This window comes from Eretmochelys imbricata, chromosome 9, assembly GCF_965152235.1.
Source record: "Eretmochelys imbricata isolate rEreImb1 chromosome 9, rEreImb1.hap1, whole genome shotgun sequence".
NCBI lineage: Eukaryota > Metazoa > Chordata > Testudines > Cheloniidae > Eretmochelys > Eretmochelys imbricata.
Genome location: NC_135580.1, coordinates 50,415,669 through 50,487,757, shown reverse-complemented (window position 1 = coordinate 50,487,757; position 72,089 = coordinate 50,415,669). Strand labels below are relative to the sequence as shown.

Genomic DNA, 72,089 nt, shown 5'->3' with positions numbered 1-72,089 from the left:
AGGCCACGCAGTAAGACTGCAGCAGAGCCAGGAGCTGAACGCAGATCTCCTGAGTCCCAGCTCAATGCTTTACCCACAAGCCCCTCCTTCTTACCCACCCGGTACAATTTCTAGCACTTCCCTGGTGACACTGGAAATGCTTCTTGTGTGATATCTCAGCACCTCTGCACTAGGTCTGGGAGATCAGTATTGCCTCTGAACCCATTCACACATCCTTTAAAATGATACGACCCAACATTCCCGGGGGGATACACAGGGAGCTGTCTCTTCTCGTAGTGCTTTGCAGCAGTATACACATGCACTGCAAACAGAAGCACACACCCTGGAATGATACACATCATTAATAGCAATATTATATGAGCATACCCTCTAATCTTAGCTTCCTTTTCAGTCACATCACATGGGGCGGAATCCACATTAAAAAGTCACATGAGCCGTTTCTGTTGCCTCTTAAATCATCTGCTACTCAAGATGGAGACAACTAACATGGCAGGATCCCAAGTGGGTCTGATGTGTGGAGCAGAGCAACAGTTGCAAGGGCTCTGAATGCCCTCAAGGCCTCTACAATGATTTTAGCAAGGAGGGAAATTTGCCACGAGAGCAAAAAGTGACTCTCTGCTGAAACTCCAGCCTGAAGAAACGGGCTGTTTGCCAACAGAGTCTCATGGGAAGGAGTCAATCTTTGAGCAGGCCTGAGCTAATTAGACCTTTCAAGAACATCAGAAAAATACATCTCACTTTTTTAACCACAATATTTTAAATTCTTTCAGCAGCTCAGGACTCAGTTTTCTCTTCCTAATGCCAGTCTTTTGTGCCTACTTACAAACGTGGCACTGAATCTCTCTCATTTATAGAGATTTGAATGCACCTGCCTCGATTAATGGCACGGAATGCAGCTGATATAACTGCAGCTTATAATGCCATTCTTGATAGAATGAATTTTTTAAAAATTGGAACCTTGAGAAAACTCTGGGAAACACATTGGGACTCCCTTAATAGTGGAAGAACAGGAGAAATTTTGGGCACTGGCACCAAATATTGCAATCTTTACAGTACAGCATTCTTTTTCCTTTCATGAATTATACTGGAGTTTAATTTTACTGGAGCAGATTAGACAAACACCAGTCAGGGATGGTCCAGTTAATATTTAGTCCTGCCATGAGTGCAGAGGATTGGACTAGATGACCTCTCGAGGTCCCTTCTAGTTCTATGATTCTATAAATCAAAGAGATATAAATGAGGGAGACGTAATGCAGAAACCCCTGACTTAAAATATAGTCAGTGGAATAGTGCAAAGACACAGAAATATTGGAAACAACATAGAATCATAGAATATCAGGGTTGAAAGGGACCTCAGGAGATCATCTAGCCCAACCCCCTGCTCAATGCAGGACCAATCCCCAATTTTTTTTGCCCCAGATCCCTAAATGGCCCCCTCAAGGACTGAACTCACAACCCTGGGTTTAGCAGGCCAATGCTCAAACCACTGAGCTATCCCTCCCCTCTATTATTATTCAACAAATAATGAATAAACCATTGACACAGAATGAAAATCCTCAACTGGCCAGATAGCCAGTTCTCTAGATTCTGGAGACAATTCTACTTCTAACAGACAGACATTTCTACATAGTTTTTTGTCCTGTGCAATGTTCTGTAGGCCCAGGCAATTGAGATCAGAAAGGCCCAGCCAAGAGAGGAATGGGTTTCAGAGATCTCACATTTTGTCACTGGTTTGGGAACTGAAGAATAATGACCAGATTTAAAATAAAAGGTGGGTGAGGGGTGTAAAAGATATTCCTTTCCCTGTAAAGGATGAATCCTGCAAGTATGTATATTTACTAGCACTTCCTGTCATCTGTCCGTAGCAGCATACACAAGCACCTGCAGGGCTGGGTTTGGAAGACAGAGCCCTGCCACCCGAATTAAAGGAACCTCTTGCTTTGGTATCTCATACAGAAGGTGCCCTATGTCCATTGTAAGCTGTAGCCAGGCAGTAGAAAGCGACATACACAGACACATTGCCCAGTCCTGCTCCCACTGGAATAAATGGCAAAAACTCCCATGGATGTCAACAGGAGCAGGATGGAGCCTGTGATTCCCATTGATATCAGATTCTGCCCTGGGTGACAGGAGTGTAAATCTGGAGTGACTTCCGGGGCTGCAGTGGGGTTACTCCAGATTTACACTGGTGTCTGAGATCAGAATCTGAGCTGGTCAGAACAGGATTAGCCTCCAACAAAAATCATTCAGTGTTGCTTAATGATGTGGTAGACATGCAATATCTTTTCGGCATTGTATTAACTCTAGGAGGGGTTTATACGTGAGTGTGTTCTCCTCCATGAGGGAGAGTTACCCCCAGCTCCTCCAGGAACTAGAATCAATGAAGAGGACTAAGGTGAGTTGCTGAGCTTAAAGAACCCCAGAGAGGTGCCACCTCCATGGTGGTGTGCATACAATGGGTCATTCTGGGTTTTCCAGAGACCAAGAGCCAAAGGAAGAACTTGGGATATAGAAAGGCTGAATTTAAACATACTGAGGGCATTCCTTTTGATTCAACAAGCTGACAGGGCCATGAGGAGTAGGGGAGACCCCCAACTCTTGCTGAGCCCTGTGCTGGAGCTGAGGGCTCTGAGTAAGCACGAGGGAATGGCTATTGTTTTGCTTATGTTTTCCTCTGTAATACTTTTACCTTAAGACTGAACAGACTCTGTGTGGTCACTTGTCACTGCTGGCACCCATTGGGCTGAGCCCTTGGAGGGAAGGCAATGCACAAGTGCTGGCCCATAGATAGACTGGCTTGCTGGGGACATCACAGTGTGTGGCATGGGGCTGTGTAGCCTTAAAACCCCTGGTCCGAAGGTACAGGTACAGGTACCCTGAAATTGTGACAACTGCAATCTATTTTCTTCATCGCCCACCAGTGCAAGAGTCGGGGAAGTTTGAGGGATGATGAACAAGCCGTTTGCCAGCAAAAAGGACCAAATTAAACGTCAGACAAAAGTCAAAAACCCTGATTCTCCCCCATGTCATGGTTCCCCCATCGCAACCAAACGAGTGCGACTGTGTGAGAGAGAAACTCTGCCATTCTGACCTGCCAATGTTTTCTAGCCAAACATGGTGCATCAGTTAACCTGGGATTTGCTAAGACAACAGCAGGAAGACGATGGTGGGTCCCCTGGAGCGCTTTGGCATTCTATGTTACCAACAGCCAAACCTCAAGCTAAGCACTGTGTTTTCCTGGAGGGAATCGGGTCTAGCCTGGGGCTGCTTTTGACACATGCTGCAGAGAGCAGCTCCCTTTCAGACCACACTGCCAAGCTTAGCTGCCTCACCAACTCCTCGAGTGCTGCAGGGTGTAAGTCAAAGCAGGTCCCTATAAGTCCCCTAATCCTGACCATCCCAGCACTTCTGCCTCTGCAATTTGTTCACTAGCCTTTGCCCCCCTGAGCAGCCAGCTCAGCTGGGCGTACAGCTACCGGTATCGCCAAAGTAGCTCACAGCCGGTAGAGTGTTCCAATCAGTATGGGACTTTCTGACCTTTGTGGATTGGTCTGTTAAGATGATGAGCCTGATTCTCCTCTCCCTTATGCCATTTTCACACCACCGGGACTCCATTAGCCTCCACAGAATTTCTCCTGATTCACTGCCGTGTACACAAGTGGAGAATTGAAACCCCTTAGGACAGGGGTGGGCAAACTATGGCCTATGGGCCGCATCCGGCCCATCAGGGTTTTGGATCTGGCCCGCGGGATTGCCAGCCCCATAGCACCCACCCGTGGGATTGCCAGCCCCATGCCACACCCCACACCCCTCCTGCACCCCAACCCCTGCCCTGAGCCCCCTCCTGCATGCCAACCCCCTGCCCTGAGCCCCCTCCCACACTCCACACCCTCTCCTGCACCCCAACCCTCTGCCCTGAGTCCCCTCCTGCACCCCACACCCCCTCCCACACCCAAGCCCCCTGTCCCAGCCCTACATTCATGGCCCTGTATGAAATTTCCCCACCCAGATGTGGCCCTCAGTCCAAAAAGTTTGCCGACCCGTGCCTTAGGACAATGGCCAGCTTCACAGAAGACTGCTGAGAAAACCAATGCTCAGAGATGGGGGTGGGGTCTGTCCAGAACCAAACCAGCCGGTGTATACAGTCCACTGCTTCCCCTTACACTGATTCTGTAACACAAAAGAGCTTTTATTCTGTTCCTCAATGAACTCCTCTCAACATCTTCCCTCAGAGAGACAAACATTAGGCACCACCTTGTGGCTATGGTCATTAAGCGCACCATTTTTGCATTTTCCTACCTCAAGCCACTCTACTCTCCCTGTGGTATTTGTCTGGACACATCTTACAAGATTAAGAGCAAACTTACTGTAATGGATTTCTAACCCCATTGCAGTGACAGGGTGTCAGCCTCCTTTAATTTGTAGTGGTTTCATTCTAGTTGGAGCACTAAGGGCAGTTTAGAATTAAGGTCACCTAGGCAATTCTGTTGTAACTGCTCAGAACTTCCTGAAGCTTTGCTTTTGTGGGATGAAATTTTCCACACTTGGTCTCTGTCAGAAAGTTTTGGATTATTCTTGTTCTAAACTTTGAGCAGACCTCATTCTACTGGTTTTGAGACTGAAGGGAGAGAACCATTTTTTTTCCTGTGTAAAATTAATCTTATCACCTGTTTTTGAACAGTTTGAACAACAAAGCGATGGAGATACAGTGTTGAAATTTGGCAGTGAAATAGCCTTTGTTGTGAAGTAGTGCTGTGGGTGTTTTGGTGAAAATCAGTTGTGATTTGACTGAGTTATGAAGATTTGAGAATCGCAGTTTGCAGATACCACCAAGCTGGGAAGGGTTGCAAGTGCTTTAGAGGATTGGATTAAAATTCAAAATGATCTGGACCAACTGGAGAAATGGTCTGAAGTAAATAGGATGAAACTCAATAAGGACAAATGCAAAGTAGTCCATTTAGGAAGGAACAATCAGTTGAACACATAAAAAATGGGAAAGAAGGAGTACTGCAGAAAGGGATCTGGGGGTCATAATGGACCACAAGCTAAACGAGTCAACATCGTAATGCTGTTGCAAAAATAGTGAACATCATTCTGGGATGTATTAGCAGGAGTGTTGTAAGCAAGACACAAGAAGTAATTCTTCTGCTCTACTCCGTGCTGATTAGATCTCAGCTGGAGTATTGTGTCCAGTTCTGGGCACCACATTTCAGGAAGGATGTGGACAAATTGGAGAAAGTCCAGAGGACAGCAACAAAAATGATGAAAGGTCTAGAAAACATGTCCTATGAGGGAAGATTGAACAAACTGAGTTTGTTTAATCTAGAGAAGAGAACACTGAGGGGGCATGATAACAGTTTTCAAGTACATAAAAAGTTGTTACAAGAAGGAGGGAGAAAAAATTTTCTTCTTAACCTCTGAGGATGGGAAAAGAAGCAACGGGCTTAAATTGCAGCAAGGCAGTGTAGGTTAGACATTAGAAAAAACTTCCTGTCAGGGTGGTTAAGCACTGGAATACATTGCCTAGGGAGGTTGTGGAATCTCCATCACTGGAGATTTTTAAGAGCAAGTTAGACAAACACCTGTCAGGGTGGTCTAGATCAGTGGTTCTCAACTAGGGGTCTGGGGCCCCCTGGGGAGCTGTGAGCAGGTTTCAGGGGGGCTACCAAGTAAGGTCAGTGTTAGACTTGCTAGGGTCCAGGCAGGGGTGAAAGTAAGTCTAGGGACTTACTGGTATGGGGCTGGGCTGGGGCCGGCTCTGGCCCCCGGAAGGGGCAGGGCCTCAGGCAGAAGGAGCGGTGCGGGGGGGGAGGGTGTGTGTGTCAGAGCCAGCCCCGGCCCACCCTGTACTGGCAAGTGCCTCATTCCCCCTCCCTGGGGTAACAGCGGCAGCCGGGGGCTCTGGCAGTGGTTTAAAGGGCCCTGGGCCCTTTAAATTGCCGCCCCAGCCCTGCCGCTGCTACCCCAAGGCTCCGGCAGTGGGGTTCTGGGAGCAATTTAAAGGGCCAGGGGCTCCAGCTGCTGCTGAGAGCCACAGGCCCTTTAAATTGCACCTTGGGTCGACGATCCACCCTGGTATGGCGCACCGGCTCTTGCTTTCACCTCTGGGTCCAGGGTAGAAAGCGAAAACTCCACTGCATGGGACTGAAGCGCTGGGCCTAAGTCCTGCCACCTGGGGCTGAAGCCGAAGCCTGAGTAATGTAGCTTCATGGGGGCCCCTGTGGCATGGACCCTGCTTGTATCCCCTAACACAGGCCCCAGCTTTTATATGCAGAAAACCAGTTATTGTGGCAGAGGTGGGCCATGGAGTTTTTATAGCATGTTGGGGGGGGGCCTCAGAAAGAAATAGTTGAGAACCCCTGGTCTAGATAATACTTAGTCCTGCCAGGAGTGCAGGGGACTGGACTAGACGCCCTCTTGAGGCCCCTTCCAGCCCTATGGTTCTATGTGCAGTATCTGGTGCGTGATTGTTAAAGCAACTTGTTTCAAGCACAGGGAGGCTGTGCAGCACATGCTTGGCTAACAGCTGCGAAGGCGCCTCCGCCACAGCACGTTGTCAAAGTGTGAATTGAACAAAACCTTCAAAGGTGCATAGTGGAGCATCTGATGCTGACAGTACATTGCGTGTGGGGAGGGTACAGTGACCATGTCTAGCCAAATAGTGACAGATCATGGATTTGTTTTCCCTTTCAAACAAGGCTACAAAAACGACATTAAGAAAACATTCAGGTTGCACAGATAAGTACTCAAAAGTGGTGCATAAGCAACCTTACCTTGCGCCCTGCTATCAGTACACTGCACTATCGACTTTAATGATATAATCACATACAGTATCTCAAATATTCTGCTCCATCACACAGTGGAGATCAAAGGAGCTTTGCCAGTTTACACCAGCTGAGGATCTAGTCCCTAGATCCTAATCAATATTGCCAATTCAGCAAGAGGTCCTGACAAAATTGCACTGGAATGCAGGAATATTTCTATTCTCACACTATACCAAAGACTCTCTAGATAATAGAAGGTTTCAGAGTAGCAGCCGTGTTAATCTGTATCCACAAAAAGAAAAGGAGTATTTGTGGCACCTTAGAGACTAACAAATTTATCTGAGCATAAGCTTTCGTGAGCTACAGCTCACTTCATCGGATGCATGCAGTGGAAAATACAGTGGGGAGCTTTAATATCCACAGAGAACATGAAACAATGGGTGTTACCATACACACACTGTGACGAGAATGATCAGGTAAGATGAGCTATTACCAGCAGGAGAGAATAAAACAAACAAAACAAAAAACCTTTTGTAGTGATAATCAAGGTGGGCCATTTCCAGCAGTTGACGGAACATGTGAGGAACAGTAGGGGGGGAAATAAACATGGGGAAATAGTTTTACTCTGTGTAACGACACATCCACTCCCAGTCTTTATTCAAGCCTAAGTTAATTGTATCCAGTTTGCAAATTAATTCCAATTCAGCAGTCTCTCCTTGGAGTCTGTTTTTGAAGTTTTTTTGTTGAAGTATTGCCACTTTTAGGTCTGTAATTGAGTGACCAAAGAGATTGAAGTGTTCTCCAACTGGTTTTTGAATGTTGTAATTCTTGACGTCTGATTTGTGTCCATTTATTCTTTTACGTAGAGACTGTCCAGTTTGGCCAATGTACATGGCAGAGGGGCATTGCTGGCACATGATGGCATATGTCACATTGGTAGATGTGCAGGTGAAGGAGCCTCTGATGGTGTGGCAGATGTGATTAGGCCCTATGATGGTGTCCCCTGAATAGATATGTGGACACAGTTGGCAACAGGCTTTGTTGCCAGGATAGGTTCCTGGGTTAGTGGTTCTGTTGTGTGGTGTGTGGTTACCAACTACATGGTAAGAGCCAGGCCAAAGCTGTGTCTGGAACCCCACCCAGTGTCAAGCTAGTGGGGCAGAGGGGTTCATCTAGAGGGTGATGGATCATCCTGGCACCAGCAGTGAAGATTAGGGGATAAGGTATCAAGGAGAGGGGAGAGCTGGGTAACCGACTGACTGATCAAGAGAGTGGATGGGCACCCGGTGGCAAATGGGTGCTTTAGGATTTCCCAGGTGGTGCTGGGGGCCACAGGAGGAGGTAGGATACAATGGGGAACCCATTCTAAGCAGGATTCAGATACAGGAAGGAGCTGTGTGGGGTGTTTATTATAACCCAGTGACACTTGTGGATCCATTAAATGGAATATGGAGGGCTCATTAGCTTGTCACATGTCCTGGTGGATCTTCCCCCCACCAAGCTCTGGGAGCCTATTTCCTCAGGGGAAGAGCTAATCCTTCCCATCCCTCCCTCGCACCCTGCCCTCTCATGCCATCCAGAGCCTGGAGCGTGGTGAGCTCAACCCTATGGTCCCTGAGGATCCCGGTGCCAGTACTGGTGCCCTGCTGCTGTGCAAATCCGGTGCCTGCAGCAGTGGCTGGGAGCCCTGCTTGGCTATGGGCTCATGGGAAGCCAGCATGGGAGATGGGCAGAGGAGCAGGGTTCTCTAACCACTCACTGGGGGAAGAGGAGAGGACTAGAAGGGAGGAGAGGAGGAGCCAAAACAGGAGCCAGATGGGCAGCAGCCCCAGAGGTGGGGGTCGGCCAATGGGGATATTGGTGTGCACACCGTCAGCTCTATTATTGAGCTAGGCATTTCTATTAGGTTAACCAGACCTGCTGGCCTCCGGAAAGGTAGCAGGAGACCTGCTGGCCTCCGGAAAGGTAGCAGGAGACCTGCTGGCCTCCGGAAAGGTAGCAGGAGACCTGCTGGCCTCCGGAAAGGTAGCAGGAGACCTGCTGGCCTCCGGAAAGGTAGCAGGAGACCTGCTGGCCTCCGGAAAGGTAGCAGGAGACCTGCTGGCCTCCGGAAAGGTAGCAGGAGACCTGCTGGCCTCCGGAAAGGTAGCAGGAGACCTGCTGGCCTCCGGAAAGGTAGCAGGAGACCTGCTGGCCTCCGGAAAGGTAGCAGGAGACCTGCTGGCCTCCGGAAAGGTAGCAGGAGACCTGCTGGCCTCCGGAAAGGTAGCAGGAGACCTGCTGGCCTCCGGAAAGGTAGCAGGAGACCTGCTGGCCTCCGGAAAGGTAGCAGGAGACCTGCTGGCCTCCGGAAAGGTAGCAGGAGACCTGCTGGCCTCCGGAAAGGTAGCAGGAGACCTGCTGGCCTCCGGAAAGGTAGCAGGAGACCTGCTGGCCTCCGGAAAGGTAGCAGGAGACCTGCTGGCCTCCGGAAAGGTAGCAGGAGACCTGCTGGCCTCCGGAAAGGTAGCAGGAGACCTGCTGGCCTCCGGAAAGGTAGCAGGAGACCTGCTGGCCTCCGGAAAGGTAGCAGGAGACCTGCTGGCCTCCGGAAAGGTAGCAGGAGACCTGCTGGCCTCCGGAAAGGTAGCAGGAGACCTGCTGGCCTCCGGAAAGGTAGCAGGAGACCTGCTGGCCTCCGGAAAGGTAGCAGGAGACCTGCTGGCCTCCGGAAAGGTAGCAGGAGACCTGCTGGCCTCCGGAAAGGTAGCAGGAGACCTGCTGGCCTCCGGAAAGGTAGCAGGGAAAAGTGTATAAATCAAGCTAAGGGTACTTAAAAAAAAAATAAAACAAAAGAGAACAGGTTAACCAGTGGGCCAAAGGGCGGGGGAAAGGGGCAAGGGAAGGTTTTGCCTTCAGTCCTGGTGTCTGCAGCCAGACCAGCACCTCCCATCAGCTGGCTAGATGTTCCTGTGGGATTCCTGAAGGCAATGATAGACTGAAGCAAACCTTATGGCACCTAGTAAGATGGTCTCTCCCTCAAAAAGCTTACAATCTAAACAGTACCATGGACAACACTTGAAAAGACAGTGATTAGGAAATTGCTCACACCACCAAGGTATGGGTCTGCTATGGCAGATACTCAATCCCAAGCTCTTCCACTGACTTGATGAAAAGGCCCATCCCCAGATTCAAAGCTGGAGGCCTAAAGTTTGGAACCTAAACTCTCTATTTATCTGCTCAAATTAATAAGCCAGCAGCTCCCATTGGCCTCAGAGCAAGGTAAGGATGCTCAGGGCCCCAGAAAAATCAGGTCACTTATTTAGATGCTTTTCTTAAGGGCCAAGATGTCCAATCCTGGGTACCTCAATGAACAATGCCTATATTTTCGGATTCCCATGCAGCGTAGTCTCTTCTCACCTCCACACTTACTGAGCTAGGGCTCTTTGGCAAGGGAAGAGGAAAGTATGGTAAGTCACAAGATAAACTCTACAACTGGTGGAGATTTTACCCAGGGAATAAGCTAAAGTGAGCACATTTGCTTCATTTTAAAGGCATATGCCTTCAATTCATGACATTGATTATGAAGTCAGAACTGGTCAAAGAAACTGGTGAGAATCCATTCCCTCTCCTCTCTCCGCCACCCCTTCTCCCCCCGGGTCTGCTCTGCCCTCCAGCTGAGTCTGTTTAATGTGGTTCCAACACCTTTTAGTACAACAGTATTTTCAAAGAACCTCTCATTCCCCATCCGATGAAGTGAGCTGTAGCTCACGAAAGCTTATGCTCAAATAAATTGGTTAGTCTCTAAGGTGCCACAAGTACTCCTTTTCTCATTTCCCACTGTGTGTGTTCTGCCAAAGAGGAGAGGGGACCTTTAAAAAGGATGCTGCTAGTATCCTTTTAAACTAATAAAGCCTAAAGCAAACAATCCACCAAAGAGAGAAGTAAAATTATTAAAAAGTAAGAAGTTACTTGCATGCATAGATCACCATACGATGCAGTTCTGACGCTCCCCAGAGAACAAGTTCCGATTGAATTGTTTCAGACACTGAAAAAGGCAAATTGATCAGGACTGTTACTAGGGGCTAGTATTACAGCACTTGTGAACGTGAATCTCTTTTTAAAAGGGACAGATGATTTCTCCTCTCATTGAAGACCATCCAATATCACAGCAGCAGCTTTACCAAATAGAATTCTATAAACTGTTCCTAAGCTGTAAGAAGTCTACAAGGTGCAGAGTTGCTGGCACAGAATGGCTGTGACATCAGAGGTGAGGCATTTCGGCAATGGGCAAATGACCCTTTGCACGCCTCAAGTTTGTGAAGTACTCTGATCTTTCTGGATGAAGAGTGTCAGCTGTGCAGTAATTTGATTCACCTACAGTATTTGAATCAACAAGTTTTATTTTTCATCATTTGCAACTAGTACAAAACTATTCTAATGCGCTGTGTTATGTTTAAATGAAGTTTAAAAATTTTGAGAAATAAACTGTGTAGTACAGTAAATAACATTCACCTATTTTGGCCATAGCATAAACATGAGAAATCAGAACAAACAGATCCCATTACCCGAACAAGGCAAGTTTCAGTTCTCAAACCAACCACTGAGAAATAACTTTTAAAAATCTAAATAGAAGTTATTAAAATTGGTGGTTTAAATCAAGTGGTTTTACTACTAATTTTAGTCATCATTTAAGCCATTTTGATGTAGCAAATCTGCCCTGCCTTTCAATGCTAACAAGTTTCTTTGAAATCAGTGTGTTCCATGTCACTAAAAATACCATTTTCTTTTTGAGAGGACAAATTCAGGGGGATGTGGCGATTTTTCAAAGTTGGATGCCCAATTCCCACTGAAAGTCAATGTGAAATGAGCATCGAATTGCCCATTTCCATAGTCGTAAGTGCAAACATAAATCCTGGAATGGACACTAAACCTCATGCCTAAGCTGAGCTGTTGCTATTAGAGATCAGAAGGAGACCTTCATGCCCAGTGCAGGACAGGATTCTTGCACCACCTTCTAAAACAGCTTGTGCTGTTCAATGTCAGAGACAAGATACTGGATGGGATGGACCTTGGGTCTGAGCCCACCTGGCAATTCTTATGCCCCTTTGTGTCTTTGAATATCTCTCCTGTGGGCTTAATGATAGTGGACTATATCTTTTCCCACATGGGGCCCAAGTCAAAGCTGTACTCTCCTGGCTATCTATCTTTTCACCTACTGAAAGAAACAATCGAGGAGAAATTCATTCTTATGCTTTTGTGAAAGAAGAAAATATCACTTTATTTTCAATATACAGATTAAGTTCCACCATAAAATAAGGATAATGAATCTTTGAATACACATGAATAAAAATATTTTGTTTTTAAAACAAGACTAATTCTGCCATGTCCCTTTCTTGATTGTGATCAATCTGTCTGGAATCAGGCATACAGCCCCCTCCTTTAGGGAGCTGTTTCCTAATGTGACCATGGTACTCCACAAGCTACACCGCATCTATCCAGTGCATAAAATGCCTTCACTCCACATACAAAAGCTACATCTTCATGTACATTTGCAAATACTAGTTGGGTACAATACTACTCCATCATCTTCCTGCCCCCAAAACTAGTCTTCTTCCAAACCTATAGGAATTACTCCCTATAATGGAGGTAAATCCAGCAAGTTATCCCAGTCCAGAGTCTCTTCAGTGATGGATAAAGACGACGCCCTAGAGTGACATGCAGCACATGTGTGTATGCAATATGAACTGCAAGCCACCAGATACTGAAATGAGAGCAATATACATGTGTCACTTCAGCAAAGCTCTCTCAATAATGTAATTATTCCTATAATTTGATTTCTTGGTTCTTTTCATTCAAAAAAAGATACTCCTATCCTAGCCTGTTTTAGTTAGTCAACAATATTTGATTCCACACACAACAGAGGTTTATGTTATTGCTTGCAGCATAAGCATATTTGCTTGAAATGCCTACAGAAGATTCAGGCCTAGACAAGAGGTTCAGTTGTAAAGCAAGAACACTAGAAGGTGCCCCACACAAGCTTTACAGTCTGGGCACTACAATGAGTAGAGTTTGAAAGTTCTTCATTGTCCTGCTGCATACCATACAGAGGTCAGTAGAACAATGTTGCAAGTGTGCATCCTTCCATCCTCCAGAGGATGGCATCAGTGATAAGGATCTCCCCCAGCACTGACTTAGGTATGCAAGAGCAGTTAGCATCTAGAAATTGCAACTCCTGTTAAAGTAAGGGTTAAATTGGATCACCGTCAAAATCCACGTTCCCTACCTGAAGTGTGGGTGACCTGGTCTGTCATGACAAGTGTTCAAGTCAGTACTCTACTCTATCAAGTATTGGCAGAACAGGGTTTCAGATCATCTCACAATATCTTGGAAAGATTTTAGTTTCCTAGCAGGACTAGCTGAGCCCCTTTCTCCCCCGCTCCACGATTTTCAGAGCACAGATGACCTACCTTGCGTTTCGGGATGCAGGTACCTAACAAAACAGCTGACCAAAATGTTTAGGAAAAGACTGGGTTTCCTGACCTACCTCTCTGATTTAAACTGGAAGTTACAATAAATATTTTTAGGGAGTAATTACAGCAGTCATTGAGATCTCTTCTTTGCAAAAGCAGATTCAAAGGCTAGATTTAGACTGACAGCATGATACAAAAATATTGGGCTATTCTAGACAGCTGGGTCCACGAGCATCAGCCACTGATGAAACTGGCCATCTAGAATTTGAGACGCCTTAGCTAAAAAACTTAAAATCGCTACCTACATTAAAACAACCTGAAGGTATTCTTGTTTTAGAACCTCTTTCACTGAGCTACCTTTTTGTAAACTCTGGTGTTGAATATCATTGCTGTTTCCAATTTCCCAATGAGATCACACAATTAAAAATGACTGTTTCTGCACACATTTTTGGGTACGATGTTAAGCAGAAACGTAAAGCTGATTGTTGTAGCAGGTCACCTAAAACTCCTCTTCTCTGGAACAAGCTCTGGGAATACCTGCAAACATTAATATGCCGACCACCTAGCTACTTAAGTATTTGTTCACTAACCTTTGCTCTGAATCACTGACTGGGGAGGATTCCACTGCTCGGCAATGCACAATGACTTGTGCATTTTCTTGGTGAGACCAGGGAGTGGATTGCAGAAAATGAGTATAAGACTGTGCTAGGCTCAAATTCATGCTTTGTAAAGTCTCCATGTTTTCAATACAACAGAATGAGGTAGCATTGAACAGCCTTTGCAATAGGACTGATTCCATTTTTGAATTCTAGTAATGTACCCCCTTGCTACATGTTTTAGTCTGAGCCAGAGGCTTTTTAAAGGGGGGGAAATAATAAAAAGAATAAAGAGGAAGAATTAGGCCAACAATTTTGAAAAATCTGCCTTTTTGGTATCAGCACTAAGCATTGCTCTCTGTCAGCTGGAGAGAAATACAAAACACTGCAGTTTCGTTCTTTTCTTTTTTGTTTTTAAAGCCCAAGGGACTTCTGCACAATCTGCTTGGCAATTTTGTTAAACTGTTCTCTGTCATCCCGCCACATTTTGGAGGCATCAACATTGGCTCCACTTTCATCATTTGGTTCTGAAATGAGAAAGACACAACAGATAGGCAGGTTACTCACCGAGGACTTTGGTTCTTCAAATGCTGCCTCTGCACATTCATCCCCCTGTGTGCTTGGGATACCATCCGCACCAGGGGGAATGTAGCTGCCCTTGGAGAGGAAATCCCACTATATATGCAGCGCCCATCCCACCCCTTGTTTCACATATCTCACAGAAAATAGAGGAGAGTTTCAGCAAGAGGTTTTTTGGGGGGAAAAGCTTAAGTGATTGGTATTGGTGCTTTCTTAGTAGCTGAACCTCAGCACTTAAGATAGTATTTTGTCACCAATGAGGCAGTCAGAAGATTAGTGGAGGTTTCTAACACTGCAGGCTGCCACCTGGCAAATCCCTTTCTGGTTCTGGAGTTTCATGAAAACCCAGATTTCTCTTCAGCCCCACCACTGCAGGTCCTCTCCTGCACCTGGGGGAAGAGTGCCACAGAAACACACACAACATTCACTTCTAGAGCAACCTTCACTTCTTCAACCTCAAGAATCTGAGAACTTTGCAAACAGTATTTAAGCCCCTGTGAGGTTGGCAACTCATTTTACAGTCAGCTAAATTAAGGTACAGAGACTTACCCAAAATTAATAAAGAACAGTGGTGAAAGGGGGAGCATAATTACTTCTTAAGGATCATACAGACAATGGCAACTGAGAATAGAACCCAGGAGTCCTGGCTCCCAGCCTCTACCTCCTGCATCTGCCAGTTTGCTTTCATGGTTTGATCACAAGGAATTGGAGCCATTCCATGACAAGAGGGGAATAAAGCTCATGAAGTCTCTTGTGACTGTACGTGAACTTCAGATCCAAATTAATCCAACTACGGATGATTTGACCAGTTCAGAGCACAGAAACACTAACCCGAGGATCACCAATCTCCAAACCTAGCTTCTCCCAAGACTGTTACCATCCAGACCTTTCTCACCACTCCTGGATCAGACTGTGGGACCCTATACCTCTCGCAACCTCTCCACTAGGCCCCAGCTGCCTTCAGTTTCCAGTCTTTGGTAGGCACAACTCCAGAGCACACAGTTTGAATCTGCTAGCAGCCAGCGTCCAGGAAAGAGGTTTCCAGAATCTCTGATACACAAAGGATATTCAAAGGTGTGTCTTGTGGCAGGGGAAAAAGGGAAACAAAGTCACAAGGATGGAAGAGTCCAGGCAGCTATTGGAGCATTGGAAAGCCTGGGTAAGATGGTGGCACAACCCAAACCTTTTGAGGCCTACACATCACTGTATTAAGCCTTAGGATGTTTAATGTATAACTGGTAATTGAGCTGATTTGGGAACAGTCTTGATGTTAAAAACGGGAACAAGTAGAGTGCTTTGCGTCCTGTTCATTCAGGTTTTCTGTTCCTAAAACCTTGGATTTTACATCCTGATGGTCATTGCTGTGATTATGGTCGACGGTAGTATTTCTTCCCTGAGTGTATATATCCAGAATAGCTCTCTAGGTTCTTAGCCAGCCTTCATCATAGCAGCATCTAAGCACCTAAATTATATTTTTATCACTCAGTACCAATTATTCAAGGGACACATTTTTATCTTCTCCAGTTATTAGATAGCCAAACTTTAGAAACTTATCTCCAGGGTAGAAATCTGTGTGAAATATTATTACATTAGCTACAGGGCTTGCAGGGTTGTCCCTGAAACGCTGACTTCTTAGGTGACCTATCAGAGTGAGAACCAAAAACTGAACCCTGGTTTCACACACGACAGCAGAGAGCAGTAACTGGGCCTCACAGATCTCCATGGCGGTGCCATTAGCCTGGAGAGAAGCAGTGTGAGGTTGCATGCAAACCTGGAGCCACCAATTTGCTGATCTAGTCCAGGTATTTTGAGGGTACCGATACATTAATAAAGCAGTAGGTGGCTGTTATGGCACTGACAGATCTTGCTGTTGCAGAACAAGGTCTGAGACCTTTGACTGCCCAACAAAGACAAATATCAAAGTAAAGACATTACCCATGCTTCAGAAATGCTATCCTAACTGAGCAACTCCAGATGAGGCACTAATCCTTACCTGCTAACATGCTGACCACTGACAAAAGGATCTTCTCCACGCTCTGCACTGGGCTCCACCGCTCAGCGCTGCTCTCGTACCCCATGGGGTCATCCCCTGGAGCATGCAGAATGGAAATGCAAACTCTCCCATCTGGGTAAACTGAAGAGGAAGCAGAGGAGATGAAAAGCTTTTTATAAATGATGCATTTGCCCCTTTGGGCTCCTCAGACCAGCAATGATTTATGTGCAGAGATGACCAGACTTGCTCAGCCCTTGCCTCCAAACAGCTGCTCCTGAACCCAAGGGGACACTTTCCCTTCAGAAGGCAACAGGACAAGTTATGGGCGTTTTGTTATCTTTCCTGAACTAAGAAGGGAGAAACTAACTTTATCATCATTGTAGCCCAGGTCACAGAGGCAGGTTGTAAAAATCAGATCTCATGCACAGGAGAAAAAAATAATACTCTACAGGGAAAGTAGGCAGCAAATTAGAGCCAAACATTTTTCAGCTTTACTAGTGCCCAAGCTTCTCTCTCCCAGGGACTCTGCAATATGGATTACTGTACCTCCAGAGAATCATTACCCCGTAGTTTCCAAAGTGAACCACACTTCGTTATTTTCTGCCCATATTTCTAGCCTCCCTACAGCCTTTTGCCCTGTCCTCACCACCCGTTCCAAATTACTCTCACCCGCAGGTTTCATTAGCATACTCCTTCCAGAACAGAGATGGAGATATTAAGAGTGGATCTCACCACAATCCTCTGCTAGTCTCCTCCCTGCAACTGGACACAAGATACTCTGACACTCCAAGAACTCCATCCTCTGCTGGTCACTGCTATGCTGACTTGCTGGATTTTCAAAGCAGTGTAGAACATTTTAGCCCTATATATATATATACACAACTAAGTCACCCAGGCTTCTTGAAAACTTCAGTCCCTGCAGAACTTTCCTTACATTACATTAATGGTGCATCTGTACAGGACTCAACTGGGAGATCAGTTCCCATGGTGACAGGCAGGGTCTAAGAACATTGACAATCAGTCGGAGACAAGGGCAATGGGAGCTGGGTGGATTAAACTACCCCTCTTGCTGATGGAATAATATACCATAATGTACAGGAAGGGCAGAGTAGGTGAAGATCAGGAGCTGCACAAATTCCATGGCTTGTTTAAACCATATTTCATGTCAGGTACCTAAATCTCAGCCAGAACTTAAAGTGGTTGACATTCCAGAGCTTGTGTACTAGGGGTGGGGAACATGCGCGGCAGGTGCGACCAGAGTTTTCCCTCTAGTATTGTCAGACTTTAATGAATCAGAGGATGGGTCCAGGCACATAATTTGAGTCATAATAAAAGGTTCACACATGTTTTCTGTGTTGCTTTAATAACTAATTAAAGCAGTAACCAACAGCTTTGTGCAGAACGCCATGGGCCTGTTCAGAAAATGAGAATTGAGTGCTGGAATAGCATTTGGTGCAGTTTTTAAAATATATGAGCTTTTGGACACAAGCATTAGTATTATTCAGTAGAACACTCTTAAACCCCTACCTGCAGAGAGGAGTCCCATAAAAACAGTTTGGTTGTGATACAGTGACAGTTAAAAAGATTGGAGTTACACTAAAAGACTAAAAAAACCTCTGCTGAAATTCACATCCAAGAATCTGAGCTGTGCCACATATTGAACAGAGGCACCTGGCCTCACAGCAATGTCACATGAGGAATCTCATTAAACCCCCGTCTTTTGCAGCAAATGCTACTTTTTCTTCCCTTAAAAAGATTCCTCACATTAGCAACATTTAAGTTACAGAACAGCACAGAAGAGAGTCTACCCCAGATTCAGATTGTTTTTCTAGCCATATACCACAAGGCATACACCATCAGAGAATTCAGATGTAGTATAACTGCAAGAATTCCTGCAATGATCCCCATGCAAGACAGACTCACTTTTCAGTCCTGACCCTTGCTGTACCATGACCAAGAAAGCATGATAAAAGAGAGTTAGATTAGGAGAAAAGACAGTTCCAGAAAGACATGAAACTGTCCACTGGTTAGGAGAGCTCCCAGCACACACTCCAGATCTGGGGTTAAATGAGAGACAACAGCCTTTGTGGAAACACCTGATGTCCTCCTACAACAGTTGCCCCTTTAAAAAATTATGTATTAAAATAAAGTCTTTAAAAAAAAACAAACACCTGTTGAATCAAACTTACTGTTTGGATGAAACATCTCACATGTGAACCTCATCTTCGGAGGACTTAGAGGATAATCAAGAGGGAAGCTCAGGATAGCTGGGAAAACACCATACTCAAAACAGGTATCCTCTGGGCCCCTAGAAACAAATGAAACAAATTAAGTACCTGACTGCAGTGTAAATCCCTCTCTCTGCAGTAGTCACTTATTAAGAGGATTAATCAGAGACATACAATTTAACCTTGGTGTTGTGAACATCAAAAAGAAATCGGAAAGAAGAGTATATTGGCCTATCAGTACTCCTGCAATAAGAGTCAAAGTGTTAAGAAAATTATTATGCACACACTTGGGATTCCATTAAAATTCAAATAATACAGTTATGGTAGGGGACAGAAAAAAAAAAGATCCCAAAAGTTAAGAGTAACAAAATGATTATTTGTAAAAGACTGTAAGCGGTTAGGGGCAGGAACTCTCTTACTGTGCGTTTATAACACTGAGCACAGCAGGGCACAGAACCTGAATGGGGCCGCCAGCTGCTACTGCAATACAAGTAGTAAAGCATTTCAGAAGATGGCACATCAGTAGCAGCAAGTTACTTATAATGTGCAGTACACTATTCTTGTGCAACACATGCTAATGTCTATTTGAACAACAGACTTCTCCTGTCCTGGCGTGGCTAGCATTACCACCAATATCCCCCATTTAAAGGTGGCTAATGACTAAGATCTTGTTTCAGAGTAACAGCCGTGTTAGTCTGTATTCGCAAAAAGAAAAGGAGTACTTGTGGCACCTTAGAGACTAACCAATTTATTTGAGCATGAGCTTTCGTGAGCTACAGCTCACTTCATCAGATGCATACCGTGGAAACTGCAGCAGACTTTATATATACACAGAGAATATGAAACAATACCTCCTCCCACCCCACTGTCCTGCTGGATGAAGTGAGCTGTAGCTCACGAAAGCTCATGCTCAAATAAATTGGTTAGTCTCTAAGGTGCCACAAGTACTCCTTTTCTTTTTAAGATCTTGTTGAAACTTGTTCTGAAAAAGTCTGATATTTGTTTTCAAGTTTACACTTCAGGAGAAAGGTGGTGATATATCAACTCACGGCATCAGTCACTGCTGTTCAGAGCTTGTCTCCTCGAAGTATGAAACACAGGCTTGCAATGTTCCCATTCAAAGATGTGAGGGCTGGACCCATGACCGGTTCCCTTCCTCACAACCATGGCACACAAAGCATGGTTTGCCCCATGAGACCACTATCTCAGTCATTACAAGCATGGGAAAAGTAATTGAAATGGCACTGTTAAGTTATTTCTCCTTAGGTTTCAAGTCCTCTTCACACTGCTTTTGACAGCCAAGTGGACTCTGGGAACTGAAGTTTGTAGTAGAGAAGTTTCCTCTCTGATGAACACCCTGGGGTGTGCTATTGTAGGATATTTACAAGCAGAGAACTGCTGGTATTTGATTACTGGTCATCAGTCAATTGTGATCTCTGGCTTTGCAGTGGGGCTGCCACTAAGACAGGCTCTCTGCCTGCCCCGGCCCCACGCCGCTCCTGGAAGCTGCCAGCGCCACCCCGCAGGGGCAGAGGTCTCCCTCCTCATGCTGCTCCTGCCTTTAAGCACTGCCCCCGCAGCTCCTGTTGGCCACAGCTCCCCATTTCCAGCCAATTGCAGAGAGGAGCAGCATGCAGAGCCACGTGCCGCTCACACCTGCTAAAGGGGCCGCAAAGGTGCATTGGCGCTTTCCTGGAGTGGTGTGAGGCCGAGGTAGGCAGGGAGCCTGCCTTAGTGGCAGCCAACCTGCACCGCAACCAGGAACCGCAGGAGATAAGTGCTGCCCAGAGGGAGACCGCACTCCAACCCCCAGCCCTGACCCCCCTCCCAGAGGCAGCACCCACATCCCCTCCTGCCCCCCAACACTCTGCCCAGTCCAGAGCCCTGTCCTGCACACAAACTCCTTCCCAGAGCTTGCACCCCTCACCCCCTCCTGCACCCCAACCCCCTGCCCCAGGCTCAGCCCAGAGCCCCCTCCCACACTGTGAACCCCTCGGCCCCAACCCAGAGCTTGCACACCCTCCTGAACCCCAACCCGGTGAAAGTGAGTGAAGGTGGGGGAGAGCGAGCGATGGAGAGGGGGGATGGAGTGAGTGGGGCGGGGTTGTGGGGAAGGGGTGTGGCCTCAGGGATGGGGCGGGGTAGATCCTGGGTAGCCCTTAAATTCAAAAAGGGATCTTGGGTATAAAAAGGTTGGAGATCACTGCTCTAAGAAAACCAAGAACAGAGACAACAACTCTTCCTCAGCTTTCATCCCCTAATGCCCCTACTCTACTTGCACTACATTGATGACATCTTCATCATCTGGACCCATGGCAAAGAAGCCCTTGAGGAATTCCACCATGATTTCAACAATTTCCATCCCACCATCAACCTCAGCCTGGACCAGTCCACACAAGAGATCCACTTCCTGGACACTATGGTGCTAATAAGCGATGGTCACATAACCACCACCCTATACCGGAAACCTACTGACCGCTATTCCTACCTACATGCCTCCAGCTTTCACCCAGATCACACCACACGATCCATTGTCTACAGCCAAGCTCTACGATACAACCGCATTTGCTCCAACCCCTCAGACAGAGACAAACACCTACAAGATCTCTATCAAGCATTCTCACAACTACAATACTCACCTGCTGAAGTGAAGAAACAGACTGACAGAGCCAGAAGAGTACCCAGAAGTCACCTACTACAGGACAGGCCCAACAAAGAAAATAACAGAACGCCACTAGCCATCACCTTCAGCCCCCAACTAAAACCTCTCCAAAGCATCATCAAGGATCTACAACCTATCCTGAAGGACGACCCATCATTCTCACAGATTTTGGAAGACAGGCAGTCCTTGCTTACAGACAGCCCCCCAACCTGAAGCAAATACTCACCAACAACCACACACCGCACAACAAAAACACTAACCCAGGAACCTATCCTTGCAACAAAGCCCGTTGCCAACTGTGTCCACATATCTATTCAGGGGACACCATCATAGGGCCTAATCGCATCAGCCACACTATCAGAGGCTCGTTCACCTGCACATCCACCAATGTGATATATGCCATCATGTGCCAGCAATGCCCCTCTGCCATGTACATTGGCCAAACTGGACAGTCTCTGCGTAAAAGAATAAATGGACACAAATCAGACGTCAAGAATTATAACATTCAAAAACCAGTCGTAGAACCCTTCAATCTCTCTGGTCACTCGATTACAGACCTAAAAGTGACAATTCTTCAACAAAAAAACTTCAAAAACAGACTCCAACGAGAGACCGCTGAATTGGAATTAAATTTGCAAACTGGATACGATTAACTTAGGCTTGAATAGAGACTGGGAGCGGATGGGTCATTACACAAAGTAAAACTATTTCCCCTTGTTTATTCCCCCTCCCACCCCCCACTGTTCCTCAGATGTTCTTGTCAACTGCTAGAAATGGCCCACCTTGATTATCACTACAAAAGGTCCCCCCCGCCCCCCGCTCTCCTGCTGGTATTAGCTCACCTTAAGTGGTCACTCTCCTTACAGTGTGTATGGTAACACCCATTGTTTCATGTTCTCTGTGTATATAAATCTCCCCACTGTATTTTCCACTGAACGCATCCAATGAAGTGAGCTGTAGCTCACGGAAGCTTATGCTCAAATAAATGTGTTAGTCTCTAAGATGCCACAAGTACTCCTTTTCTTGTTTTAGGGGATACATACACCTGTCAGGAATGACACAGACGAGGCAGATAGATTGAAAAGAGGTAGGGCAAAGTTTTGTGCTTTCCATTACGCAGCACAGATGGTGGCAGATGAGTTTGACTTAACTTAAAAATGGCAGACCAAAGACTACCAGCTACTAATACCATACCAACATCCAACCAGCATTGGGCCCTTCCGACCATGTAGGTATCTGGAAGCACGCCACCCAAAGGTGGGCTGCAGGAAAGGGAAAGAATAAGAACACCTACTGCAGGTGGTACAGAGCCCCAAATATTATGCCATAAATGGAGGAGTAAGGGCACTAGACACAGTCAGCAGTAATTAGTCCTACAAGCCTAGTTAACTCCTTTGGAAAGGTCACACGCACGCAGCCACCTGAGGCACACAAAGAGAGCACAGGATGGGAGCAAGCTGTGCAGCTGGAGGTGCAGGTGACTGGAGCAGCATGGAGGAAAAGGCCACGGATTCACAGGGTTATCAACCTTTTCAGCCTGAGTCTATGCATGAATGTCTAATTGCACAGCCTGCCCACTCAAACCACTTGGCACACGCACAGAATGGGACGACATGGCAAAAACTCAATACGTCTCATGTTGATGCTATTTCTCTCACTAGACACCTCAAAATCCAGCCCTTTGCACTCTTCTGCTCGCTCTCTCATTGGCATACAGCATCTTCACCAGACTGCTACAGTGGCACAGCTACATCGGTGCAGCTGCACTGCTGTAGCACTTCTAGTGTCAACTAGCCCTCAGTGTCACGTAAGATCCCTGTAGCAACTCCAGCCACGAAAAAGTCACAATAGGAAATGGGTCATTTCAGCTGTATATACCCAATAAGTGTTTTATTCTGTTCCTCTCTTCACAACTGCTGCTCTGCAACATGTCCTGTTCCCCATGGACATGGCGGGCAGCTTCCTTGTTCCCTTCCCCCAGGGACACTCCTCTCCTACTGGCAGTTCTAATCCTGCTGGCATCCCCTAGCTGAGTGGTTCTCATTCAGGGGTTCGAGGCCCTCTGGGGGGCCGTGAGCAGGTTTCAGGGGGTCCTCCAAGCAGGGATAGGATTAGACTCCCTGGGCCCCAGGGCAGAAAGCTGAAGTCCAGGGTCCTGAGCCCTGCCACCTGTGGCTGAAGCCAAAGCCTGAGTAACTTAGCTTCATGGGGGCCCTGTGGCATGGGGCCCCAGGCAATTGCCCTGCTTACTACCCTCTAATGTCTTTTATACGCAGAAAACCAGTTATTGTGGCACAGGTGGGCCCTGGAGTTTCTCTATCATGTGGGGGTGGGGGTGGGGCTGGCTCTGAAAGATAAAGGTTGAGAACCTCTGCCCTAGCTCTTCTGTGGGCCATTACTGGCAGGTCCAGTCGGGAGGGAGGTGTAAGAGCTACCCCCACAATACAGCAGCAGTCTGCAGGCTGGTAGAAGCAGATGGAAACAAGGCGTTACAAGACACAAGCTGGCCAGAGCAGCAGCAGTTCTCCTTCCTCTTACCCCCTACAATGCCTCATCTAGTCACCAGTCAGCACACTGATAAGCGGTGGGTTTGTGCAGGAGCCTGTGCACCTTGCGATAACCATGTATCAACAGAAGTCTTTCCCACTTCAGCATGGCAACTGCCTTGTGCTATTACAGTCACCACTAGGCAGGCACCCAAACCCTTGTCTAGTAAGAAACCTCAGATTTCCATTACATGTTTCCTAAGCTCTTCTAAAGAGCACAAGGAGTTAACCTGCTCTTATCCCACTCCCCATAAACTTAAAACCAAACATGGGGTTGGGAGGGAGGGGAATATCAAAGCTTGCACATTAAATTACTAGGAAGGTCGTAACACTCTGTTCAATTATACCCACACACATCCTGCTAATTACGTAATCTTGTCTCCAAGGCATGTTCCAGGATTTGCGTGTCTGCACGTCAAGGGAAAATAGCCAGCAGGTATGGCGCTTTTGCTTCTTTGAAGATACTGTTGTGCTGCTCACAGGGACGTCAAACATAGCAGCTCAAAAATCATTTAAAAGATAGGGACTAGGTGGGGACTCACCTAATTGACCGACCAAGAGTCGAACTATCAGTATCAACTACATGTCAGGACTTCTTACCAATTGAGACAAAATACTGAACACTTCAGGAAGCATAACTGCTGTATATGGAGTCCCCACACCTCTCAGCTTTCAGACTCTTGTTCTGTGACATATCCAAGGCATACATAATGCTGCGTGCAATTACATACATCAGAGTTCATGTGGAAGTGTTCTCTATCATATGCATCTGGTACACAAAATAACCAAGTGTCATAGGGTGACCCCGCTTCGACAGGCCGTGGCATGACAGGTGCATCTGCCTCAGTTTCCCCGTTCAGAATCCCACCAAACAGCCTCTCAATGCAGATGGCCCTTGTGGGGTTAATTTATTATAGAAGTCCTGTGCACATAATTCACAACAAAAGTCCCACAACCATAGTCCAGAATTCCCCCCACATAGTTCAAACAGTACATGCAACATACATCCTGGGCATCTCCCACCAGGCCCCGGCTTCCCGGTACAGTCCTCTCCTATCCTCATCCCAGGACAGCCAGTCCAGCCCTTCTACCCTGAGTGCATCCCCACTCTTCCCAGTGGGAACCCCCACAGCCTTTGTGCCTGGAGAGCATATTTAGCAGGGAACATCCCTGCCAAGAGAGCATCCTTCACTCCCTTTGGCCCTCTCACAGTTCCTCTGGGTCCAGCTCTCTGATCCTGGAATATCAGCCACTGGGTATCTTTCTGTACCTGATTCTCCCTGTCCTTTATAGCCCCCAGGTGCTGTCCTGCCCTCTTAGTTGGCCTGTAGACGAAAGCTCAAGTTCTACAAGACAGAAAAACTGAGTAGGCTTGCTCCTCAAAAGTGTGGGGATTTAGAAAGGCTCGACAGGTGGGTTAGTGAAAACAATAAACACAGGCACTAGACCTGCACTTACTGCTCCTCAGATTACTTTAAAATGAGAGAAACGCATCAATAGCCAGTGAGAATCAAAATTATACTACAGTCATGTTTGTCTTCCTCATGCTTAGTCAGGGTAATTCAGCAATAAACACCATGAGCTGACATTTATTCTGGTTACAGTTTAAATACATTTATGTATTAAACTCCTGAAAGTGTGTGGAGTTTCTAGTGCCTCACATTCCCTTTTAAAAGCAACAGGAAACCCTGGGGGTTTCTCTGCTCAGATATGCTAATGCATGATCATATATGCCTCATTTTTAGGACCTCTGTTAAACAGGTCAATTGTTTTTGTTTTAGTCATTTGTTGCTGCGGGGATCAAGTTCAAAGGGAAACCACGAAGTGAAACCAAGATGGGATTTTCTACTATGAAATGCATAAGGGTGTGAATTTTAGACCTAAACAACTTGACAGCATCCCATTAAATTCAAGTAGTATGCCAAGAGCACTAAAGTTAAGCAACTATTTGGTTATCCCACTACCTGGGACAGAAATGATCTCGAAGCACTCCACAAAACTTGAAGCTTCAACACCTTATTCTATGATCTTGTCTGACTTCCCATGCTAATCAACGTCGGGTGCGTTGAGTAGTTGGACACCTCCAGGAAAAACCCAGATGATGCGGAAGTTATTAAGGCACCACAGCGACTGGCACTCTTTCCTTCTAGTCAGTACAGTATGGATCCAATGCTCCAGTGTGGTGTTAGGGAGCTCCTGGAAATAGCATCTTTCAAATGAAGTGCAAAACCAACTATCACAAAAGATGTGTTGCTACACATAAATCCTGGAGTTCCCCTCAGCAAAGTTCACATCGGGAACTACATTCTGCCCACCTACATGCATCCCCGTAGTTTCAGCTTGAAGTCACCATTTCTCAACCTAAACTGTTGTGATACTGCACAGAGCTGAAACATGGCTAATAACTAACTACCTTTTGATCATGCAAATTTCACATCTTTAACTTTCTCAGAAAGCTGTGCTCCTCCGGAACAACGGAAATCACAAGGCCCTGGACAAAGCATTCCTGCTTGAGAAGATCCAGCTACGAAACAAACCATTATATGGAGCAAATAATCAAGCAATCGATTTGCAAATACCTAGCAAATAAGAAGTTGAGATGTAATAGTCAGCATGGATTTGTCAAAAACAGATCGTGTCAAACCAACCTAATAGCTTTCTTTGACAGGGAAACAAGTCTTGTGGATGGGGGTAGGGTAGTGGTGGTAGATGTGGTATATCTTAGTAAGGCTTTTGGTACTGTTTTGCATGACCTCAAACGACAGAAATACAGTCTAGATGGAGCTACAATAAAATGGGTTCAAACTGGCTGGAAAACCATTCCCAGAGAATAGTTATCAGAGGTTCACAGTCAAGCTGGAAGGGCATATCAAATGGGGTCCTACAGGGATCGGTCCTGGGTCCACTTATATTCAATATCTTCATTAATGATTTAGATACAGTAATGGCATAAAGAGTACACTTATAAAGTTCGCAGAGATTACCAAGCAGGGAGGGTTTGTAAGTGCTTTGGAGGATAGGATTACAATTCAAAATGATCTGGACAAACTGGAGAAATGGTCTGAAGTAAATAGGATGAAATTCAATAAGGACAAATGCAAAGTACTCCACTTAGGAAGGAACAAATCAGTTGCACACACACAGAATGGGAAATGACTGCCAAGGAAGAAGTACTGCGAAAAGGGATCTGGGGGTCATAGTGGATCACAAGCTAAATATGAGTCAACGGTGTAACACTCCTGCAAAAAAAAAAAAAAAAAAGCAAACATCACTCTGGGATGTATTAGATGTAGGTTTCCCTCCTCCCATTGGTGGGTAGGGACTTGGGACTAGAAGGGGGAAAGAGTGCTGTGAGCCTCATTTATGGTGGAAAGTCTCTCTTGAAGAGGAAGGCTTTGCAATGTTTCCTAAAGATGGTCAGACTCTGGATTCACCTGAACTCCTCTGGAAGACTGTTCCATTGCTGGAACTCACTCACCAGAGAATGCTTTGTTCCCAGCTCTCTGTGCTCGAACCTGAGCTTTGTGATCTGCCTTGTCCCAGAAGAGAACAGCTGTCATGGTGGTTCTCAGATCAAAATTTGGTCTTTCATGTAGCTGGGACTTGATCCATTAATTGCTTTGAAAATTAGGACCAAGGCTGTAAACTGGCATCAGGACCTGACCAGGAACCAGTGAAGGGATGGGAACAGGTGCCTGATGTGATGACAGCCTGAGTCACGGAGAAGGCGGGCAGATGCATTCTGTACTAACTTGTGCATAGTATTCACATTTAGATACAAGTTACAGTAATCCAGCCTGCAGGAGACAAATGCATGAAACACCACATTCAGGCTCTTGTCCAGAAGGAAAGGATGAAGCTACTGGTATACATGGAAACTGATGGTACCTAGTCATCCAGATTTAGCAGAGTCAGATAGGTCCCTGAGGCTACACCTCTTTGACAAATGGTGGCTGTGAGCCTTCAATGGAAGGCAGAGAATGTCTTGGTCACTTCTTCAAAAAGTGTTTCCCTCCTTGTGACCAGCAACATTTTAGTCTTGCCTGGATTCAGCTTGCACCAGCTGCTCTTCATCCAAGAGCTAATTTCATGTCGGCATTCTGACACATTAGTAGTGGCAGCAGCTGCATCATTTGAAAATGAGATCTAGAGTTGAGTGCTATCACCACACTTTAGGCAGCTGAGCCCGTGGCATCTCGCTCTCTTCACTGGTAGTCTCACACAGATACTGGAGAAACGGGGATAGTCTGGGTCCTGTGGTACCCCAAAGGTGAAGGCCTTCAGAGAGGAGGAAGAGTTACCACAACTCTTGTTCTGCTGGAGAGGAACAACCGGAGCCACTGTTGAGCTGGGCCATCTGCTCCTCCTACGTCAGGGAGGGGGGTTAGTAGCACCTTCAGGTCCATTGGGTCAAAGGCAGCAGAGTGGTCCAGTGCCCATGGTTATGTGGCGATCGTCCTTTAGTGCACCAGAGCGATCTCTGGGCTGTGTCTGGGTCTGAACCCTGTCTGTGAGGCAGCTAGGATGTTGGCAGAGCACCGTGGTTAATTACTTCGCTCGGGAACATTTGGCTGGTGATGAGGCAGCACGTAACATTGGCTTCTGGAGGCCTGGGATGAGTTATTGTGTTTTTCAAGGAGTTTTGTAGGTGTGCTTTTCTGAAGGAGGCAATGACTGTTTCCATTCCATTTAACTGGGTATTTTTCCTCTGTTCACCACCAGTGTAACTAAGGGAAGCAGAGCTCTAGAAATATGGTATTAGCAATGTGACGTTCCGCTGGTGTTATCCGGACCAGTGATCTGCTAGGTCTCTCCAATCCTTGACTCTGGGAGCCAGCCTTACCCTGCTCTGCTGTGAGAACCCCCACTCCTGGGCTGTTCACGCACCAGCCTCTGGCATGTAAGCTACTCCTCGGATTGTGCAACTGAATGACGCTAGCCAATGTCTCCGGCCCCAGACACAACTCTGGGAACCTCCGTCTTGCAGTGTCAAGTTATGCCCGCTGGACGCTGCAAGCTTATATGAGTTCATCAATTTAACAAAGAAATGGATATGTAACAGCTTGTTATCCTAAGGGGAGTCTCTGACACACTTCAAACCAAACACACTGCTGTAGGTAGAATAAACAAATAAATTTATTAACCACAAAAGATAGATTTTAATTGATAGGCAAAAAGTCAGAGTGGTTACCAAACTAAAATAAAACATAAGCATGCAGTCTAAACTCTCAACTCTATTAGACTGGGCAACATCTAGATTTAAGCAGTTTTCCTCAACCCACTGGATATTGCATTCCTTAATAAACAGGTTTGTTCCTTAAATCTGTGCCAATCTCCTCTGTTGTAGTCTTGTCTTCTTCTCAGTGTCATAGTTGTTTGCAGCGAAGGTGGGGGCAGGAGAAGGGAAAAGTATGTGTCCACCCTGTCTGTTTTATACCCTCAGTCCATGTGCTTGGGGAGCACAAGTCCAGGCATGTCTGGGGGGGTACTGCTGAGTCTCTCCAAGCAAGGTTGAGCAATTCCCCTGGTGAGGCCTCATGCAGGTGAGTCATTGCATTGTAGCTCCCTTGCTGAACAATGGCTGTTGATGGGTTGTTTGACACCCAGCCCGGGCATTGGTTACTTTCCTTGCTGTTGCCTCTGGTGAGCGAATTCAATTTATGGCATGTTTTAGTGACCACCATACAACACAATTCTCATAACTTCATATGCATTAATGATACAAATATATGGATAGAGAAGTGACTTTCAGAAGATCATAACCTTTCCCCGATACCATACAAGGCATGCTTTATATGCACAATTACATGAAAATGAGGAATATGGAGGTTACAATATGCTCCCACAAGGTATAGAATGTCACAAGCAACCATAGTCCTCCTCAAATGGCGGTCTCTGAAGCCAAACAGCAGAGATCATCTTCTGCCCAGCATTACTGGTGCTGATTGTTAAAACTTCCTAACAAAATTTATGATATTTAGGACTCGGAGGACATTACGACTGACTACAAACAGCTCTAAGAGAGGCTAGATGAGACCACATAGCCTTACACCATCCTTCAGAAGATTTACTGATAAATTAAAATACTTGAATAGTTCAGTTCTTCTCTGTCAGAGATCACAGATGGTGGTATCGGGCAACTGTTCACAGGACCTTAGAGCTCTAGCATTCAATGCTCTATTGTATTTCCCTTTCTGATCAAAATGCATGAAAAGCTGCTGAGAAAGACAATATGGGGTGTAGTGCCTATTGCTCTATAGGGTAAAAAGACTGTGCAGAATTTGATTTTTAAAATATAAATCTGACATGTTTATTTTTATTGATTTATATCATCACAATTGCTGGAAATTATGGGAGGGTCAGACAATTATTTAAATATAATAGATGCTGAGATTCAAATGGTTAAAGCTTATAACCATTCAAGCCCAAACTGTCAACACCACATGTCAAAATATACGAAGTAAAGATCCTTAAATCAAACTCTAAGTTCTCAAGTAGGAAAAATAAGAAAAATGCTCTCTACATTTTGATCATCATAAATGGAAATATTTTTCTGTTGGGTTGTGTGTGTACGGTGGAAGAGATGCAGTGTTGGTTTAATATACAACATGAGCAGAAGAAACTCTGGAGTCCATCAATAAGATGCTATTTATGGTGGGAGGAGCAACACTATGGAGAGAAAACCAACATCCAGGTGTCTGCCAAAATAGTAGGGTGAGACAAACTGATGAGAGGATAGGCAATTCTATGATCACTGTTTTCTGTACATTTGTAAATGGCTTCTTTTGTATTTGTGACAGCTGGAAAATTACCAAAAACCACCACCTCATCAGATCCTGATAAAGGGCAATTCCATGATACAAAAAGCCCTTCTCCAAACAAAAGTCCTAAGTCTAAACACAGATCTAAATACTTTTCAAGACAGATTTTTGAAAAATTGGCTTAAATTTGTATTGTTTATATTTAAAAAAAGCAATCTTTAGGCTAACAAAGTTCTTAACGAGTGCTTCTGTATCATTTTGGTGGGCTAAGCTGTTTCTTTAACACAAGCATAAGCTTTCATGGTACACTGCTTTTGAAGTTCATAAGGCAGAATACTAAAAAGGCCCTGAAATGTTAATACTAAATTCATAAACTTGCACAATAAATTCTTGGACCCCACACAGCGTTAAGATATTATCCAGTATTTTGATTAAATCCTTTGACATTTTGGAACAATTTATCACTATGTTGTATGAACCAATCAGCCCTTTTCTAAAGATCCAACCTGCAGACCTCTATTAACTCAGCTGTATTCGAGTGGCACAATAGCATCACAGATGTGCACTCTGATCCGTTTCAGGAAGTTTTTGGAAAGCGTAGGGGACAATTTCCTGGTGCAAGTGCTAGAGGAGCCAACTAGGGTGGGCGCTTTTCTTGACCTGCTGCTCACAAACCAGGTAGAATTAGTGGGGGAAGCAAAAGTGGATGGGAATCTGGGAGGCAGTGACCATGAGTTGGTTGAGTTCAGGATCCTGACGCAGGGAAGAAAGGTAAGCAGCAGGATACGGACCCTGGACTTCAGGAAAGCAGACTTCGACTCCCTCAGGGAACGGATGGCCAGGATCCCCTGGGGGACTAACTTGAAGGGGAAAGGAGTCCAGGAGAGCTGGCTGTATTTCAAGGAATCCCTGTTGAGGTTACAGGGACAAACCATCCCGATGAGTCGAAAGAATAGTAAATATGGCAGGCGACCGGCTTGGCTTAACGGTGAAATCCTAGCGGATCTTAAACATAAAAAAGAAGCTTACAAGAAGTGGAAGGTTGGACATATGACCAGGGAAGAGTATAAAAATATTGCTCGGGCATGTAGGAATGAAATCAGGAGGGCCAAATCGCACCTGGAGCTGCAGCTAGCGAGAGATGTCAAGAATAACAAGAAGGGTTTCTTCAGGTATGTTGGCAACAAGAAGAAAGCCAAGGAAAGTGTGGGACCCTTACTGAATGAGGGAGGCAACCTAGTGACAGAGGATGTGGAAAAAGCTAATGTACTCAATGCTTTTTTTGCCTCTGTTTTCACTAACAAGGTCAGCTCCCAGACTGCTACGCTGGGCATCACAAAATGGGGAAGAGATGGCCAGCCCTCTGTGGAGATAGAGGTGGTTAGGGACTATTTAGAAAAGCTGGACGTGCACAAGTCCATGGGGCCGGACGAGTTGCATCCGAGAGTGCTGAAGGAATTGGCGGCTGTGATTGCAGAGCCATTGGCCATTATCTTTGAAAACTCGTGGCGAACCGGGGAAGTCCCGGATGACTGGAAAAAGGCTAATGTAGTGCCAATCTTTAAAAAAGGGAAGAAGGAGGATCCTGGGAACTACAGGCCAGTCAGCCTCACCTCAGTCCCTGGAAAAATCATGCAGCAGGTCCTCAAAGAATCAATCTTGAAGTACTTGCATGAAAGGAAAGTGATCAGGAACAGCCAGCATGGATTCACCAAGGGAAGGTCATGCCTGACTAATCTAATCGCCTTTTATCATGAGATTACTGGTTCTGTGGATGAAGGGAAAGCAGTGGATGTATTGTTTCTTGACTTTAGCAAAGCTTTTGACACGGTCTCCCACAGTATTCTTGTCAGCAAGTTAAGGAAGTATGGGCTGGATGAATGCACTATAGGGTGGGTAGAAAGCTGGCTAGATTGTCGGGCTCAACGGGTAGTGATCAATGGCTCCATGTCTAGTTGGCAGCCGGTGTCAAGTGGAGTGCCCCAGGGGTCGGTCCTGGGGCCGGTTTTGTTCAATATCTTCATAAATGATCTGGAGGATGGTGTGGATTGCACTCTCAGCAAATTTGCGGACGATACTAAACTGGGAGGAGTGGTAGATACGCTGGAGGGGAGGGATAGGATACAGAAGGACCTAGACAAATTGGAGGATTGGGCCAAAAGAAATCTGATGAGGTTCAATAAGGATAAGTGCAGGGTCCTGCACTTAGGACGGAAGAATCCAATGCACCGCTACAGACTAGGGACCGAATGGCTAGGCAGCAGTTCTGCGGAAAAGGACCTAGGGGTGACAGTGGACGAGAAGCTGGATATGAGTCAGCAGTGTGCCCTTGTTGCCAAGAAGGCCAATGGCATTTTGGGATGTATACGTAGGGGCATAGCGAGCAGATCGAGGGACGTGATCGTCCCCCTCTATTCGACATTGGTGAGGCCTCATCTGGAGTACTGTGTCCAGTTTTGGGCCCCACACTACAAGAAGGATGTGGATAAATTGGAGAGAGTCCAGCGAAGGGCAACAAAAACGATTAGGGGTCTAGAACACATGACTTATGAGGAGAGGCTGAGGGAGCTGGGATTGTTTAGCCTGCAGAAGAGAAGAATGAGGGGGGATTTGATAGCTGCTTTCAACTACCTGAAAGGGGGTTCCAAAGAGGATGGCTCTAGACTGTTCTCAATGGTAGCAGATGACAGAACGAGGAGTAATGGCCTCAAGTTGCAGTGGGGGAGGTTTAGATTGGATACTAGGAAAAACTTTTTCACTAAGAGGGTGGTGAAACACTGGAATGCGTTGCCTAGGGAGGTGGTGGAATCTCCTTCCTTGGAAGTTTTTAAGGTCAGGCTTGACAAAGCCCTGGCTGGGATGATTTAACTGGGAATTGGTCCTGCTTCGAGCAGGGGGTTGGACTAGATGACCTTCAGGGGTCCCTTCCAACCCTGATATTCTATGATTCTATGATTCTATGATTCATACACATTTGTGCGTTAGAAAGACACCTCTTAATATAATCGCCTGGGATAGGTAAACACACATGGCTTTATGGAACCGAAAAACAGCTACTTGGGAAGTTCAAATCAATAAGATCTTAAACTTAACTATTACAGCAGTGCTGCATTGTGTAAACACAGTGTTGAAAGAATTCAGCATTTTAAAAATAATGTTCCTTGCTTTCTAGAAGAGAAACAAGAGTTCCCACTTACACATCTCCCTACTACTTTAACCGGCTGTAATTCTTGTATTTATGCTTGGTGGGTCCTTCACATGTGCTACAGAAGGCCCCTTAAATTAGTCAAAATGAAAAAATGTCAAGCCTCCTGTTTGCCATTTCACCATTTATGCTGCTTGTTTACTTTTTGCATTGTATCTCTCTTGGACAGGGCTAGACTAATTAGTGGCACTTCATAGTCTGTTTAGTTTCCTGGACATCATGCAGCATCAGCACAAAGTTGCAATTTTGTGGTTGCACACAATGCAGGGGAAGCTTACATCCAAATATAAAGTACTAACTGAACTTTCATTTTAAAAGTAATTAAAACTTTCTATAAGATTTTGTCATATTTATTTATAATAAACAGTTCTGAGGACAAAGGTACCTGAATCTCTGCTTTTATTGCAATTCAGCTTCAAAATCTAACCAGTGTTAAAATGCAATTTTCGTATCACACGCCAAACAAATAAATGTAACAGTAATAATGCTTAATTTGCACTGACAGAAATACCACAAGCTAAACGTACTTGAGAGTTTTCACTTTAAAGGGTGTTCATTTTCAGTGCCAGCAAGAAGTCTCTGGCTATTTACATCTGCATTATAGTGACAAGGGAAACAAAAATATTTTATGCCTAACAATACGCTTTCAAGTTTCTCCATTGTGTGTCCTCCATGACAGCTCTCACTGTTTGGGAAAAAGAAAAGGAGTACTTGTGGCACCTTAGAGACTAACCAATTTATTTTAGCATAAGCTTTCGTGAGCTCACGAAAGCTTATGCTCAAATAAATTGGTTAGTCTCTAAGGTGCCACAAGTACTCCTTTTCTTTTTGCGAATACAGACTAACACGGCTGTTATTCTGAAACCTGTTTGGGAAAGAAATTGAGTTATCAGTACTTCCTCACTCCAAGGAGTTTGTCAAACCCTGGGAGATTTCTAAAGTCAACCAGATCATCACACTGTTTAGAGAATACTAGTGAGTGCTCACCTTTCACAACTACACAGATCATACTTCTAAGAATGCTGATTACCACATTTCCGACTAGAAGACACTGCATAAAGGATCATGGTAAACATTTCTGGACTTGTATGCCTAAAAGTTAGGCAATGAATGCATATTTAGAAATTAAATTATCTTATTTTCAGAGACGTAGAGGATCCACAACTCCCACTGATATCAAAGAAATCTTGAAATTATAACCTGCTTCCCAGGCCAAAATTTTATTAAGACAGGTGGTACTAATTGGTTGTATCACTTCAAACCAATATTTTTCTTCTTCCAGAACAAGTCAGAGATCCCATTCTTTAATTAAAAATATCACCTTCACCCACTTCATGGGCTGCAGACCTCAAGTGCTCCAGTCACCAAAACAGGCTAGGTAAATTCTTACAACCATGGTTGTATTCCGTATTCATTTGATGTCAATAATTTCAACGTTTTTAAAGTTTAAGTCATGCTGTAAGTGTATCCCTGTAAAGGCCGGTTAGCAGGGATGGTGAACAGGCATCAGGTTGCTTGCAGAGCCTACAATTCCACCACTCAGCACCACCACCTTTGTTTTTATAACTTGTGCATGCCCATCCCAGTTTGGGATTAATACCCATTTATTTATAGCTGAATGAAGTTTATCTGGGAGTTTGTCTGGCCCTTTAGAGGGGCCACATGGAAGTTAAAAGCTGCACTGTCAGAGAACTTTCAGCCTGTGTGCATGCAATACTGGAAAGCATGACTGTTTGAAATATCGCACACCTGGGAGTTATTTCTGCTGCCTAATGCCAGCGGATGTTACACATACCTAAAAGGCATCCAGAAATGCTGGCAAAAGGTATAACTTCTATATGGACTCTTTCAGAGTTTGTGAACTTTTTGTTAGGAAGAGTCTGCCTCACTATTACCAACCCAGAACACAGTTCACTGGAAAAAGGATGCATTTTGGATAAGTTTCATACCACTACTCTCCATGTGGGACATCATTCCCTGAAAGTCCAGGGCTCTCATCTTACCATTCCATGTCTAGATGGGGGAGTGGCCTGCTATACACCCTCTCCTCCAGTGCTGTCAAGGTGCACTGTCATTCAGGGCTACCTGGCCCTCTTGGCTATGATTAAGGTAGGGGAAAGGGAAGTCACCTCCTGTTCCCTGAGGTGCATTGGGAGGAATCTTATAGACAGAGGTATGGGTTGACATTGGGAGGGTCAGATTTACCCTTCACAGATCAGCTCTGAGAGCTGTTTTGTGGCTCGGAGCAGCAGAAGCTCATTACCCTAAACAGGGGTTACTTTGGCACCTGCGTAACCGGTCAGATCCCAAGTAGAGATTACTATCCACTTTGAGCTCAGACTGATTTGAGAGAGATCACCATCAGGAGTTAGAAGTTATTTCAGACATACAAAGATGGTCCCCTGTGGAGGTTACACCTAGCCCTGGTCTACACTAGGAGTTGAGGTTGAATTTAGCAGCGTTAAATCGATTTAACCCTGCACCCGTCCACATGACGAAGCCCTTTTTTCCGACTTAAAATCGATTTCCTTACTCCACCCCCGACAAGGGGATTAGCGCCGAAATCGGCCTTGCTGGGTCGAATTTGGGGTACTGTGGACGCAATTAGACGGTATTGGCCTCCGGGAGCTCCATTGTGACTGCTCTGGACAGCGCTCTCAACTCAGATGCACTGGCCAGATAGATAGGAAAGGGCCCGCGAACTTTTGAATTTCAATTTCCTGCTTGGCCAGCATGGCAAGCTGCAGGTGAGTGCAGAGCTCACCAGCAGAGGTGACCATGCACAGCTCATCAGCAGAAGTGACCATGATGGAGTCCCAGAATCGAAAAGAGCTCCAGCATGGACTGAACGGGAGGTACGGGATCTGATCACTGTATGGGGAGAGGAATCCGTGCTATTAGAACTCCGTTCCAGTTTTCGAAATGCCAAAACATTTGTCAAAATCTCCCAGGGCATGAAGGACAGATGCCATAACAGGGACCCGAAGCAGTGCCGCGTGAAACTTAAGGAGCTGAGGCAAGCCTACCAGAAAACCAGAGAGGCAAACAGCTGCTCTGGGTCAGAGCCCCAAACATGCCGCTTCTATGATGAGCTGCATGTCATTTTAGGGGGTTCAGCCACCACTACCCCAGTTGTGTTGTTTGACTCCTTCAATGGAGATGGAGGCAACACGGAATCAGGTTTTGGGGACGAAGAAGAAGAAGAAGATGATGAAGTTGTAGATAGCTCACAGCAAGCAAGCAGAGAAACCAGTTTTCCCGAAGCTGGGAACTGTTTCTCACCCTGGACCTGGAGCCAGTACCCCCCGAACCCACCCAAGGCTGCCTCCCGGACACGCCAGGCAGAGAAGGGACCTCTGGTGAGTGTACCTTTTAAAATACTATACATGGTTTAAAAGCAAACATGTTTAATGATTAATTTGCCCTGGCATTTGCGGCTCTCCTGGATGTACTCCCAAAGCCTTTGCAAACGATTTCTGGGGAGGGCAGCCTTATTCCGTCCACCATGGTAGGACACTTTACCACACCAGGCCAGTAGCACGTACTCGGGAATCATTGTAGAACAAAGCATTGCAGTGTATGTTTGCTGGCATTCAAACAACATCCGTTCTTTATCTCTCTGTTATCCTCAGGAGCGTGATATCATTCATGGTTACATGGTTAAAATAGGGTGCTTTTCTTAAGGGGACATTCAGAGGTGCCCGTTCCTGCTGGGCTGTTTGCCTGTGGCTGAACAGAAATGTTCCCCGCTGTTAGCCACAGGGAAGGGTGAGGGGCTAGCCATGTGGTGGGGGGAGGCAAAATGCGACCTTGAAACGAAAGCACATGTGCTATGTATGTAATGTTAACAGCAAGGCTTACCGTGAAAGAGTGTAGCCATTGTTCTAGAAAATGTGTCTTTTTAAATACCACTGTCCCTTTTTTTTCCCTTCACCAGCTGCATGTGTTTCAAGGATCACAGGATCTTCTCCTTCCCAGAGGCTAGTGAAGATTAGAAGGCGAAAAAAAGGCTCTTGCGATGAAATGTTCTCTGAGCTCATGCTGTCCTCCCACACTGACAAAGCACAGATGAATGCGTGGAGGCAGACAATGTCAGAGTGCAGGAAAGCACAAAATGACCGGGAGAAGAGGTGGCGGGCTGACGAGAGGGCTAAAGCTGAAAGGTGGCGGCAGCATGATGAGAGGAGGCAGGATTCAATGCTGAGGCTGCTGGAGGATCAAACTAATATGCTCCAGAGTATGGTTGAGCTGCAGGAAAGGCAGCTGGAGCACAGACCGCTGCTACAGCCCCTGTGTAACCAACCACCCTCCTCCCCAAGTTCCATAGTCTCCTCACCCAGACGCCCAAGAACGCGGTGGGGGGACCTCCGGCCACCCAGCCACTCCACCCCAGAGGATTGCCCAAGCAACAGAAGGCTGGTATTCAATAAGTTTTAAAGTTTTAAACTTGTAAAGTGCTGTGTGGCCTTGTCTTTCCCTCCTCCACCACCCCTCCTGGTGCTTCTCTCCTCCATCACCCCTCCCGGGCTACCTTGGCAGTTATCCCCCTATTTGTGTGATGAATTAATAAAGAATGCATGAATGTGAAGCAACAATGATATTACTGCCTCAGCAAGCGGTGATCGAAGGGAGGAGGGGAGGGTGGTTAGCTTACAGGGAAGTAGAGTGAACCAAGGGGCTGGGGGTTTCATCATGGAGAAGCAAACAGAACTTTCACACCGTAGCCTGGCCAGTCATGAAACTGGTTTTCAAAGCTTCTCTGATGCACACCGCGTCCTCCTGTGCTCTTCTAACCGTCTTGGTGCCTGGCTGCACATAACCAGCAGCCAGGCGATTTGCCTCAACTTCCCACCCCGCCATAAATGTCTCCCCCTTATTCTCACAGAGATTGTGGAGCGCACAGCAAGCAGTAATAACAGTGGGAATATTGGTTTCGCTGAGGTCTAACAGAGTCAGTAAACTGTGCCAGCGCGCTTTTAAACGTCCAAATGCACATTCTACCACCATCCTACACTTGCTCAGCCTATAGTTGAACAGCTCCTGACTACTGTCCAGGCTGCCTGTGTACGGCTTCATGAGCCATGGCATTAAGGGGTAGGCTAGGTCCCTAAGGATAACTATAGGTATTTCAACATCCCCAATTGTTATTTTCTGGTCTGGGAATAAAGTCCCTTCCTGCAGCTTTTGAGACAGACCAGAGTCCCTGAAGATGCGAGCGTCATGTACCTTTCCCGGCCATCCCACGTTGATGTTGATGAAACGTCCCTTGTGATCCACCAGTGCTTGCAGCATTACTGAAAAGTACCCCTTGCGGTTTATGTACTCGCCGGCTTGGTGCTCCGGTGCCAAGATAGGGATATGGGTTCCGTCTATTGCCCCACCACAGTTAGGGAATCCCATTGCAGCAAAGCCATCCACTATGACCTGCACATTTCCCAGGGTCACTACCTTTGACATCAGCAGATCTTTGATTGCGTTGGGTACTTGCATCACAGCAGCCCCCACAGCAGATTTGCCCACTCCAAATTGATTCCCAACTCACCAGCAGCTGTCTGGCATTGCAAGCTTCCACAGGGCTATTGCCATTCGCTTCTCAACTGTGAGGGCTGCTCTCATCTTAGTATTCATGAGCTTCAGGGCAGGGGAAAGCAAGTCACAAAGTTCCATGAAAGTGCCCTTATGCATGTGAAAGTTTCGCAGGCACTGGGAATCGTCCCAGACCTGCAACACTATGCAGTCCCACCACTCTGTGCTTGTTTCCCGGGCCCAGAATCGGCGTTCCACGGCATGAACCTGCCCCATTAGCACCATGATGCCCACATTGCCAGGGCCTGTGCTTTGAGAGAAGTCTGTGTCCATGTCCTCATCACTCACGTCACCGCGCTGATATTGCCTACTCGCCCGGTTTCGCTTTGCCAGGTTCTGGTGCTGCATATACTGCTGGATAATGCGTGTGGTGTTTAATGTGCTCTTAATTGCACAAGTGATCTGAGTGGGCTCCATGCTTGCCATGGTATGGCAAGAAAAAAGGCACGGAACGATTGTCTGCCGTTGCTCTGACGGAGGGAGGGGCGACTGACGACATGGCTTACAGGGTTGGCTTACCGGGAATTAAAATTAACAAAGGGGGTGGCTTTACATCAAGGAGAAACCAAAACAACTGTCACACAGAATGGCCCCCTCAAGGATTGAACTCAAAACCCTGAGTTTAGCAGGCCAATGCTCAACCCACTAAGCTATCCCTCCCTCTGGTATTTCAGGCAGGACTTCACGGAGGGAGGGAGGGAGAGAGAGAGGGGGGAGCAAATGAATACAAAACAGATCTGGTCTATTTCTTGTTTAGATCCACTCCATCTATCTTTTACATCTTTGGCTGGCAGCAGACGGTGCAGAAGGACTGCAAGCCATCCACATCTCCTGGCTGCTTGCCAGAAGATGGTGCAATAGGACTGCTAGCCATCCACATCTCCTGCCTGCTCACCATAAGATGGTACAATAGTACTGCCTGCAGGACTAAAGAGAATGACCTGGTCGAGTCACTCCTAATTTAGTCCCTGCACCCATATCTGCCCAGGCGCTCCTGACTGACCTTACCGAGGCGGCCAGGAGCACCTCGGACATGATGAGGATGGTTTTCAGGCCTATTGTACCGTCTGCTGCCATAAGGCAATGGGTTGCTGCTGCTGTGTACCAATGCAGTACCGCGTCTGCCAGCACCCAGGAGACATACGGTGACAGTGAGCTGAGCACGCTCCATGCTTGCCTTGGTATGGCGTCTGCACAGGTAACTCAGGAAAAAAGGCGCAAAACGATTGTCTGCCATTGCTTTCACAGAGGGAGGGAGGGCCTGATGACATGTACCCAGAACCGCCCACGACAACGTTTTTTGCCCCATCAGGCACTGGGATCTCAACCCAGAATTCCAATGGGCAGCGGAGACTGCAGGAACTGTGGGATAGCTACCCACAGTGCAACACTCCGGAAGTCAACGCTAGCCTCGGTACTGTGGAAGCACTCCACCGAGTTAATGCACTTAATGCACTTAGAGCATTTTGTGTGGGGGGGACACACAATCGACTATATAAAAACGATTTCTAAAAAACCAACTTCTATAAATTCGACCTAATTTCGTAGTGTAGACATACCCTTAGGAATGTAAAAGGTTAACCAGTAAGCATTAGGCTTACCATTAACTGGACCTTAACTATTTACCCTGGCCGTGTTGGGCCGGTGGGCCAGAGGGACCCCAGCCCCGGCAGGCTGGAGCGGCCCCGGGAGCAGCGAGCAGGCCAGTGGGATCCCAGCCCCAGCCGCCCCGCCGGAGCGACCTTGGTTAACGGTTAACCAGTTAAATGGTATAATTTTAATAATTTAACTGGTTAACTTTTTAAATTGATATTTACATCCCTAGGGAGTTAAAAGCTATAAGCCTCTCACATGATTGGCAAGAAAGTGCATCCTTTCCTTTCAGATGTAAGGCCTCACTATGCCTAACCATACCTTTATCAACTCAAGATTGGACTATTACAACATGGTCTGCACAGACTACACGTTCATACCATCCCAAAGCCACAGCTATTGCCAGACAAGGCAGCCCACCTACAGAGCAGCTTTCCACACACAGCATATTACATCTGTGCCATGTGATCTTCATGGGCTACACACTGACTTCTGGATGAAGTTTAAGGCGTTGATTACACCATGCCTACCCCATATTATCTGAGCTCCTCCCAGAAAGCTAACGGTATGTCTACACTTGCAGAGTTTTTGCGCTATAAGTTACACCAGTGACAGGGAATGAGTGAAAGTAAAGCACTGGTTTGTGTACTCCCTTAATTCCTGAGGTGTCAGACAGTGTTTACATTAGCAGCACTTCCATCACTGCGCTCTAGGGCAGCTATCCCACAGTGCAGCTCTCTCCAGTTTCATGATGGGTCTTGTGGGAAGGGGAGAGGGGGAGGTGATGGGGGCATCCTGGGTTCCTGCACAGTCTCCTCTCTCCAAACACTGATAAGCTCCAGTAGCTCAGCATTGCTCCATGCAGGGGTTCGTTTGCTCCATGGAGCAGGCATTGTCACCGGGCCAGATAAGTGAGTACTTGCCAAGAAAACAGGAAGGGGAGTTTCAAACTTCCTGGGGGCTTTACAGGGGGAGGAGTGGATGTCTGTTTACCTGGCATTGGAGCAGCAGAGCTGCTGGCTAGAGTGGTCACCTAGGCATTGTGGGATATCCTCCAGAAGCTAAAAGCTGTGTAAACAGGAAGAATGTGTCTTCACTTGCACATCACCTCAAAAGCATCACCAGTAAGAGCTGTACGCTTCTCGTGGAGGTGGTTTTCTTTTTGTGGTGTAACAACTTAGTTTCACTGCAAAAAGTCATTGGCAAGTGTAGACACTTCCATAGTTTTTGTACAAAAAAGGGACTTTTTCTGCTTTAAATGGCAAGTGTAGACATGCCCTAAGTAAGCATCTATATGTTCTACAAACAATGCCTATGGACCCTGTATGCTCCATAACAGTAAATGTGGAGCTTGCCAGATCATTCTGGCACCTTGGTTAAGTGCTGGAGGGGACAAAACGAAAATTAATTTTGGAGACAAAAGGAAAACAGATGTAACACTGGCAAACTGTCTGTCTTCTTCTGCTTATAATGTGAGAAATCTGTCCCTATTTTGTTGAATTTAGTTACCTGTTTTCACAGTCTGCAAATCAGGCAACTCATTGTTTTCCAAGTTATTTACATACACATTAAGTAGATGTAGTGCTAGCAATGATCCCTGGGGTATGCCACTACACCCAGCACACTACTTCACTGGGCCAACGTCACAAACTTTTATTATTCCTTCAACAATATGACCATCAGCATAAGACGACTCAAGTGCAAGTGTTCTATTTTCAAATCCAGATCATGGTCTGATGGCAGAGAGGTTCCCAACTTCCCCCTTTGAATACGGACTGAGCAGATTGCATGGAGTTCTCTTTTACGCAAGAATGTACAAGACTGAATTAAGATTTTCTGTATTAATGCTCTCCTTTATGACAAGCTAGTCCAAAAAGTTAAATGTAAGATGAAGTTTAACTCCAAAGAAGTATCAACTCACATGATCAAGGCTTCCCATTCAAAGAAGTTTTCTTCATTCATAGGCCCTATTTAAAGAAAAAAAAAAAAAAAAGATACATCATTGCTTTACGAACAACAGTCAATGACACATACCTACATAACATGAGTTCTATATAGCTCCTTACCTGCTACTATTCCTTCTGGTGGATTCAGGGTTAACTCTAAAATTCAGAATTAAAAGAAGATTGTTATTGATACAGTAGTTTCTTTATATTACTTAAAATTCAAAGAATAAGACATTTAACCTATCAATTGGATTGCTGTAGCTCAGCATGCTAATTCCTGACAAGCAGCAACAGCCGATCAGATATCAGGAAAAACTTGGGAATGTTCTGATTCCTCCTACTGGTTGTCTACTCTCCTCATCGGTTGAGTCTTCCAGAGAAGAAACACCAACACATCAAGCTCACAGAATGAAACCACTTCATGAACTAACACAATCACTGACTTGCTAGCCAACCTGGCTTTAAAAACCTTTCCTGAAACCCAATACACAACAATTTGAACTTTAAGGGGAAAAACCACTGTTCCACCCAAACACAGAAAACATGCACGCTTTTTCAGGGTGGGATATTCTGAATTAGCACACAGAGTTATCAAAGTTCAATGAACAGGGAAAGACTTTACTCCCATGGCCTCACTGCATTAATTCAAAACTGATGACATCTTCACCCCAAACACAAGCCAGAATACAGCGAGGAGGAGGAACGGACGCAGAAAGATTTGATGGGAATAGTTGCATACTGTACTGCAGCTGCTGAGGACTACATCCTATCTGTACAATTTAAGAAATGTGAGAAAAGAACCACAGAACAGCCTTGAACAACTGGCTGACTAGTCAAGCAGTCTTTCCTGTCTCCAGACAGTCACAGCCTGACTAAAGCAAACCTTTACCTCGTCACGACACAGTTCATCTGCAGCTTCATAGACAGCTGACATTCCTGATTCACCAAGCTATAGTAGACTTAAATCCATGGCCCCCTGATTTCAGACTCTCCCATAAGATGAGCATCCTGAGGCAAGAACTCCATGCATCCGATGAAGTGAGCTGTAGCTCACAAAAGCTTATGCTCAAATAAATTGGTTAGTCTCTAAGGTGCCACAAGTACTCCTTTTCTTTTTGCGAATACAGACTAACACGGCTGCTACTCTGAAAGATGTCCTACTGTAGTAATCACTTAGAAAGTCTCCAATATCTAGAGGATGTGAGAGCAATTTAACTAATTTCTGATCAGAATAAAAACTTCGTAGCGAGCTACCCTGATTTGAGTTGAAAAGCTTAGGTATACCCTGAAACACAGTCTTTTGAATTATTTTAGCCCTGTGGAACACTTGGAAGAGGAATTTACAAAAGAGGCTCTCTAGCCTGCCAGCTCTCTGCGTAAAAAACAATACAAGGAAAGCTATTAAGGAATAGGATTCAAAGGGGAAGAGTCAAGCCAAGGGGTTCAAAGAATTATTTCTCTTTGTCTTGCCAAGTACAGTTCAATGTCAAGTTAGTAAATGACATCACCAATGTATGGTATTATACACAGCCTGTGGAAGCTCTGAGCCTATCAACTCAACATCAGAATACTTTTGATATTTCCCACAATTACATGCACCCTTCTAGGCTGGATTTTTCACTTCTGAAAGGGAGAACAGTGTTCAGATCTCAGACTCTGTGCTGAGAGAACAGCGAATGAGACTTCTGTTGCTCAGTCAGGGCCTAGTTAGGAGTTAATAGCTATGAAAGGAGTTGTGAAGGATGCACTGTATAGCCCTCCTACCCCAAAGAAAACCATACCAACACAAGGTACTGGGGACAGTGAGGGTGAAATCCTATGGGACAAAATAAGGTATTTGTGAAGATGCAGACTCAACCCTTCACCTCACCTGGCTAGGGTCTGTCCTTCCCCTTCTCAACAGAAATGGGTGCGCATCACATTAGGGGAGCAAGCACAAGGCAGCTGTGTGGGGTTAGGCCTATCTAGTCCTGAGAGAGGAAAGCTGCAGGATCTTGAACTCACATCATTCTGATAGCCATTTTATGCTTGGATTATTTTGCGGGGAGAGGGTACCCCTCTTTTGCACTTCCAGGATTCTCTCACACTGCTAGAGTTTATACAATTTAAAGGCCATTTGGGAATCCCAGCTTTCAAATGCTATACAGCATTCATCTCAAGCAAATATCATATTGCCTGTATATAAATCCATGGTATGCCCACATCTTGAATGCAGATCTGGTTGCCCCATCTCAAAAAAATTGGAAAAGGTACAGAAAAGGGCAAACAAACATGATTAGGGGTATAGAACAGCTTCCATATGAGGAGAGATTAATAAGACAGGGACTTTTCAGCTTGGAAAAGAGATGACTAAGGGGGGATATGATAGAGGTCTATAAAATTATGACGGGTGTGAAGAAAGTAAATAAGGAAGTGCTATTTACTCCTTCTCATAATACAAGAACTAGGGGGTCACCAAATGAAATTAATAGGCAGCAGGTTTAAAACAAACAAAGAAGTATTTCTTCACACAACTCACTGTTAACCTATGGAACTCTTTGCCAGAGGATGTTGTGAAGGACAGACTATAACAGGGTTCAAAAAAGAACTAGATAAGTTCATGGAGCATAGGTCCATCAATGGCTATTAGCCAGGATGGACAGGCATGGTGTTCCTAGCCTGTTTGCCAGAAACTGGGAATGGTTGATAGAAGAAGGATCACTTGATGATTACCTGTGCTGTTAATTCCCTCTGAAGTACCTGGCATTGGCCACTGACAGAAGACAGGATACTGGGCTAGATGGACCCCTGGGCTGACCCAGTATGGCTGTTTTTATGTTAGCTTGTGAAGCATTAGCTGTTAAAATTACATCAGAACTGAAGTGGACTAAAAAACAAGATTGCAATCAACATTACATGATTTTAAAAGGACACAGCTTGAACAAGATCCCAAATGCAGGTTTTGTAAAAACACAAGCCCATGATCTTTTATTGTATCTTATCACTAGCCACTGCAGCCAGAGGCAGAATGATCCATAACCCATTACTAATCCCTGGAGCCATTTACGCACTCTTAAATTTTGTTTGTGTTAAGAGTTCAGATTTTCTAATTTGTTTTTAAGCTTAGAATGAAATAACCACCCCATTTAAAAGATCTATTCATATGCAAATACAGTGTCTCCCCTGAACATTTCTGGTACACACAATGACCACTAATGCATGTTGCGGATGCCCAAGTTTTTAGAAAAGGTTTCATAGATTCATAGATATTAAGGTCAGAAGGGACCATTATGATCATCTAGTCTGACCTCCTGCACAACACAGGCCACAGAATCTCACCCACCCACTCCTGTGAAAACCTCTCACCTATGTCTGAGCTACTGAAGTTCTCATATCGTGGTTTAAAGACTTCAAGGAGCAGAGAATCCTCCAGCAAGTGACCCGTGCCCCATGCTACAGAGGAAGCTGAAAAACCTCCAGGGCCTCTTCCAATCTGCCCTGGAGGAAAATTCAATCTGCCCTGGAGGACTATTGTTGTTATAGCAACAGTCACTAATGTCATACTCATTGTGAGTCACTGATGTATGATCACTCAGGATGAAACTGTCCATAGAAAGAGTTATAGAGATATCATGCAGTGACTACAACCAGACAGTCTCTTCATGGACAGTTAAACTTCTCTGCAGTTCCTTTGTCATGCAGAGCAGCTGCCCATAGTGGTCCTACAAGCACCCCCTGCAGTTTCCCTCCAAATTCTCCAGAATAATCCAGTTAAAACCAAAGTCTTTGAAACTATATTCCCCTTCTCCTGGGAACTAATTTATTCAATATCATTCAGCCCCCACAAAAGCTTCTTTCTGCTTCCCCCTCAGGTTTAGGGTCATTTTGTTAGGTATAAAATAGTTATGGTCAAATAAACTGACTTCACTATAGCGAGTGTACAAACATACCAAGAATCTGCATTTTAATCAACCCTGATTATGTTCTCAAATGATCTGCTGAACAATACACCTTCTGAAAACTTTATTAAACATTTATCAATTAATTTGAAAGTATGCAAAACTATTAAAGACAGATTACCTGAGAAATACATCTTTTCCCCTTAGTGCAGGCAAATGATAGGACTCTGGCCTGAGATTCAGGAAACCCAATTCTATTTCCCACTCTGCCATTTCCCTATTGTTGTATTCAGTGTTGTTGTAGCCCTGTTGTGTGACTTTGGGCAAGTCACTCCCTCCATCGGTCAGTTTCCCCATATGTAAAACAGGGACAATGACACTTACTTTCCTTTGCAAAGTACTGAGACCTATGGATGAAGATACTTAGCCCTGGTCTACACTACAAGTTTAGGTTGAATTTAGCAGCATTAATTTGATTTAACCCTGCATCTGTCCACATGACAAAGCCATTTTTGCAGACTTAAAGGGCTCTTAAAATCTATTTCTGTACTCCTCGCCAAGGAGGGGATGAGCGCTGAAATCGACATTGCCGGGTCGAATTTGGGGTAGTGTGGACGCAATTCAACGGAATTGGCCTCTGGGAGCTATCCCAGAGTGCTCCACTCTGGACAGCACTTCAAACTCAGATGCACTTGGCAGGTACACAGGAAAACACCGGGAACTTTTGAATTTCATGTCCTGTTTGGCCAGGGTGGTGAGCTCATCAGCACAGGTGACCATGCAGTCCCAGAATCGAAAAAGAGCTCCAGCATGGATCGAACGGGAGGTACTGGATCTGATCACTGTATGGGGAGATGAATCCATGCTATCAGAACTCCGTTCCAAAAGGTGAAATACCAATATATTTGAAAAAAATCTCCAAGCGCATGATGGACAGAGGCTATAACAGGGATCTGCAGCAGTGCCACGTGAAAATTAAGGCGCTCAGGCAAGCCCACCAAAAAACCAGAGGCACAAACGGTTGCTTCAGGTCAGAGCCCCAGACATACCACTTCTGTGATGAGCTGCATGCAATTCTAAGGGGTGCAAGGGGGGGAGTCTCACACAACAGGGATGGGGATTTTGGGGAGGAGGAGGATAGCGCACAACAGGCAAGCGGAGAAACCATTCTCCCCAACAGCCAAGAATTGTTTATCACCCTGGAGCCAATACCCTCCCAACCTGGGCTCCCGGAGCATGAAGCTGGAGAAGGCACTTCTGGTGAGTGTACCTTTGTAAATATAACACATGGTTTAAAAGCAAGCGTGTTTAATGATTAATTCACCCTGAAGACTTGGGATGCATTCACGGCCAGTACAGCTAACTGGAAAAGTTTGTTAACGTGTCTGGGGATGGAGCGGAAATCTTCCAGGGACATTATTAAGGGGACATTCAGAGGTGGCCGTTCCTGCTGCGCTGTTTGCCTGTGGCTGAAATCATCCCCGCTTTTAGCCACGCGCTGGGGGGAGGCCACTTACGCTGAGCTGTTCGCATTTGGCTGGCAGGGATCTTCTCTGATACTAGTCATGCGGTGGGAGGAGGGGTGAAGCGATCATTCTAGAGAATTGGAGGGGGGGGGGAGCGGTTAGTTGTGTTTGTGCTGCACGTTAAACCGCAGTCCCTCCTTTTAAATGGACAACCCAATGGGTGCTTGGTATGGGAAAGGACAGTGCTGCTGTTTGAGACCATTCCCACATGTTATGAAGGCTGAAGAAGCCGAAAGACTGTGGCTTACCATGGCTGCCTGCAAGCCGAATTCTGTTGCCCAGCCCTGTGTGTGTGAGATCTCTCACACCAAACCGGCAGGCCCTCAATATAAGAGGCAAAATGCGACCTTGTACCGAAAACACATATACTACGTAATGTTAACAGCTTGGTTCACCATGAAAGAGTCTACTCATTGATCTCTAAAATGTCTTTTTAAATACTACTCTCCCTTTTTTTCCCTCCCGCAGCTGCAAATGTTTCAACACTCCCCCAATCATCTCCGTCCCAGAGGCTAGAGCAGATAAGAAGGTGAAAAAAAAGCACTCGCGATGAAATGTTCTCTGAGCTCATGCTGTCCTCCCACACAGAAAAGCTCAGCAGAATGTGTGAAGGCAAACAATAGCAGAGTCCAGGAAAGCATAAAATGAACGCGAGGACAGGAGGGACGAGTAAGATGAGAGGTGGCGGCAGCATGATGACATGAGGCAGGATGCAATGTTGAGGCTACTGGGGAATCAAACGGATATGATCTGGCGTCTGGTGGAGCTGCAGGAAAGGCAGCAGGATCACAGACCGCCGCTGCAGCCCCTGTGTAACCGCCCGCCCTCCTCCCCAAGTTCCATAACCTCCTCACCCAGAAGCCCAAGAACCGGGGGGGGGGGGCCTCCAGGCACCCAACCACTCCACCCTAGAGGACTGCCTAAGCAACAGAAGGCTGGCATTCAATAAGTTTTGAAGTGCAGTGTGGCCTTGTCCTTCCCTCCTCCCCTCATCCACAACCCCACCTGGTGCTTCCCTCCTACCCCACCACTCCCAGGCTACCTTGGCAGTTATCCCCCTATTTGTGTGATGAATTAATAAAGAATGCATGATTTTGAAACAACAATGACTTTACTGCTTCTGCAAGCGGTGATCGAAGGGGGGAGGGCAGGTGGCTTACAGGAAAGTAGAGTGAACCAAGTGGGCGGGTTTTCATAAAGGAGAAACAAACAGAACTGTCACACCGTAGCCTGGCCAGTCATGAAACTGGTTTTCAAAGGTTCTCTGATGCGCAGCGCACCCTGCTTTGCTCTTCTAATCGCCCTCATGTCTGGATGCGCATAATCAGGGGCCAGGTGATTTGCCTCAACCTCTCACCCCGCCATAAATGTCTCCCACTTACTCTCACAGAGATTGTAGAGCACACAGCAAGCAGCAATAACAATGAGAATATTGGTTTTGCTGAGGTCTAACCGAGTCAGTAAACTGCGCCAGCGCGCTTTTAAACGTCCAAATGCACATTCTACCACCATTCTGCACTTGCTCAGCCTATAGTTGAACAGCTCCTTACTACTGTCCACGGTGCCTGTGTATGGCTTCATGAGGCAGGGCATTAAGGGGAAGGCTGGGTCCCCAAGGATAAACTATAGGCATTTCAACATCTCCAACAGTTATCTTCTGGTCTGGGAAGTAAGTCCCTTCTTGCAGCTTTTCAAACAGACCAGAGTTCCTGAAGATGCGAGCATCATGTACCTTTCCCGGCCATCGCACGTTGATGTCGGTGAAACGTCCCTTGTGATCCACAAGTGCTTGCAGCACCATTGAAAAGTACCCCTTGCAGTTTACATTCTGGCTGCCAAGGTGGTCCAGTCCCAAGATGGGGATATGCATTCCGTCTATCACCCCACCACAGTTAGGGAATCCCATTGCAGCAAAACTATCCACTATGACCTGCACATTTCCCAGAGTCACTACCCCTGATAGCAGCAGCTCAGTGATTGTGTCGGCTACTTGGATCACAGCAGCCCCCACAGTAGATTTGCCCACTCCAAATTGATTCCCGACTGACCGGTAGCTGTCTGGCATTGCAAGCTTCCACAGGGCTATCGCCACTCGCTTGTGAACTGTGAGGGCTGCTCTCATCTTGGTATTCTTGCACTTCAAGGGCAGGGAAAGCAAGTCAAAGTTCCATGAAAGTGCCCTTACGCATGCGAAAATTTCGCAGCCACTGGGAATCATCCCAGACCTGCAACACTATGCGGTCCCACCAGTCTGTGGTTTTTTCCCGGGCCCAGAATCGGCGTACCATAGCATGAGCCTGCCCCATTGCCACCAGGATGTCCAAACTGCCGGGGCCCGTACTTTGAGAGAAGTCTGTGTCCATGTCCTCATCACTCTTGTCACCACGCTGCCACCGCCTCCTCGCCTGCTTTTGCAGGTTCTGGTTCTGCACATACCGCAGGATAAAGCACGACGTGTTTAAATCCTCATAACAGCCACAGTGATCTGAGTGGGCTCCATGCTTTCCATGGTATGGCGTCTGCAGGAGAGCAGAGTTGCAGCAGAAGCGGTGGCTGACGACAGATGCCACGAGAATAGATATTTACAGAGAACGATGAGATGACCTGCGAGGTGGATTCATGAGAGCAGGAGAGCAAAGTTGCAGCGGAAGAGGTGGAGGATGAAGGTTAACACCACACACATTTCCCGAGGAAGAACACACGTACCCGGGAGCCCATGACAGACAACATGGAGAAATTCACTATTGAGACAATAGCAGCAGAGCAGAGTTGCAGCGGAAGCGGTGGATGACGACGGTTAGCAGTCCTATTGCACCGTCTGCTGAAAGCAGTATGGTGTCCGCATGGAAAAAAGGTGTGAAACGATTGTCTGCCGTTGCTTTCATGAAGGGAGGGGCAACTGACAACATGTACCCAAAACCACCCGCAACAATGTTTTTGCCCCATCAGGCATTGGGAGCTTAACCCAGAATTTCAATGGGTGGCGGAGACTGCGGGAACTGTGGGATAGCTACCCACAGTACACCACTCTGTAAGTCGATGCTAGCCACGGTAGTGAGGACGCACTCCGCCGACTTAATGCGCTTAGTGTGGACATACGCAATCGACTGTATAAAACTGATTTATAAAAATCGACTTCTATAATATCAACTTAATTTCATAGTGTAGACATACCCTTAGCTGTTATATAGCAAATATTATTCATTATTATATAAGGTGGATAAAAAATAATTATTTTTTATTTAAATCAGATTTTTTTGATAAAATGCTTTTTGAGGGAAAAACCTATCTAAAGACAGTTTTAATTAAGATACATTATAGCTCAAAGATATCTCATCATGGAATAAGGATTAAAAATTCTAATTCTATAGTATGAGACAATATATTCATGTAACGTTTAAGGAAAGTTTTGTAAATGAGTTCCAATAGTTCATGTATTAGGGACCCAATTTTATAGGGTTCCTGGGGCTTCTGTATAGATTATTTAGGTTAATCTTTCCATATACCCAATGGGACTCAGTGCTCAGTCTAGAAGATACCATCAGAGACGCTTACTTGTGCAGTTGTCAAAGAAAAAAAAATCCCTATCATCCAGAAACAACCATAGATAAGTTTGTGATAAGAACCAGAAGATTACAAAAAGAGGTAACTGATGAAAAAAATGCCTGTTTTTTTTATGCAAGAAACTCTCCTTCCCGTATGATCAAGAACCCACACTTCATTAACATGGTTCAGTCATTAAGACCAGGATACAGTCCATCCAACAGAGCAGACGTCGCAGGCAAATTGCTGGATAAAGTGTATGAAAGAGAAATTGAGCAGTATGCAAAAGGTCTAGAGGGTAAAATTGTTAACCTGAGTCTTGATGGATGGAGCAATATCCACAATGATCCTGTTGTATGTGCTTGTCTGACAACAGAAGAAGGGAATGTCTTCCTTACAGAAACAACTGATACATCATAAATGATCTGGAGGATGGTGTGGATTGCACTCTCAGCAAATTTGCGGATGATACTAAACTGGGAGGAGTGGTAGATACGCTGGAGGGCAGGGATAGGATACAGAGGGACCTAGACAAATTGGAGGATTGGGCCAAAAGAAATCTGATGAGGTTCAATAAGGATAAGTGCAGGGTCCTGCACTTAGGACGGAAGAACCCAATGCACAGCTACAGACTAGGGACAGAATGGCTAGGCAGCAGTTCTGCAGAAAAGGACCTAGGGGTGACAGCGGACGAGAAGCTGGATATGAGTCAAAGGTGTGCCCTTGTTGCCAAGACGGCCAATGGCATTTTGGGATGTATAAGTAGGGGCACAGCGAGCAGATCGAGGGACGTGATCGTTCCCCTCTATTCGACATGAGGCCTCATCTGGAGTATTGTGTCCAGTTTTGGGCCCCACACTACAAGAAGGATGTGGATAAATTGGAGAGAATCCAGCGAAGGGCAACAAAAATGATTAGGGGTCTGGAACACATGAGTTATGAGGAGAGGATGAGGGAACTGGGATTGTTTAGTCTGCAGAAGAGAAGAATGAGGGGGGATTTGATAGCTACTTTCAACTACCTGAGAGGTGGTTCCAGAGAGGATGGTTCTAGACTATTCTCAGTGGTAGAAGAGGACAGGACAAGGAGTAATGGTCTCAAGTTGCAGTGGGGGAGGTTTAGGTTGGATATTAGGAAAAACTTTTCACTAGGAGGGTGGTGAAACACTGGAATGCGTTACCTAGGGAGGTGGTAGAATCTCCTTCCTTAGAAGTTTTTAAGGTCAGGCTTGACAAAGCCCTGGCTGGGATGATTTAATTGGGGATTGGTCCTGCTTTGAGCAGGGGGTTGGACTAGATGACCTCCTGAGGTCCCTTCCAACCCTGATATTCTATGATTCTATGATCAGGAAATGCATACGCTGCAGAATACTTACAAGTAGCAGCAGTAAAAGCTATAACAAACGCTGAAAAAAAAATTCAAATGTCTAGTATGCAGCTTGGTCACAGACAATATTGCAAATGTATACAAAGTGAGAAGACATTATTGTGAAGAGAGTCCCAAGACGATAATATACATTTGCAGTGCTCATTTGATGCACCTCCTAGCCAAAGACTTCAGTGTGCCAGCAATAAAGGCTAATGTTTTTGGCAAAATACTTCTGTAACAACCACTTTGCAGCAGCTGCTCTGAAAAAAGCGGAAGAACCAAGATAACTCTCCCACAAGGTGCGCGATGGAACTCAGTAGTGGACTATTTTGAGCACTATATCAAGAATTGGACTAATCTGATGACAGTTTGTGAACAAAATTGTAAAAAGATAGACGGCACTGTCACAGCCGAAGTTCCCAACATTGGGCTTAAGAGAAATGTTGAACACATGCTGAGTATCCTGAAGCCTATTTCTGTAGCCTTGAACAAAATGCATGGAAATAGCTGTTTTATTGCTGATGCTGTTGAAATTTGGAAAGAATTGAGTGAGATCTTAAAAAGAAAAATATGCAATGACAGAGTTAAATTACAAGCATTAAAAAAACGAATGGGACAAGCACTATCTCCAGCTCATTTTCTTGCAAATAGGGTCAAACCTTAACTACTGAAGAAGAGGAGTTGGCTATGACATGGACATCCAGCAATCATCTCTCCATAATGCCAACTATAATAAACTTCAGAGCTAAGGATGAACCATTCAAGAAATATATGTTTGCTGATGATGTTTTAAAGAAAGTCACACCAGTGAACTGGTGGAACTCACTTAAACACTTGGATTCAGAGACGGTTGAAGTGATAATCTCACTTGTAACAACAGTAGCTTCTTCTGCCTGTGTAGAAAAATATTTTCTTCCTTTGGACTAATTCATTCCAAACTGAGAAATCTTTTGGGACCTGAAAAAGCAGGAAAGCTTCCTCTCCAGATTATGAACAAACAGGAAAATGACGGTGAAGAGAACTGAGTTAGCTGCAGAAGCCAATATTTTAAGTTTCTCCTGTTGACCTGGCTGACAGTCGATTTAATTTTTTTTAAAAAATATTTCATTTAACTATTTTAGTTAAAAACAATTTTAACCAAAACAAACCTGATTTTAAAAAACGTGAATGTTTAAATTAAAATATTATATGTTTGCTGTTGAAGACAAAAAATCCAGAATACATAACATTGTTGTTTCAGTTAAACAAGCAATCTAAATGTCTCTCTGGTGATCTCCTAATATAGCATGGCAAGAAAATCCTCCAAATATTAATGATCAACTTATTGAATTGGAGATAGTTCACCTCCCAATGACTTCATAAATATCTGCTTCAATTACCTTTGATAAATGAGATAACCAAACAATCATTCATTTTCTGATATAGCTGTAAAACTAATCTGAAAAGTTCTCAAAATAAATCACTTAAAAAATGTATAGTGTGTACCTTCTAAAAATGACACCTACATCTATCTCCGAGTTGTGAAGCATATGTATTAAGGTTATAACAACTAACAAGAATGCACTTTTATGTAGAAATCCATGACTAAATCAAGTCTTCCTGACTCGTGATTGAAATGATTTCAATCAGTTTGATTTAAATCAAATCCACCCTGCTATTATAGCCTCTATTAGAGATGGTAGAAATATTCTCTGTCCTGAACTCACCCATCCTATTTATTACAGTTCCCTCGTGGTAAGTGAATTCATTATCATTACTTGGATAAGCTTAAGTGTTTTATGACGCAATTTCCTACATTTTTGAACACATTCTCTCTTGGGATTGAGTTTCAATAACTGACTAGGAAAAGCCCCAAATACTATGTTTAGGAAAGGAAGGGGCATTTTCAAAGCAGTGGTTTTGATGCTAACCATGTTAACCAGCTGCAGGGGCCTTGCCTAAATATTTATCTCTTTATTTAATGAGCAGCAGCAGCTAACCACAACCTGTCCAGCTGCAATGCTGGATTTTTCTTTTTGCTCCAGATGGAAACTTTCCAATTTTAAGAACAGACTGCAAGAGCATGCAAACTGAAATGAGGTTGGCTTATGTCCTGAAGCATAAAGGCTTATATCTCTTCTAATTGTTTTTTTAAATCCTGTCTAACGTAACCATAGATGTTCTCTGCCATATAAATGTCTAATTTTTTTCTTAATCCTACTAGGCCCTTGGCCTCCATTATATCTAGTGGTAATAAATTCCACAGGTTAAATGCCTCAATTTTTAAAAGGAAATACTTTCTTATATTAAACACGACTACTTTGCAGTTCTACGGTTCTAATGATATAAAAGAACCTCCATTTTACAGATGTGGAAATTCAGACACAGGAGTGTAAAGAGCTGCCTAAGATCAGATAGCACATTACTGGCAAAGCTGGGGATATGGCTATGCTACAAACACTACAGCAGCAGCGCCATAGTAGCACTGTAATGTAGACACTACAGAGATGGAAAGGATTCCTCTACCGCTGTAGTAAATCCACCTCTCCAAGAGCTGGTAGCTAGACTGACAGAAGAATTCCTACCAGTCTCTATGCCAAGGCTTAGATCGGCTTAATTACATCGCACATGACATGAGCAATGTAGTTAAACCGACCTTACTTTGTAGCATAGACCAGCCCCAGGAAGAGGATTCCAATCTACCAACTCTCACGTGCTTCAACCAAAAAAATGCTTTTCCTCAAAAATGACATTCAACCAATTTCAGATTTAACACAGCACAAAATCCAGGATATTTAGGCCAGGTCTACACTATAAAATTACACCTGTATAACTATATTGCTCAGAGGTGTAAAAAAATTCACACACACACCCCCCCCCCCGAGCAATTCAGTTATACCAACCTCACCCGTGGTGTAGATAGCACTATGTCGACAGGAAGGCTTACCTCAAAGACATAGCTGCTGCCTCTCGCAGAGGTGGGTTAACCACGCCAATGGGAGCAGCTCTCCTGTCAGCCTAGTAGTGTCTTAACTTCCTGAAATTTCTGACTTTAATGCCTGTCAGAGTTCTCTCCCCACTCTGAACTCTAGGGTACAGATGCGGGGACCCGCATGAAAGACCCCCTAAGCTTATTTCTACCAGCTTAGGTTAAAAACTTCCCCAAGGCATGAATTCTTCCTTGTCCTTGGACGGTATTGCTGCCATCACCAAGTGAGTTAGACAAAGAACCACTTGGAGTTCCTGTTTCCCCAAAATATCCCCCCCAAATCCCTTTACCCAATCAGATTCTTAAAAACAGAACTTTTTTATAAAGAAAAACAAGCACCTCTGTAAAATCAGGATGGAAGGTAATTTTACAGGGTAATACAATTTAAAACATAGAGGATTCCCCTCTAGGCAAAACTTTAAAGTTACAAGAAACAGGAATAAACCTTCCTCTTAGCATAGGGAAAATTCACAAGCTAAAACAAAAGATACTCTAATGCATTTCCTTGCTATTACTTACTATTTCTGTAATTTTCGATGTATCATTTAGTAGGAGCTGGATTAGTTGCTTGGTCTCTCTCTTTGTCTTCGAGAGAACAACAAAGAGCACAAACAAAAACCTATCTTCTTTCCCCATTGGTGCTTCTGGTCAGGTGCCAACTAGGTTAATGGAACTGATTAACCCTTTACAGGTAAAGGAGGGATTTTACGCTACCCTTAGCTGTATGTTTATGACAGTGCCCAACCACGGAACAAGCTGAAATTATTTGACTGGCACTAGCAGAATGGCCAGTCCAGAGTCTGAAGCACACAATGCCCATATGATTCAAGGAAGCAAACACTGACTGAGGGCATGGCTACACTTGCAGATGTAGAGTGCTTCGAGTTAAACCCGCCTTCGGAGAGCGCAGTAGGGAAAGCACTGCAGTCTGTCCACACTGACAGCTGCAAGCGCACTGGCATGGCCACATTTGTGGCACTTTCAGCGGCACTGGGAGCGGTGCATTATGGGCAGCTATCCCACAAAGCATCTCTTCCCATTCTGGCGCTGTGGCTTGTGGGAACAGGGTGGGGGGCGGGGCATTCTGGGTCCTGTCCCAACGCCCCATGATGCATCTGTTCGCATCCCAGCAATCCCTGTGCTTCCATCCATATTTGGCGCCATCTTTCAACGTTTTTTGTACTGCGCGCTCTGTCTTCCCTTTCGGGCTGCGGGAATGGAGCTCGAACTGCTGAGGAGTATGCTGATGAGTCTCGCCAGCACGTCACATTTGGCAGTCGAGTTATTCCTTATAATGCAAAGTGACAGTGAGGGCTCCGATGATGATATCGACTCGAGTAACGCATATAACACAAGCTTGCTTGTGGCATTCACGGACATGCTCACCACCATGGAATGTCGCTTCTGGGCTCGGGAAACAAGCACTGAGTGGTGGGATCACATCTTCATGCAAGTCTGGGATGACAAGTAGTGGCTGCAGAACTTTCGGATGAGAAAACCCAGTTTCATGGGACTGTGTGAAGAGCTCGCCCCCACCCTGCAGCGCAAGGACATGAGATTGAGAGCTGCCCTGACGGTGGAAAAGCACATGGCGATTGCAATCTGGAAGCTGGCAACTCCAGATAGCTACCGCCAACCAATTTGGAGTGGGGAAGTTGACCGGTGGAATCATGTTGATGCAAGTTTGCAGGGCCATTAATCACATCCTGCTCAGAAGAACGGTGACTCCGGGTAACTTGCATGACATTGTGGATGGCTTTGCACAAATGGGTTTCCCTAACTGCGGAGGAGCGATAGATGGCATACACATTCCAATTCTGGCACCAGCCCACCTAGCCTCCGAGTATGTTAATCGGAAGGGGTATTTCTCGATGGTTCTCCAGGCACTTGCGAATCACCGTGGGCTTTTCATTTACATTAACACAGGCTGGCCCGGAAAGGTGCATGACACAAGCATCTTTTGGAACACTGGCCTGTTCAGGAAGCTGCAAGCTGGGACTTTTTTCCCAGACCAGAAGATCACTGTAGGGGAAGTCGAAATGCCCATTGTGATCCTTGGAGACCCCGCTTACCCGTTAATGCCGTGGCTCATGAAACCCTACACAGGGAGCCTTGACAGCAGCAAGGAGAAGTTCAACAACAGCTGAGCAGGTGCAGAATGACGATGGAGTGTGCTTTTGGCCGTTTAAAGGACCACTGGAGCTCTCTGTACGGGAAGCTGGATCTGGCCGATGACAGTAGCCCCGCGGTTCTATCCACGTGCTGCACCCTCCATAACATTTGTGAAGGGAAGGGTGAATGATTCACTCAGGCATGGAACTCGGAGGTTCAAATCCTGGAAGCTGAATTTGAACAGCCAGAGAGCAGGACTATTAGAGAGGCCCAGCGTGGGGCTGCAAGGATTAGGGATGCCTTGAGGGAGCAATTTGAGGCTGAAAGCCACCAGTAATGTCTGGTGCCCTGAACGGGAGTGAAGTGCAGTGGTTCCAATGTTGGTAGGAATCTGTGTTTGCTACGCTGACTTGCAGAGCCTGTTTCTTTTCTGGGCTAAGGTATCTTTTACTTTATGCAATAATAAAGAATATTTTCAAAGCCAAAAAATCCATTTATTGAAAAGAAACAACTGCTTGTGAAACAGACAGGGCAAGGGGGTGGGGTGGGGAACGGTACAACCACAGATTTGCATCTGTCCTGTTATCATACTCAGCCTTCCTCTTTGAAGTACTGTGCAATGAGTGCTGCACTTCAGGATGGCTATACTGCATGGTGATGGGGGTTGAGTGCAGTGGGTAAGAGTCGTAGTTTTCAGGGCTGGGTGGTGAAGCTACAGGTGTTGGAGGCAGCTGGTGGCGGTAAGAACCCGGATGTTGGGGAATGTGGGTTGGAGGTGACATGAGGGCACAAAGGAAAGAGTTTTGGGACAAGGGCTGCGGGGGGGGGGGGGGGAGAGGAGAGAGAGTCCAGGCACGGTAGTGCTCCGCCTGCATGGCTACAAGCACCTGGATCGAGTCCGCTTGGCGCTCCATTATGCTTATCAGACGATCCGTGCTTTGCTGCCGGAGCACCGCGCTTTTGTGCCGGCAGTCCTCATTCTGCTGGCTGATCCTCCTTTCCCTGTCCCGCCACTCCTGCACTTTTTGATTTTCATTACTTGAATGCTGCATTACTTCATGCAACATGTCTTCCTTTCTTCTACGTTGGCTCTTTCTGATTCTTTGGAGTCTTTCGGCTGGTGATAACATGGACGGCTGAGATCTCAAGGTTGCATCTGCAAAGGCAAAATGCAACACTTAACGGAGGCAGCATTGTTCACACCAGACAGAGCAATGATTCCCTCATACTTAAGGGCAAGCACAGTCTACACAATTGCATAATTTGCCCGTCCTAAAGCGAGCGCACATAACCCACAGGAGCCCCAAAATGGTGAGTAAGCACAGGGTCAAGCGTGACTGATTGTTTCACGGCTGAATTGTCCTCTGGGTTTCTGTGCCTTGGGGAGAGCCAACAGCGGCAGGGGGCCCCTATACTGAACACTGCCCCCACATTTTCCACAGGAGTTCGTCCTGGATATCTCGCTGCTGAGGGTGACCTGGGAAGCAAGGGAGAGTCTTCTACTCCAATGCGGATTCCGCCCTGGCCCATATGCAGCTTGCCTGTGCGCAGCTATGGTCCCCCCGCCCCTCACGGCACAGTGGCGAGGACAAGTTAGCTTTACTGGGACAAGGAACACAGTGGCTCACCCGAGAAACCTGTGCAAGCACATTTCCCAAGTTCTGGATGAGATCTTTGAAGAGATCGTTGAGACAGATTACCAAGATGTGAGAGAGAGCACACCAAGGTCCTATTCCGCATCTAGGCATGCATGCAGCCCTAACCCTCCTCACCCCAAGAGCCCGCACCAAATAAATTCCTTCCCAAAATAAAAGCCGCTTACTGGGAACCTCCTCTGGTGTTTGTCCTTCCCCCGACACCAACTGCTGCGAGTGGCTACCTTCCTCCTGGCTTGAGAACAGCTTCTGGCTGCATGCATCTAGGGATTCCAGGGTGTCTTCCTCTGCCTCAGCACCCTCGCTCTGACTCTGCTGCTCCTCTTCCTCCTCCCACCTTGTTGAACTGGGCTCTGAAGTGTCCATGGTGGTACTCGGAGTGGAGGTGGGGTCAGCCCCAAGTATCACGTCCAGCTCTTTGTAGAAACGGCAGGTCGCAGGGGCAGCACCGGAGCGGCTGTTTGCCTTGTGCGCTTTGTGGTAGGCATTCCACAGCTCCTTCATTTTAATCCTGCACTGCAGTGCGTGCCAGTCGTGGCCCCTTTCCATCATGTCCCTTGATATCTGCCTGAAGGTATTGTAATTCCTACGGCTGGAGTGCAGCTGGGACTGGACAGCTTCCTCCACCCAAACACCGATTAGGTCCAGTACCTCGCCATTGCTCCATACTGGGGATCGTCTGGTGCATGGAGGCATGGTCATCTGGAAAGGTTCGCCGAGAGGATTCCACGCCTGGCTGAGCAAACAGGAAGGGGATTTTCAAAATTCCCAGAGAATTTAAAGGGTGGGTCTGACGGTTGGTCACCTGAGGGCAGGGCAGTAGAGTTCAAAGTAATGACCAGAGTGGCTAGGACAGGCACTGTGGGACACCTCTGGAGGCCGATCAGTGCGCACTAACAGACCAGGCCATCCACACTGGCGCCGTGGCGCTCCAGCGGGGGCACAACAAACGTTATTCCACTCACCGAGGTGGAGTACCAGGAACGGGCCAGCCGCAGAGTCAGAGCGCTCCATGTGCCTTCCAGTGTGGACGAGTATTGAGCTAGTGCGCCCGGGGCTCCTTTAATGTGCTGTAACTCACAAGTGTAGCCAAGCCCATAGTTTTCCAAAGCAGCGAAAGACATACACACAGGGCAAAAAAATTGTAACGGCTTAAACCAACTTGCAGAGAATAGAACAGGATCTCAGCTTCATTCAACGTACACTGTTAATGAGGCAGTGTTCTTTAGAAAACGTGCATCTTCCCAGTACGCATACATGCAGCTTTGCATAGAATATAGGTTTTTAAATATTTTACCTGCATACATAGAAAATTTGGAAACCCTCCTATCTGCCAAATAAAACTAAATGTTCACCAGAACTCAAAAAGGAACATTGCCATACAAAACTTTGAACTCTCTACCCCAGCCATTTTGTCAGTAGAGCTCTTTAAAAAATTGTTTCAAGAATTTAATTTACAACATATAAAAATGGGGAAAGTTTGCTGTTGTCATCTTTTACTTGCTCATTCAGAAATGGCAACCAATTTTTTTAATTAAACTATAAAAAAAATACACATACAGGCAGAGACCATTTCTGGAAAAATTTCAGCCCAACATATTGAAGTCCCTGAACATTATGAAAAACTGAAAACAAAGGATTATAATGCTCATGCAACCTTAAGTACAGATGTAAATAAAGCACCAGCTCGAGTATAACTGCACTATTCTAGCAGACAACTGACTAAACTAAAAAAAGGAATGATTTAACTTCTTTTACAAGACCAGAGATGCTGGAAGGGAAGTTACTACTTTACAAAAATCAGATTAAGGCCCCGATCCTACAAACACTTATGCACACATTTCACTACCCTATGACATGAATGGGACCACTCTCAGTAGTAAAGATAAGCATGCTGGTGTTTGAACTATCAAGGCCTAGATCTCAATACAAAAAAGTCAAGGGACTAAAACAAAATTAAAAATAATAATAAAAAAAATCAAAGAATTTCAGAGATAGTACACTAGAAAAAAAAACCAAGCCAAACGCCAAACAGGTATTTCTGTCATAATTAGGAACAAATTATTGGGAGGAGGGGAGAAATCAGATTAAAGTAGTGAGAAAAGTATATATTCATAAAAAGCTTTCCCCAGAGCAGTCTCTCTTAATTTCAGTTTACACACTAGTTAGCTAATAATCCACATCCAATAAAAGCAGAAAAGCACAATAAGGGGATCTAACTTTAAGATTATGAACAAACATTTACTATATTTTTACTTTTGAAAACTATTTTGGGCTAAAGAAAAATACTAGAGGACAGCTATAATTGGGTGTTCACTTGTACATCATTAGCATAAAACATCAGCAAAAGGCATGAAGAGTATTTATGGTCTAGATTTACCTCTGCTTTTTGGAACAAAAGCTTAACAAAAAAGAGGCTAGCTAGGAGAGTTACTGTCTGCATAAGCAGTTTAACTATGTTTGTTCAAATGTTAGAAGACAGATCAATTAATGGTCTACAAGGACTGACAATTACATGCCTCGAAGAGAAAACATATCAGACTTGCAGTTATAATTTTCCAAGAGGAACTTAGTTTTGATAATAAACTACATCACTTAGAACGTCGGGGAAGCTGGGATACACAGTGTGCCAAACTTTTCTGCTCGTATCTCCATAGGTGAAATCATTGCACAGTAAATTAATTGCTATAGATTACATTAATTGTTCACAAGACTACATTCAATTACAGTTCGGATGCCTCTTCTCAAGGAAGACTCAGAACTGGAATAGCATATGTTGCAGGTCATGACTGAGATGTACTGGCAGAGCTGTGCAAACAATACACAAAGAATGTTCTGATGTTATATGATTAAAATATGACCAGTGTGGCTACCATTGTTATATAAATACAGCAAATCTTATACAAAGTACCGTATATACTCGTTCATAAGCCAAATTTTTTTGGTAAAAAAGCGAAGCATTGAAGAGCAGGGTTGGCTTATCAATGGGTCTACATCAAAATTTGACAATTTTAAGCTCTATTGAATTGAATATCTAATATAATGTCATTTTGTTTACCTGGAGCTTTCGCAGACACGGAGCCCCTCAGCTCCCTTTGGCCACAGTTCGCCGTTCTCAGCCAATGGGAGATGAGGGAAGTGGCAGCCAGCATGTCCCTCGGCCCACGCTGCTTCCCGCAGCTCCCATTGGCTGGGAACAGCAAACTGCAGCCACTAGGAACTGAGGGGCTCCATGCCTGCAGATGCTCCAAGTAAACAAAATGTCCCGACCCACCAGCGACTTACCCATATGGGCCAGGAGCCAAAGTTTGCCAACCCCTGAAATACAGAGTTGGCTTATGAAAGGATCACACAGTTTTTGCCATTTTTACCTATCCATTTTGGGGGGTCGGCTTATAAACGAATGGACTAATGAACGAGTTTATACGGTAGGTCATGTAAGGTATCTATGGAAAAGTTATGATTTGCTGAATATGGTTCTCCTATTTGTATGCATATATTATTTTTGTATCTGAAGTTATGAATATTGACTATGTTCCTATATTTCAAATGTGTTTGCTCCTCATAGAAGAAATGGTTGTAGGGGATAATCCTGGTTCAAGTGATCACGAGCTAATTCAGTTCCAACTGAACGGAAGGATTAACAAAAATAAATCTGCTACTAGGGTTTTTGATTTCAAAAGGGCTGACTTTCAAAAATTAAGGAAATTAGTTAGGGAAAGGGATTGGACTGAAGAATTTATGGATTTAAAGGCAGAGGAGCCCTGGGATTACTTTAAATCAAAGCTGCAGAAGCTATCGGAAGCCTGCATCCCAAGAAAGGGGAAAAAATTCATAGGCAGGAGTTATAGACCAAGCTGGATGAGCAAGCATCTCAGAGAGGTGATTAAGAAAAAGCAGAAAGCATACCGGGAGTGGAAGACAGGAGAGATCAGCAAGGAAAGCTACCTTATTGAGGTCAGAACATGTAGGGATAAAGTGAGACAGGCTAAAAGTCAAGTAGAGTTGGACTTTGCAAAGGGAATTAAAACCAATAGTAAAAGGTTCTATAGTCATATAAATAAGAAGAAAACAAAGAAAGAAGAAGTGGGACCGCTAAACACTGAGGATGGAGTGGAGGTCAAGGATAATCTAGGCATGGCCCAATATCTAAACAAATACTTTGCCTCAGTCTTTAATAAGACTAAAGAGGATCTTAGGGATAATGGTAGCATGACAAATGGGAATGAGGATATGGAGGTAGATATTACCACATCTGAGGTAGAAAGCGAAACTCAAACAGCTTAATGGGACTAAATCAGGGGGCCCAGATAATCTTCATCCAAGAATATTAAAGGAATTGGCACATGAAATTGCAAGCCCATTAGCAAGAATTGTTAATGAATCTGTAAACTATGGGGTTGTACCGTATGATTGGAGAATTGCTAACATAGTTCCTATTTTTAAAAAAGGGGAAAAAAAGTGATCCGGGTAACTACAGGCCTGTTAGTTTGACATCTGTAGCAAGCAAGGTCTTGGAAAAATTTTGAAGGAGAAAGTAGTTAAGGACATTGAAGTCAATGGTAAATGGGACAAAATACAACATGGTTTTACAAAAGGTAGATCGTGCAAAACCAACCTGATCTCCTTCTTTGAGAAAGTAACAGATTTTTTAGACAAAGGAAAAACAGTGGATCCAATTTACCTAGATTTCAGTAAGGCATTTGATACCGTGCCATCTGGGGAATTATTAGTTAAATTGGAAAAGATGGGGATCAATAGGAAAATTGAAAGGTGGATAAGGAATTGGTTAACAGGGAGACTACAGCGGGTCCTACTGAAAGGTGAACTGTCAGGCTGGAGGGAGGTTACCAGTGGAGTTCCTCAGGGATCGGTTTTGGGACCAATCTTATTTAATCTTTTTATTACTGACCTCGGCACAAAAAGTGGGAGTGTGCTAATAAAGTTTGTGGATGATTCAAAGCTGGGAGGTATTGCCAATTTAGAGAAGGACCAGGATATCATATAGGAGGATCTGGATGACCTTGTAAACTGGAGTAATAGTAATAGGATGAAATTTAATAGTGAGAAGTGTAAGGTTATGCATTTAGGGATTAATAAGAATTTTAGTTATAAACTGGTGATGCATCAATTAGAAGTAATGGAGGAGGAGAAGGACCTTGGAGTATTGGTTAATCATAGGATGACTATGAGCTGCCAATGTGATATGGTCGTGAAAAAAGCTAATGCGGTCTTGGGATGCATCAGGCGAGGTATTTCCAGTAGAGATAAGGAGGTTTTCGTACCGTTATACAAGGCACTGGTGAGACTTCACCTGGAATACTGTGTGCAGTTCTGGTCTCCCATGTTTAAGAAGGATGAATTCAAACTGGAACAGGTACAGAGAAGGGCTACTAGGATGATCTGAGGAATGGAAAACTTGTCTTATGAAAGGAGACTCAAGGAGCTTGGCTTGTTTAGCCTAACTAAAAGAAGGTTGAGGGGAGATATGATTGCTCTCTATAAATATATCAGAGGGATAAATACCAGAGAGGGAGAGGAATTATTTAAGCTCAGTACCAATGTGGACACAAGAACAAATGGATATAAACTGGTCATTGGGAAGTTTAGACTTGAAATTAGATGAAGGATTCTAACCATCAGAGGAATGAAGTTTTGGAATAGCCTTCCAAGGGAAGCAGTGGGGGAAAAAGTTCTATCTGGCTTTAAGATTAAACTCGATAAGTTTATGGAGGAGATGGGATGATGGGATAACATAATTTTGGTAACTAATTGATCTTTAAATATTCATGGTAAATAGGCCTAATGGCCTGTGATGGGATGTTAGATGGGGTGGGATCTGAGTTACTACAGAAAATTCTTTCCTGGGTATCTGGCTGGTGAATCTTGCCCAGATGCTCAGGGTTTAGCTGATCGCCATATTTGGGGTTGGGAAGGAATTTTCCTCCAGGGCAGATTGGAAGAGGCCCTGGAAGTTTTTTGCCTTCCTCTGTAGCATGGGGTACGGGTCACTTGCTGGAGGATTCTCTGCTCCTTGAAGTCTTTAAACCAAGATTTGAGGACTTCAATAGCTCAGACATAGGTGAGAGGTTTTTCGCAGGAGTGGGTGGGTGAGATTCTGTGGCCTGCATTGTGCAAGAGGTCAGACTAGATGATCATAATGGTCCCTTCTGACCTTAGTATCTATGAATCTAAACACCCACAATGCAGTTTACATCAAGTCTAGCCAGCACATTGTGAATGGAGTTTGAGTGATTGCCCACCAACGAACACAACAGGCCACAGAAGAAGCCTATCCCCATCTAATGGACTTTCCTGAGGACCTTCTATCTAGTGTACGGGTAATGGCTGCTCTGACTCATGCAAGGGCAAGTGACTAGAGCAGGGGCGGGCAAGCTTTTTGGCCTGAGGGCCGCATCAGGTTTCTGAAATTGCATTGAGGGCCGGTTAGGAGAGGCTGTGCCTCCCCAAACAGACAGGCTCCCGCCCCCATCTGACCCCCTCTCCCGCTTCACACCCCCTGACAGCCCCCCCAGGACTCCAGCCCCATCTGCCCCCCCCCGTTCCCTGATGGCCCCCCTGTCCCATCCCCTGTCCCCCGCTCTCAGTCCCCTGACCGCCCCCGGACCTCCGGCCCCTAACTGCCCCCTGCCACCCCATCCAACCCCTCCTCCCATTCCTGACTGCCCCCCGGGACCCCTGCCCCATCCAACCACCCCTTCTCCTTGACTGCCCCCCACCATCCCATTCAACCCCCCTCTCTCCTTCCTAACTGCCCTCCCCAGGACCCCTGCCCAATCCCTGCCTCCTAACCAGCCCCCACCACCCCATCCAACTCCCCCCCTCCTTCCTGACTGCCACCCCTTGCCCCCATTCAACCCCTATTCCCCACCCTCTGACTGCCCCATCCCCTATCCACACTCCTGACCACCCCCTGAACTCCCCTGCCCTCTATCCAACCCCCACCGTTCCCTGCCCCCTTACCACGCTACCTGGAGCACCGGTGGCTGGCAGCACGGCTGCACCAGGACAGGCAGCCCCGCCACGCAGCACAGAGCATCAGGTCAGGCTGGACTCTGCAGCCCCACCGCCTACAACATTGTGCCGCATGGCGGCAGGGAAGGGGAGACAGCAAGGGAAGGGCTGGGAGCTAGCCTCCCAGGCCAGGAGCTCAGGGGCCAGGCAGGATGGTCCCGCGGGCCATAGTATGCCCACCTCTGGACTAGACCCTGTGGTACTAAACTTCATCTTGTGTTCCTGTATTTCTCCACAAACTATGCCAAGGCTTTGTTTGAGACAATGAAGTTTCCCCCCACATGGCAGAAGCTATAGAAGGCCCTGGAAACAGCTCCATTTTGCCTCTTTCCTGCTCTGATCTCTGAACTGGATTTATACTAATGGGAGCATTATAACCAAGGTACTGAGGACCTTCCAATTACTTGGGAACAACCAGAGACTTAACTAGTTAGCAGTTTATGCCATCACTGCTTTAAAGCTAATCCAATAATTTTGCAATTATTGTATTTATTTGATTCCTTTAACCAATTTTAACTCTCACCTCTTTCTTTTTATAAATAAAACCTTTAGATGTTAGATACTAAAGGATTGGCTGTGTGTATTTGGGTAAGATCTAAAATATCCATTAAATTGTTGGGTAATATGGCTGATCATATGGGATTGGTAGAACTTTGTATATGATGAACAAGATTTTCAGTAATCCTCATCATATTTGACTTGGCTGTCTGGGTGGAAGCCAAAGGCTGTATTGCTTTAAGGGAATTGCATTTTGGCTTCTGGGTAACCAGTAAGGTATTATAGAAGTGTTTTGTTGCTATCTTGGTGGAACTAAGTATTGAAATAACCACCAATCTGGGGGACTGCCGCACTATTCTTTGCAGTTTGCCCTAATTGAGCAACTGTAGCATGCCTACCCCTATTATGCCCAAGTCTTTTTAATGCTATTAAGTTCACATTTGCATGAACCAAAGTTCAGTTAGAAGTTTTAGACAACAGAAGCGCCCAAGTTTTTTAAATTAGGAGATCTACTTAAAAGGAGGAACATCTAAGCTCCCAAATGCAAGCAGGGACTAATCCTCCCCCGCTCCACCCGCCCAAGATCAGAAGCATATCTAATGCTTCTGAAGGGAACTTTGGTATCTAGGGCTCTCAATTTAACCACTATCAGATGCAACAAACTCAACAGAAGCACAAATAGACCTCACTCTTGCCCATAAGCAGCAGACAAAAGAGATCAGAGCAATTCACTCTTCGTGCCCACACAATCCTCATCCTCACTGAGAGCCAACAACGGCCCTGATAAGTGCCTGGTCATCATGCAGCTTTGGGACATGGATACCTCCACACTATGAAAGGGACTGAGGCTACGTCTACACGACAGCAGCCACAGCTCTAAACCACCAGGAGAAAGCTCTCCCATCAGCTTAATAATTCCTGCCTCCACAAGAGGTTGTAGCTAAATTGGCGCGGGGGGGCGGGGCAGCTTCTCTCACACAAACAGGGCTGTCCACACTGGCGCTTAGGTCAGTGTAATTTACATGACTCGGTGGGTAGCTTATTCACGCCCCTGAGTGACATAAATTATACCGAAGTAATCTGTAGTGCAGACAACCTGAGACAAGCAACTCATTTGTCTGGGGTCAGACTCCTGTCAGATCGTTAAGATTTCTAGTCACAATTGTCCGGGGCTTTTTATATACCGGTTGAGGATGGAGTCTTCAAGGGGGCCATTTAATCATCACAGCACACTGAAGTACAGTACTCCTGCAGCATTTGCAGAAGCCAGATTCTTCCATCATTCATCAGAAAGCAATGAGGCTTTCGCTGGATAAACTGTGAAGTGAAAGTCTCATTGCTCCTTCTAGTGGGAAAGATGTGAACAATACCAACGTTGCTTCACCCCAGCTCAGCTGTTTAAAAGGACACGTCCAGTGACAGTCAACGGCAGCTTGTCCGACAGGTCACGTCTCCAACCAGCCCCGCCTGGTTAAGCGGGCAGAGCGTGCTCAGAACTAGGATGATTTTCACATGGCGGCCAAAACAGCCGTATGCTTTGACCCCATTTCCCCACCGTCTTTGCTCCTTTCTCCCCAGCTTCTCCCGGGGGCCTTGGCACCCCGGGCCTCCCCGCCTGGCAGGGCAGGGAAGGGGCCGCTCCTCAGCCGCGGGCGGACCGGCCAAGGAGCGCTGCCCCAAGGCTCCGCTCAGGGGCCTCGCCTTGCCCCGCGTCAACAGAGGCCCCATGGGCCGGCGGCAGGAGCCTCGCCTGGAGCCCCTGTCCCGCGCAGGCCCGGCCCGCAGCTCGGCGCCCCCGTGCCACGCCAAGCTGGGGGAGCGATGCCGAGCCCGCCCCGCAGCGGCTGGGTCCCCGCGCGGGAGGGAAGGCCGGGCCCGGCCCGCTCACTCACGCTTGTACTCAGCCATCAGCCGCTTGAGCGCCGTGCCCGCCATGCCCGGCCGGGCCGCAGCCGCCAGCCGTGAGGAGCTGGAGCGCGCCCCGCCGCCGCCAGCCGCGTCCGAGGCAGCAGCGCACCATAGAGAGCCAGGCGGCGCGGCTAGAAAGGCCGCCCAGGCCCAGCGCGCAGCTCCCTCTCGCTGGTGCTGCGGGGTCCGTCGGGCGCACGCGCTAGGGGCGGGGCTGCTGGAGACTGAGAGCCCGGGGTGGAGGGAGCGGGGACATCAAGACTCCACCCCCGCGGCCGCTGCACGCGCCCGGCCCGCGGATGCCTCCCCGCTTCCACAGCCCCGGCCCCCGTAGTTAATGCAGCTCCGTGGTCCTGGCGCTGCGGGAAGGAGTCGTTGGGCGCCGAGTGGACGGAGGGTCCCGCCCAGCCTTGTGTCTGAGCGCAGGGGGCGGGTGCTCCAAAGGGCCGAGTTAAGGGGACGCAGTGGGTCCCGTAGTGCCAGGCCTCACCCTTGCAAGAAATGCGAGGCCTGAGCTGGGGGACGCGCAGTCCAGGCCTCCCTCTTCCCCCACCCCAGAGGCTGCCAGTGAGCAGCTGGGGGATTTGTTTGGAGCATCAGTGGACTGGGCGAGTGGTGGCTCTGGTAGCTCGCGCGGGCTAAGGGGACTGGCAGCCATGGGCCTCTGCCATGCACCCCGCTGCCACCCAGTCACACCTGCCAGCCCTTTGCTGCCAGTGCTGCCTGCCCACGGCCCCAGGCTAGGGTGACTAGATGTCCTGTTTTTAAAAGGACAGTCCTGGTCTTTGGGACTTTTTCTGAAATAGGCGCCTATTACCCCCCACCCCCGTCCCATTTTTTCACAGTTGCTATCTGGTAACCCTGCCCCAGGCTGCTAGTTTGTTCAGTCCTGATGTGTCTGGTGGTGGGATGCCAAGACCCCCAACCAGGACTGGAAGGAGGAGGATGAGCCCCTGGCTGCAGAGAGGCCGCCCAACTGCTGAACAGTTCCTGCCGGAGATGGCTTCCACACTCCAGGCTGGTGAGTGAGTGAGCAGGGCTGTGACAGCAGAGCTGCAAAGGACTTTCTGTATGGCCACAGAGCCAGTGACACTGGATTCCTGCAGATGCAAAGTGCAGGGAAGACTGCAGTCCTGTGGGCAGAACAGAGACCCTGGTACTCCCAGCTGGTGTGACACCGTCAGATGGGTGACAGCGGGGCTGCAAAGGGATCCCTGCTCTGCCCCAAGAGCCAGTCAGCAGCAGGGTGGCCTCCCCCGCACCTGGGATCTCTTCCTTCTCCTTGCAGTCCTAGCCGGGGGTCTCTGCTCTGACCCACCACGACCCAGGACCGCAGCCTTTTCCCGCACCTTGTGCCTGCAGGAAGCCCTCTGCAGCTCCATTATCACAAACCCGCTCAGCCACTCCCATGGCAGAAGGGTTGCAGAGAGCTCCCTTTGTGGCCACGGAGCCCTACAGGCACACAGACTGTGACCCATTGATCCTCTTTTTAATATTGTCAGTGTGTCAGCTGAAATCAACATCTACAGACAGTTATCGATTAAAATGGAACCCTGCCAAACCAGACTATAGTAGAGCTATTGCTATGCTATAATCTTGAGTATTGCCCATGGTAGGAGGGAGAATGTGATTCGGAGGAAGTTGAGAGGTGAGGTACACTAGGCAGGCCTACACTCTTAACACACCAAGCACTGTGGGGAAATGTGCCCAGTGCTGAGGGTCAGCACACCACCTGAGCCCTGCCAGTGATGCTGTGTACAGGGGCAGAATGGCTATAGCTGGGGGCCTTTGCACATGTTATACACCATAGCAGGCCTCAGCTCAGAATAGACTGGCATGAAGGGGAGACTTCAGAGCAAGCCCAGGAGAAGGTCCATAGGATCGATGATTACCTGGATTCAGGGGCTTGAACCCCCTGTCTGCCACAGGCTGGAGTAGTGGCTGTGATTGGGTTGCACTATATGCCTTTTCCATGGGCTGGGCAGTGGGTGCGTTTTGCTTTAAGAAGGTACAGCAACACTATCTAACTCCAGCACCTTTATAATCTGGAACATTCTGGGTTAGCAAAGTTCAGCAGTTTGCAGCTAAGCATTGCATTATACGTGCAAATAAATCGAAAAATGTTCTATTTACTTGGTCTCTGTGATTCCAGGGCCTGCTCCAGCTGTTCCTTAGAATTCATGACAGCACATTTGAGTGCTTCATGAGCATTCTTTATTCCTTTGCTGACTCAGCCTTATGGGAGTTGGGAGAAAAGGTCTGTCATATCCATACAGCTAAGGGTAGCCTAGAATTCCTCCTTACCTGTAAGGGGTTAAGAAGTTCAAATAACCTGGTTGGCACCTGACCAAAAGGACCGATGGGGAAAGAAGATACTTTCAAATCTTGTGTGGGGGAAGGCTTTGTTGGTATGTTCTCTGGGGAAAGCAGAGAAGCATCAGGTCAAAAAACTCCTTCTCCTATAAACCATCCTGTACAAGTCTCTGATATTACAAAGAGTAAGTAAATAAGGCAAGGCACTTTAAATTACCTTTTTTTTCAACTTGTGAATTTTCCCTTTGCTAGAGGGAGGTTTATCCCGGTTTTTTGTAACTTTAAGGTTTTGCCTAGAGGGGAATCCTCTGTGTTTTGAATCTGATTACCCTCTAAAGTATTTACCATCCTGATTTTACAGAGGTGATTCTTTT

The 72,089-nt window shown here is 46.1% G+C and overlaps 2 protein-coding genes across 3 annotated transcripts; both read right to left on the bottom strand.

Annotated features, from left to right (window-relative positions):
- Positions 1–11,989: 11,989 nt before the first annotated feature.
- UBE2G2 (ubiquitin conjugating enzyme E2 G2) lies at positions 11,990–69,606 on the bottom strand. Of its 2 annotated transcripts, XM_077826391.1 has the most exons (6): positions 69,387–69,606; positions 43,032–43,067; positions 42,887–42,932; positions 18,574–18,692; positions 16,385–16,525; positions 11,990–14,339 (listed from the first exon to the last, which is right to left on the bottom strand). In XM_077826391.1, the coding sequence occupies exons 1-6, from the start codon at positions 69,427–69,429 to the stop codon at positions 14,227–14,229; spliced, it is 498 nt and encodes a 165-aa protein (XP_077682517.1). In that variant the 5' UTR covers positions 69,430–69,606; the 3' UTR covers positions 11,990–14,226. The 2 variants fall into 2 exon arrangements, with proteins under 2 accessions (XP_077682517.1, XP_077682518.1); XM_077826392.1 differs by lacking the exon at positions 43,032–43,067 and having other exon boundaries at positions 69,387–69,591.
- On the bottom strand, positions 58,801–62,136 carry LOC144270368 (uncharacterized). Its single transcript, XM_077826791.1, has 2 exons — positions 60,129–62,136; positions 58,801–59,462 (listed from the first exon to the last, which is right to left on the bottom strand). Exons 1-2 carry the CDS (start codon positions 60,661–60,663, stop codon positions 58,801–58,803), a joined length of 1,197 nt encoding a protein of 398 aa, XP_077682917.1. The 5' UTR covers positions 60,664–62,136.
- Positions 69,607–72,089: the final 2,483 nt, after the last annotated feature.

Coding starts and splice junctions, on each gene's coding strand:
- UBE2G2 (XM_077826391.1), bottom strand. CDS start 69,429: ATGGCGGGCACGGCGCTCAAGCGGCTGATGGCTGAGTACAAGC. Junction 43,068..69,386: donor GCTGATGGCTGAGTACAAGC/GTGAGTGAGCGG, acceptor TCTGAATTTTAG/AGTTAACCCTGAATCCACCA. Junction 42,933..43,031: donor ACCAGAAGGAATAGTAGCAG/GTAAGGAGCTAT, acceptor TTCTTTAAATAG/GGCCTATGAATGAAGAAAAC.
- LOC144270368 (XM_077826791.1), bottom strand. CDS start 60,663: ATGACCATGCCTCCATGCACCAGACGATCCCCAGTATGGAGCAATGGC. Junction 59,463..60,128: donor AACACCAGAGGAGGTTCCCA/GTAAGCGGCTTT, acceptor TTGCCTTTGCAG/ATGCAACCTTGAGATCTCAG.